General features: G+C 42.4%; 1 pseudogene; it reads right to left on the reverse strand.

The window, feature by feature from the left end:
• Window positions 1–21,040: 21,040 nt before the first annotated feature.
• Window positions 21,041–46,831, reverse strand: LOC117354883 (annotated as a pseudogene).
• Between the last annotated feature and the right edge of the window lie 25,258 nt (window positions 46,832–72,089).

The raw sequence follows: 72,089 nt of genomic DNA on the forward strand, positions 1-72,089 counted from the left end.
TTATCCAAGCAGTTCATTTTTATGTTCAAAAATCATTGGTATGGCACTAGTCCTCAGTAGTACTCGTACGTTTCTCTTCTCTGCAATGGGGCACTTGGGATTAGCCATAGCTGAGAGAAAAGCAACGTGCTGGCTCAGCTTGGCAATCAGCCGGAAGTACAAACACACATACAACTTTATAACGTTCAGGGTTTTAAAGAAACCTCTGTATTAAGCTTTCAGGGAGAGATTCTAAATCTGATGTACCTAAACTTCAGATTCACTAGCAGCACAGAGGAATAAGCAGCATGAGAAAAAATCCAGGTTTAAACTCACTGTATTTCCATAGGCAATGGCTGGGTTTCAGTGCCTGCCTGGCTTGCCTGGGTTTCCATTGCTTCCTCCTCTGGCTGCTCCCAAGGCTCCCTGATATGAGCCAAATCAACTGTCTCTATCATGGGCCAGTCTGAGAGAGTCTGGCTCTCTCCAGCTTCATACCCTCCTGGGTGTTTCTCTCCCATGTGTCTGATTTCCCTTGGCTGCTTCCCCCCTTCTGTCCTCAGGAGGCTCATTATATCCGGTGGAAAACCACTCCCCCTCTGAGAAGGTGGGGGAAGGATTTTCCACCCACTGGCTTGTTTCCTGTTTTCACAGACAGGATACTTTCTAGCCCTGGTTTTAAACGGCTGTTCATATTGCCTGAGATTTTTGACAGAGGCAGGATAGGGTCTGCATAGAGTAAAACTTTCAAACTTATCCTGCCCTGTTTCTTCTATCTCCATTTCCATGTCAGAGCTAGAGTCTGCTTGATTCATTAATTGATCAGTCACCTGATCAGCTCTCCTGCAACTAGGTGGCTTGTGTACTTTCCTGCTCACTGGGGCAAAACCAGGAACGGATTTGGGTTTATTGTGGGGAAGACCCGAAATGGACCTGGGTTTGTCACAATACTGAGGTGTGAGAAGGTTCACCAAAGTGTGGCCGTGTGTAAGATTAATGAAAGTGGCTAAAGAAGAAGCTGAAAAGTGTCCTTCTTAGAGTACAGGGTGCTTTAAAAAGTGAGTTTAAGATTATATATACAGGGAAAACCAATTATATTTTGATTTGCTCAGCTAACTGCCCAAGTTGTATACATTTTCACCTAGCCAGGATCAATGCTACAGACAGAATTAGGAGATAAACTTATTTAATGAGTTTAAGAAAGGATAGCAGGAACAAAAGAATATACAGGTGCAAGCCTGAAAAGAGCTCCAACGTAAGCAAGGTGAAGAATTCAAGATAATAAAAGGTGAAGACATCAGAGAGGTATCCTGAATACCAGAAGTTGATGACTATTGAGATAGGGATAGCACACACATATTCATACTTGCCTGAAAGTTTTGAGATTCCAGGAAAAACACTTGTCACATACATCTGAAAAATAGTAAAAGATCACAAAAAATCAAGTCTTAAGAATTGAAGTGGAAAATTTAGAAAAGAAAGGGAATTAAAATACAGTTCTGTAACAAAACTTAGGCCCCTCTTATCACACTTCATTAGGATTTTTTTTTTTTTATTGCTGGCCACTGCGGTAAAAGCTTTGATGCTCATACGAATTATTTTTTTTTTTTTTTGCTCATACGAATTCCATGAGTGGTGGAGCTTTTACCATAGTGGCCAGCAATAAAAAAAAAACAAAACCCTAACGTGGCTTGATGAAAGGGGGTCTTATCTGATTTTGCTCCAAAGTTGTCTAGAAATTTAGATGTTAGTGCTCCAAATTGCTTATTGTTCCATATTAAGAGAGAACAGTAATTAGTAAATTTTATATTTTTTTAATTTATGTATATATTTATTGTTTTAACCAACATTAAATGTTGATGTTTGTGCAATTTAACAACTTTTTCTAAATAAAGCATTTCTGTTATCATCTGACTGATTTGAATTTATCCAAATGAGTTCAAATCTCCCTTGGATAGCTTAGACCTTTTCAAGCGAGACTAGTTTAATTTGACCTGACAATTGTGTTTTGTCTGAGATAATGTAAATCGTCACAACTACAAACTTTTGGGTAACGTAAGACAAGCACAAGATCCAAAGAAAGGCAGGTTACATTTTGAAGAGCACAGAGAATATTTTTTCTTTATGTAACCACCACAGTTTCTGTACCCTGTTCAGAACATCTGCCCCGAAAAGAAACCAGGGATGCATACTTCATAGGCTACAGTGCATTTCACGTGGATGCAAACAGCCTCTGGTATCAGGGCTACTAGAACAGAACCAGCTGTTGATAGGAGGCTGCTAACCTAGGAACATTCATTCATCTCGCTCTTCACAAACAGAATTGCACAGTCAAGTTCATATGTCTGTTCTGAATCATAAGAATTTACTGAAAACGCTTAGAACAGTTTCCCTTTCTGGCCATGGATCCAAGATGGCCGCGAGCTTGTCTCGCTGAGTAAGACGCCTAGAGATTTTGCTTGCTTAATCACTGGATTTTCAATTGGTAGTGAGGAGTGAGCTCTTCCCCTACCTGTAATGCCGAAGCGACGTGTCCGAGCGCCGCTGCTGCCTCGTGGCGAACCGGTGGAGTCCCCGTCGGCACCATTGAAGAAATCCTGAGGCGCATGCAGAATGTAGCCAGAACATCGGAGGGCAGCCTGCAGGAGATGCTGTGTATGGGTGGTTCGGCAGCAGTTCTCCCTGGGCCCGACACAACTCTCAGCCCCGACACTTGAGCTCCGCCTCCGCAGCCCCCAGAAAACAAGTTCTCCAAGAGGTAAGGAAACCCCGGAGGAAGGGTTGTTTCCATCACCAGAGGCAAAGCAGACATCGCTGGAAAGCTTGGAAGGAGGGGCAATCCAGCAGGAGAGCCAGTCCAAGGAACCAGAGGAATTTTCATCTGCAGGAGCGGGGATTACCCAGTTGGAGGAGGAACAAGAATAATTAAAGAGTGGTGAGCACTTTTTCACTGGCCAAGAGCAAACTTTTCTAAATAAACCCTCTGAGGTGACTCTTGATGCTCTCTGGGATCTTGTGGCTAATTTTGGAAAAGCCATAAATCCCCACTTTAATTATATAGAAGGAAAATTGATTGAGCATACAAAGGAATTGAAAGAGGTTAAGATAGAATTGAATGACTAAATCCAAAACTCAGAAGATTGAAAAAGATTTAATTTCCTTTAAACAGATACAAGAGACCTTAATCAAAGATAATACAAATCTTAGAAGGAAAATTGAAACTTTAGAGAATATGTCACGGAGTAATAATGTAAGGTTGATAAACTTTCCTAGGGTCGCAATGGTGGCTCTGAGAGAAATGATTAAAAAATATTTTCAAGATGTTTTGGGCATATCGGAGGATCTTTTACCTCCACTTTCTCAGGTTTATTATCTACCTTTAAGAGATCAACCCCAAAATCAAGGACTGTTAAACCAAGAAGCTATGGACATCTCAGCTGTTCTTGAGACGTCAGATAAAGAAATTGCTACTCCAGCAACTTTGATAATAACTGTAGCTTTGCAACCAGACAAATCATGGATTTTGAGACTATTCTTTAAAAATAGACAGAAACAATTCCTTGGCCATAGAATACAAATGTACCCAGATTTATCACTTGAGACGCAGAAGCGTAGGCGTGAATTTCTATTACTTAAGCCAGGAGTTTTAGCCTTGGGGGCTACTTTCTACTTGTGTCATCCTTGTAAGTGTATTGTTCATCACCAAGCAAATAAGTATGTTTTCTTTGAACCATTTCAATCAACTTCTTTCCTGTCACTCACCCGACTGGGAAAAAGAAAAACCTTAAAATCTTAAGCTCGTTAGAAGAAATATGTACTAAATTTTGCTCTCAGCTTCAAGCTCTTGTTTCTATTGTATTTTCTTAATTTTCCACCAATAGTAAATCTTGGATCTATGTGGACGAGTACCGTAAATTGAACCTAAAATGTAAATTGTCTTATATTTGATGGTTGATACCATGTATTTTCTTTTTGAATATGATCTAAGTTCAATTTCTTTCTGTACAAGCTTATATGCTTGATAAATAATATGACATTTATAAATAAATAAAAAAGAATTTACTGAAAATTGATTAAATAATTGGATAGGATAAATAGTATTAAAAGATGCACAGCAGAAAATATGACAAGTCACAGGTCTGTTCATCCCAGTCTCTACCACTAAGCAAAATTGTAACTTCCATGGGCCCCACTCATTTCCAGATTTCAAAAGCAGAGTGTCTTACATTCTGGACTTCCCAAAAGCAGCCTCTGGAGTTGGGAAGATCAGCCCTTCCTATTTGTTCTTGCTACTGCAAAATCAGGCAGAGAATAGTTAGTGCTTGGATCTGAGAGGCTTAGCCTCCCCAAGCCTCTTATACGGGGTGCCTATGAATACCATGATATAAAACATTTCAGTTATCCAGCTGAGATACACCAGACTTTGAGCCAGTACAGCAAAATGACTTTTGTGAAAATATGAACGAATGGACCTAAGTTGCTTAAGTCTAAGGAAGATCTTTTCACATATGTAATTGACTTGCAATTCTAGAGACTGCAGACAAATCTAATATTATACCATGCACCTCGGTAGATCTTTAACATAACATAGCTTGATTCTTCTATATCGCCATAGTCGAATGACTTCTAGGCGGTTCACACTGAAGAGAGCTGAACAATCAGCGAATTACAAAATGCAGATAGTGAAAGAACAACATATTATTCAACAAATATACAGGATGAAAGTATAAATCTAGTGTGACTTCTGTTTAGGAGATAAATCTGTCGAACAATACAGTTTTAATTTCTTTCTGAAAGGCGCCGTAAGTTAGCCTAGTTCCAAAGTACTATTTTGATCTAATGGAATCCTGAAGTCTACTAAATCAGAGGACTTCAGTTTTACCTGTATTTAGCTTTAACATATTCGTATGAGATAAAGCCAAATTTTTTTATTTTAGTAATTCAAGTAATTATATAAGAGTAGGAGGACACCAAATCAGATGAGGCAGGAACTAAAATTAAAATATTGTCCGCATAGGTTAAAGCACTGGTTCTCAGCCAGTGTGTCAGGACACACTGGTGTATCCCAAAAATATTGGTGTAGAAAGCAAGCCTGTGTTTCTTTTACAACCATCAATGTATGCAAGCTAGGAAAATCGGCAATCTTGAGCCAGGTTCCTGAAATCCCCATAACTGATCCCTATTTCTGCTTCCCTGCTACCCACAATAGTAACAACTGCCTCCAGCCCCAACTGAAAATGTTGCAGGTTTGCCATCCATAGGTTCTATTTGCTATATTATATTTGCAGGCTTTTGTATTGATTCTCAGTATCCAGTAGTGGAGGGATTTTGTAATGCTGTTACTGAAGTGACACTAGAATTTGAATATACAGCAAATTTGTTTTGTTGTATGGAAAGTGAGAAATCTGGGACTGATGTGTTACATACAGCTTTTTGATATGGGAAAGGCAAATTCATACTAAGCTTAACTAAACAAATATATAGACATTCTTTGTTCAGCTGTGAATTTAGTGTTCATAAGAACTGGGTGAGACCAATGGTCCATCTAGCCCACTGTAGCCCAGTATCTTGTTTCTACAGTGGCCAATCCAAGACACAAGTACCTGACAGAAACCCATTCCATGCTACCAATCCAAGAGCAAACAGTGACTTCCCCCATATCTGTCTCAATGGCAGACTATGGACTTTTCCTCCATGAACTTGTCATAATCTTTTTTAAATCTAGCTATGCTAACCGCTGTTACCACATCCTCTGACAATTAGTTCCAGAGTTTAACTATTCTTTAAGTGAATAAATATTTCCTCCTATTTGTTTTAAAGATATTTCCATATAACTTCACTGAATGTTCCCTAGTCTTTGTAATTTTTGAAAGAGTAAATATCAATTCACTTTTATCCATTCAACACTACTCAGGATTTGTAGACCTCAATTATATCTCCTCTCAACCATCTCTTTTCCAAGTTGAAGAGCCCTAACCTCTTTAGCCTTTCCTCATACAAGAGACATTCCATCTTCTATCACTTTGGTCACTCTTCTTTAAACCTTTACTAATTCCTATATATTTTTTAAGATACGATGACCCGAATTGAATGCAATACTCAAGGTAAGGTCGCATCATGGAGCGATACAGAGGCTCGGTGTATCACTTCAGTTTTACCTGTATTTAGCTTTAACATAATCTATAGCTCCAGAAAAAGGAGGACTGATTGAGACATCTGGGTTTTACTTCCATTTAAAGTAATGGAAGTACAACCGGAATGTCTGTCTGTCCTCCTTTTTCTGGAGCCATATGGTAACCCTACACATACACGAATGTTATCTGTCAGGTATCACAACAGAAAAAAAAGGCTAAGAACCACTGGGCTAAAGACACAGAGCTAGGAGAACATATAAAAATATTAAACAAAGTAGGGGACAAAAGTGAGCCCTAAAGAATACTTCATGATGGTTGCCAAGAATGAGAAAAAGTGCCCTTCATTTTAACTACATATCTCCTATTAACTAGACTTGAAATTCCAATTTCTTCTAATTTAACAAATAAAAAATTATAATCTATCATGTTGAAAGCTACTAAAAGATCAAATTGCACTAATATACCGGTACTTTGAGTGCTCACATTGAGTAGTGCTTCAGCATGAAAAACTAAAGGCAACAATAGAGACAGCGCTATGTAGCATTCGAAAACCATATTGAGATGCATGTAAGATGTTACATTTGTCTACATAATTGGTTAACTCAGGGGTGTCCAAACCGCAGCCCGCATGCCTCCCAGCAAAGTGATTCGAGTGGCCAGGCTTGAAATTAGTGCTGCCCGATTCACTGAATTGAATTGATTCACTGATTCACTGTGGTGAATCGATTCAAATCAATTTGTTTCCCTAAAAAATTGGACTCACCGATTCAGTGAGTCCTGAGTCTCCTCTCCTAAAGCAGCATCGGTGATGAACAGGCTGTTCCTGGCCTGCCTGATGGGGCCTTCCCTCTGCCGCATCACTGATGACATAAGGAAGTTCTTCTTCACCCAGATAGTGATAGAAAACTGGAACGCTCTTCCGGAGTCTGTCATAGGGGAAAACACCCTCCAGGGATTCAAGACGAAGTTAGACAAGTTCCTTCTGAACCAGAACGTATGCAGGTAGGGCTAGTCTCTGTTAGGGCGCTGGTCTTTGACCAGAGGGCCGCCACGTGAGCGGACTGCTGGGCACGATGGACCACTGGTCTGACCCAGCAACTGCAATTCTTATGTTCTTAAAGAAGCCCTGGCGGGCAGGCCGAGAACAACCCATTTACTGCTGCTATTTTAGGAAACCTAAAAGTTGTGGTTTCACAGGGGGGGGGGTCGATCGGAAAGTGCTCCACAGGGGGATGGGAGGGAGAGATGGAAAAACTTCTGCACAGGGGGATAGGAGGGAGGAAGGAATGGAATTCCCTTTTCATCCATCGAATATCGCCACGCCGGACGTGTCAGAATTGAATCTACTCGCAGTCTCGTCATGCTTTCAAAAGTTTCAAATTTATTTAACATTTGATTTTAACGCTTATCGGCATTTCTAAGCATTGTACATTAATAAAATAGGGATACAAATAAGTACACACAACAAACTCATAAAGACCTAAATAAACTCAGAAAAAGAAACGAGGGAAGGGAGGAGAACTACTTTCCTTCCTCTTACCTCTCCCCCTTCCCCTATGCCACCAACTTTCCTTCCTCTCCCCCTCCCCTCCCCCTGTGACACCAACTTTCCTTCCTCTTACCTCCTCCCTATCCCTGTGCCACCAGCTTTTCTTCCTAAAGTTCCTTTCACCTCTTCCCTTCCTCTATGCTACCAACTTTTCTGCCTCTCCTCCCCTGCACTCCATGGTTTGCTTCTTCAGGTCACAGTATCGGCATCAATTCCCACACGCTGCCTGCAGCTGACCTGGAAGTCTCTCCACAGCAGAGGGGAGACTTCCGGGTTAGTGGCAAGCAGCATGTAAGAGTCACTGCCGATACCGCGATCCGAAGAAGCAAGCCTTGGAGTATAGGGGAGGAGAGGAAGGAAAGCTGGTGGCACAGGGAGAGGTAAGAGGAAGGAAAATGGGTGGCACAGGGGGAGGGGAGAGGTGAAAGGAATTTCAGGAAGGAAAGCTGGTGGCACAGGGGGGAGGGGAGGGTAAGAGGAAGGAAAGCTGGTGGCACAGGGGAAGGGAAGGGTGAGAGGAAGGAAAGTTGGTGGCACAGGGGAAGGGAAGAAGTGAAAGGAACTTCAGGAAGGAAAGCTGATGGCACAGGGAGAGGGAAGAGGTGAAAGGAACTTCATGAAGGAAAGCTGGTGGCACAGGGGGAGGGGAGGGAAGCGGTAAGAGGAAGGAAAGTTGGTGGCAGAGGGGGAGGGGTGGGAAGAGGAAGGAAAGTTGGTGGCACAGGGAGAAGAGAGGGAGACATGCATGGTGAGGTGAGAGGATGAAATTGCAAATAATGGCAGAGAGAGAGCGAGAGAGATGGTAGACAGTGGGAAAGAAAAATAAATGTTGGATGGGAAGGTACAGAGACAAAAGATGAATGGTGAGCAAGGAGAAAGAAGAAAACATCAAATCGACAAGAGACCCTCACTCTGATGAGGCTCACCGTAGCTGTAATAGAAGTAAATTGGAGAACCAGGCTGTCAGCAGCGTACGTGGAGGATTATTCAGTCAGGGTAAGTATTACTGCATTTTTGGATTCCTCTCCACAGTGTCCCTTTAATGAAGGTTTATTTGGGACCGGCTCAATCTTTTTTTTACTCATCAGCTAACATTACTGTTTGTGTGGCCCCAGACAAATTTTTTTCTTCCAATGTGGCCCAGGGAGTATTGCGTTCAAATAGCGGCACTAGAAAAGGTTCAAAGAAGAGCGACCAAGATGATAAAGGGGATGGAACCGCTCTCGTATGAGGAAAGACAAATAGATTAGGGCTCTTCAGCTTGGAAAAGAGATGGCTGAGGGGAGATATGATTGAAATCTACAAATCCTGAGTGGAGTAGAACGGGTACAAGTGGATCGATTTTTCACTCCATCAAAAATGACAAAGACTAGAGGCACTCGATGAAGTTACAGGGAAATGCTTTCAATACCGATAGGAGGAAAAAAAAATTTCACTCTGAAAATAGTTAAGCTCTGGAACGTATTGCCAGAGGTTGTAGTAAGAGTGGATAGCATAACTGGTTTTAAGAAAGGTTTGGACAAGTTCCTGGAGGAAAAGTCCATAGTTATTGAGAAAGACACGGGGGAAGCCACTGCTTGCCCTGGATCGGTAGCATGGAATGTTGCTACTCCTTGGGTTTTGGCCAGGTACTAGGGACCTGGATTGGCCACCATGAGAACGGGCTACTGGGTTTGATGGGCCACTGGTCTGACCCAGTAAGGCTTAGAAGGGATAGCTGTTGAAAGCTGAGGAAAAGAGTTGGCAGCAAGTACAAGAACTTTACCTGATGATGTACAGAGCCAATGAAAGGGGAAGTGTTACTCAAAAGAAGCAAGCAGTAATACAACACAAGAAGAGAGTGAGTGCACATTTTATTTTTAAATCTCCATTAGATGCTTCCTCTCTGAGTCACAGAAACCAAAGCTCAACCCTTGCTGCCTTCTACTGTATTACAGTACAGCCAAGTAGTTAATTACATAATACAATCAATAGAATTTCACACTATATGGGGGCTGGATCAGATATGAAACAGATATATTGGGGCCTGCATTATAATATACTGTAAATACACTGCAACACCCCCCCCTCCCCCCCCAACACACACACACACAAACAAGGCCCTACATGGTTCTGACTGCAGAGAAAATCATCAAGTAAGGAGCAGGTAAGAAGCACTGCTCACTAGTTCTTCCTGCCACCTGGTAAGTTAGTCATTCATTCAGTTTTCTATACCCTTCTCCTAGGGGAGCTCAGAACAGTTTACATGAATTTTTTTCAAGTACTCAAGCATTTTTATCTGTCTGTCCTGGTGGGCTCACAATCTATTTAATGTACCTGGGGTAATGGGGGTATAGGAGGGGAGCAAACATATACTCTCTCTCTTTCCTTTCTGCCTACAACTGACTAACCAAGACAAGAATATGCCTTGGAAGCAACTGAATAAGTGCATTTGAGAGGGCCCCCCCCCTAAATATTTAGGCCTTAGGCATGCGCCTAATTTGCCTATGCCTTAATCCTACCTTGGAAACCTGGTCAAAATTTCAGCCAGTAGTGACTCAAACCAACTCATGGTGTTAGACTCAGCCTGATAAATCAGCACAAGGGAAGCACTGGTCTGGGTACTCTTTCCTGACATTTATTTAATTCAGCAGTTGTAAAAAAAAAAAAAAAAAAAGTTGCCAAACCCCACATGTTGCATGGGAGAGCAGCTTTGTTCACTAGAAAGTTTTCTTGCCCATCCCTTATCTGGCAAGTCTAAGCCAGATCCTGTTAAAAATATGTGAAACACCTCACTTAAACTCTGACCCAAGTGTGGAAATCAGAGTGAGCTGTAGTAGAAACCCACATATGGATCATTTATTTGGATTTTGATCACAACTTTTGCAGTTATAGCTCAAAGTGAGTTTCATTCAGGTATACTTAAGGTGACCATACATCCCGTTTTGAACAGGACCGTCCCGTTTTTGGAACCCCTGTCCTGTTGTCCCCACACACAGCTTCAGGACGCCAAAATGTCCCGTTTTCAGGGACAGCGTCCCAAAGCAGTGTGCGGGGACAACGGGACAGGCGATCGCTTCCTCTCCCTCCCTGCTGCACAAAAAAAAGCCTCTCTACATACCCGATTTAAACCTCCCCCTCCCCCCGGTCCGCCGCCGCTGCTGCTCTGCTTACCTCCCTGCTGCTAATTGCGCCCAGAAGCCTTCTTCCCGACATCAATTCTGACGTCGGGAAGAAGGCTTCTGGGCATGATTAGCAGCAGGGAGGTAAGCAGAGCAGCGGCGGCGGCGGACCAGGGGGAGGTTTAAATCGGGCCTAGAGAGAGGCTTTTTTTTCTGCAGAAGAGAGGGAAGGAGGTAGGCAGGCAAGCTGGCTGGCTTTGGGGGAGGCAGGCAGGCAGGCTTTGGGGAGGCAGGCAGGCTGGCTTTGGGGGAGGCAGGCAGGCTGGCTTTGGGGGAGGCAGGCAGGCAGGCTGGCTTTGGGGGAGACAGGTAGGCTGGCTTTGAGGGAAGCAGGCAGGCAGGCTTTTTGGGAGGGGGTGGGACAAAGGCTGGAAGGCAGTGAGGGGGACATAGGAAGGAAGGAGGGAGGAAAGACGGAGAGAAAGAGGCAGAGAAAGGGTGGGTTTGTAAGTAGAAGAAAAACTAGAGAGATAAAGGACCAAAGGGGAAAGAAGCAGGACTCTGGGAGGTGTAGACAGAGGGGGAGAGACCCTTAGGAAGAGCAGAGAGAGTCAAGGTCATAACAGAGAAGGGGGAGAGAGGGAGACCTGGAACAAAGGTACAAAGGAGAACTGACACTGGGTCTGGGGGCACTAAGGATATAGGAAGGAGGTGCTGGAGACACTAAGGACATAGGAAGGAGGCACTGGGGGCACTAAGGAAATAGGAAGGAAGGAGGGAGGGAATAGAAAGGGACAATTGTTGGGCCTGAGTGCAGAAAGAAATGAAAGAAAGGATGCACAGTCAGAAGGAAACGCAACCAGAGACTCATGAAATCACCAGACAGCAAAGGTAGGAAAAATGATTTTATTTTCAATTTAGTGATCAAAATGTGTCAGTTTTGAGAATTTATATCTGCTGTCTATATTTTGCACTATATTTGTCTATTTTTCTATAGTTACTGAGGTGACATCTTTGAAAATCCCCAAATATAAATTATAATTAACATTTTCTCTGCCTATAGGGTGCTTTGTGTTTTTTTTAATTTTATGGTTACCATTATGAAATAATAAGATATTGTGTGTACATTAAAAATGAATGGAAGTAATTGGGGCAGTGGCGTACCTAGGGGGGGGGCGGGCCGCCCCGGGTGCCAGCCCTAAGGGGGTGTTCCCGGCCTTGCTGTTCAGTCCCCCGCCACCCCCGAAGGACCGCTCGCCCCACTGACCTTCCTGCACCACCTGTGAAGCAGCCCGCAGCAGGATCGCGAAGTCAGCGTCAGCATCCCTGCGCTGCTTCCTGCGCTGCGATCCCGCCCCTCCTCTGACGTCAGAGGAGGGGCGGGACCGTGGCGCAGGAAGCAGCGCAGGGATCGCTGACGCTGACTTCGCGATCCTGCTGCGGCTGCTTCATAGGTGGTGCGGGGAGGCCAGGGGGGCGAGCGGTCCTTCGGGGTGGGTCGGGGCATCAGGCCTTCAGGGTGGGGCGGGCGGGCAGGCAAACAGGCTTTCAAGGGGGAGGGGGGTGACAGGCAGGCAGGCAGGCCTTCAAGGGGGGACAGGCCTTCGGGGGGGGTGCAGACCTTCAAGGGGTGCAGGCCTTCAAGGGGGGCAGGCAGGCCTTCAGGGGGGTGCAGGCCTTCGGGGGGGGTGTAGGCCTTTGGGGGGGTGCAGACCTTCAAGGGGGTGCAGGCCTTCAAGGGGGGGAACAGGCCTTCAAGGGGGGAAAGGCAGGCAGGCCTTCAAGGGGGGGGACAGGCCTACAAGGGGGGGGGACAGGCCTTCAAGGGGGGGTGCAGGCCTTCAAGGGGGGGTGCAGGCCTTCAAGGGGGTGCAGGCCTTCAAGGGGGGACAGGCCTTCAAGGGGGGAAAGGCAGGCAGGCAGGCCTTCAAGGGGGGACAGGCCTACAAGGGGGGGGAGAAGCTACAAGGGGGTGGGACAGGCCTTCAAGTGGGGGACAGGCCTTCGGGGGGGGGCAGGCCTTCGGGGGGTGCAGACCTTCAAGGGGGGGACAGGCAGGCAGGCCTTCAAGGGGGGGACAGGCCTACAAGGGGAAGGGACAGGCCTTCAAGGTGGGACAGGCAGACCTTTAAGGGGGGACAGGCCTTTGGGGGGGGACCATGATTTAGAAGTACACGGAGGGAAGGGGGTGTTCAAAGAGACATGCATATGCCAAACTTTGGGGGGGGGAAGAAATAATGGGTCTGAAAATAGAGGAGAGGGAGAGAGATGATGGACCATGGGATTTAGGGAGGGAAGGAACAGAAAGGGAGAGAAATTGGACACAAGGGATGGTGTGGAGGAGGGATAGAGATACTGGATAGGAGGGTAATTAGGAAAAGAAAGGGAGAGATGGTGGACTCTGGGATGGTGGGGAAGTAGGGAGAGATGCCGGATGAAAGGGTATTTAAGAAAAGGTGGATCTGTGGAGGGAGATGAAAAAAAGGAAAGATACCAGACTTCCTGGGAAGGGAAGGGAAATGGAAAGGGAGGACAGAGTTGGCAGATGGATGGTTAGCATGCAGAAAGAAGGAGACCCTGGCAAGCAAGTTATCAGAAGAAAACCAGAGCCTTGGACCAACAAGATTTGAAATATAACCAGACAACAAAAGGTAGAAAAATTAATTTTATTTTCTGTTTTGTGATTATAACATGTCAGATTTGAAATGTGTATCCTGCCAGAGCTGGTGTTGGACTGCAAACGTGAGCTAGGATTTAACAGAAAGAGGAAAAGTCCTTTTTGTTTCTTTATTTTATTTACACCACAGCGCCAGTGTGGTTAGGAGAAGCCAAAGGGGGTGAAAAAGCTATAAAACCCACCAGGAGTTTTGAAAAAAATCACCCAACTGGGCAGGAAAATCGAATTGAAAAACCAATTCAATAGGGCTGAATCGAATCAAAATTTTTTTTTCCTGTATCTGGCAGCATTAGTTTGCGCTACTATCTTAGACTTTAGGACCTGGGATTGGGGAGAGATGGCATCCTCAGTACTTTATAATGCAAGTGAAACGAGGATTTGGTCAGACTTTTGAAGGGTCTGCAGAAAAAAAATTTTGTATAGGCCGGGGACATGAGACAGCAGGAAATGGGAACTTTTCTTCCTTCTATTTTTGTGAATGGAAAGGCTGAGGATGTCAGAGAGGTCAGTTAAAATATGTGCTTTATAAGAAAATATAATAATGTGTTTTATAAAGTTTATAGCATAGCTGGCCTACCCAGTGAGGTGTCCTAGTGGTGATGGTGGCAGCGTGTCAATGTGTTGAGAGGAAGAGGTGGTCTGGGAAATTCTGCTGAGCAAACTCCGGGCCCATTTCCACCCCCCAGTTAGTCCACTCCACTCAACTGATTCACACACTGAGTGGGTCTTTGGGTGTTGTTTTGGGATCTCTTCCAGTGGTTTATCTCCTTCTGGTCCAAGGAAGGAAACTTTGTTATCCTTAGCATTGACCTACAGAATATGTTTGTAACAGCGCTGCTTGTGTGGCATTAGGCTATGTAGTGATTGAAAGAAAAAAACAGACCTTTGCACATTTTTGCACTATATGGTGGGTGTATGAGGAGATTCACATTTCCTGCACAGCTAAGTCCATGTGAAGTTACCTTGTGCTGTATTTGACATCTAGCAAGGTCTCTGTTTGAAAGGAAAGATCTAAACTTAAAAATGAAGTGGCCAGAAGTTATGGTAAAAGCAGATAGTGTAGCTGGTTTTAAGAAAGATTTGGACAAATTCCTGGAGGAAAAGTCCATAATCTGTTATTAAGACATGGGGGAAGTGTCTGCTTGCCCTGGATCGGTAGCATGGAATGTTGCTACTCTTTGGGTTTTGACCAGGTATTAGTGTCCTGGATTGGCTACCATGAGAATGGGCTACTGGGCATGATGGACCATTGGTCTGACCCAGTTAGGCTATTCTTATGTTATGTTCTCATCTGTAGGGGCCTTTGTTTTCACTTCTTATTTTAATGTATTTTTTTTCTGGGAACTTATCAGTGTTTTTTATAATGGGAACAAAAATGGAAGAGAATTAATGTGTGTGGAATGGGGGGGTAACTAATTTCTTCAGCTAAATAATTCAATCCACTTCAAACAGACATAGGAGAACTCACGCACCATTCACACACCCTCCAACCAAAAACGTCAAAAGAAAAAAACTGTTCGACAACCTCCTAGCCATTCGAGCTGCAACACTCGACCCCCAACTCTACAACCAATTGATATCAACCACAGACTGCAAAACCTTCAAAAAGAAATAAAAACCCTTCTATTCAAAAAACACATAAAACTGAACTAACACAATCAGAACTGTCCCAAGCATCACCTGCAACTACTCCATATGTACTTCTAATGTCATGACAATTTAGACATAATTTATGTTATGTTATGTTTGGAATAATGGTTACATATATGAGGTTCAATAAAAGAAAATTTTCACTGCCTGTTTCTATTCTGACCATTTATTCCATTTCATGGTTATTGCAAAAAAAAAAAAAAAAAAATTTTTTTACATGGGGGGGGGGGGGGGGGTGTCAAAAAATGATGGGCCCCGGGTGCCACATACCCTAGGTACGCCACTGAATTGGGGGGTGGGGCTAGGGCAGGATTGGTGGCGAGGCTAGTGTGGGATTGGGGACGGGACTGAATATTAATAGATGTCCCGTTTTGATGATAAAAATAAATGGTCACGTTAGGTATACTAGGTATTTCCCTGTCCCCGGAGGGCTTACAATCTAATTTTGGAGGGATAAATGGCTTGCCCAAGATCACAAGGAACAGCAGTGAGATTTGAACCAGGTGACTCTCAGCCTGGTGCTCTAACCACTAGGCTACATATAAAGATTGCCTTTTCAGATTTGTTGGTTTGGCAAACTTTCATTGGGATTTAGAATATCTACTTATAGAAAGCCATCCACCATAACAGGTTTTTGGCAATTTAAAACACACATCTCAAGTGGTTTAAAGGAATCTTATTGGGCAGTTTCTTCAATTTCATCAAGTATGCACCCAGTGGCGTAGTAAGGTAAGGAGGCACCTGGGACAGTGGCAAGAGGAAATAACCTGGCACTGTTTGTAGGTTTTTATGTCTAAATGAGGAAAAGGCTAAGTCTTGCCACAAAAATCTATACTGATTTGTTAACCCGCGTGTTCACATTACCCCTGTTTAGTGTGTCAACAGCACATTAGCTTCCCAACAATTACTAAGGAGTAGCTGGATTTCCCCGGACATGTCCTCCTTTTGAGGACATGAATGGGGGTCCAGACGGCTTTTCAAGACCCGGCACTTTGTCCGGGTTTAGAAAAGCTTCCGACAAAATCACATCAGGAAGGGGCATCCATGCATGCGCGAACGCAACGCAGTGACGTCAGGCATGTGTGCGAATGATGTCATTGTATCGTGTCTGTGCATTCGCGGATGCCATCTGGGGGCAGAACAGGGCATGACAAAGGCGGAACTGTGTGGTCCTGGGGGCGGGGCAATGGGTCCAGATTTTCCCGACGGAAAATCTGGTAACCCTTCTAAGGAGCAGATGTAAAAAAAATTCCCAAACGGTTACCATGTGTGTCATACAATAATAGCAACGCAGAAAGGACATTAACTCATGCAGAAAACCTGACTGCACACTGCATGCAAATGAATGCAAATGCGGTGATTAGGCAATCTGCAACATGCAAAACAAAAAAGTGGCTAACATGGGAAAAAATTTCACTAGGTCAAGGGCAGCATAGAAGGATTGGTTAAGAGGAGTGGAGGGTCTACTGGCACCCCTTCTCTCCCCCCAACCTGACCACCCGGTTCATAGACAACGGCGCGAAAGACAAAAGCGCGTGCCGACAATTGAGCGCAGCGCGCGCCGCTCTAAATTACAGTTTTTAGGGGCTCCGACGGGGGTTTTTGTTGGGGAACCCCCCCAGTTTACTTAATAGACATCGCGCCGGCGTTATGGGGGGTTTGGGGGGTTGTAACCCTCCACATTTTACTGTAAACTGAACTTTTTCCCTAAAAACAGGGAAAAAGTGAAGTTTTCAGTAAAATGGGGGTTACAACGCCCCCACAACGCGGCACGATGTCTATTAAGTAAAGTGGGGGGTTCCCCCCATGCCCCCCCATCAGAGCCGTAAAAACAGTAATTTAGAGCGGCGCAGTGGCGTGCGCTGCGCTCAATTGTCTGGGCGCGCCTTTGTCCCGGCGCGCTTTTGACCTGATACCGACCACCCTGCCCTGGATACCTTGCATCAAGCCCCTTGATGGTTTCCTGGCCCTTCTCCCTCCTCTGCCCAAGGACCTGACCCCCTACCCATACTTCAAAACATTTTCCCTGATAGAAACATAGAAACAGGATGGCAGATAAAGGCCAAATGGCCCATCTAGTCTGCCTATCCACAGTAACTATTATCTCTTTCTCTCTCTCAGAGATCCCACGTGCCTATCCCAGGCCCTCTTGAATTCAGACACAGTCTCTGTCTCCACCACCTCTTCTGGGAGACTGTTCCATGCATCTACCACCCTTTCTGTAAAAAAGTATTTCCTTAAAAAGTATTTCCTTAGATTATTCCGGAGCCTATCACCTCTTAACTTCATCCTATGCCCTCTTACTGCAGAGTTTCCTTTCAAATGAAAGAGACTTGACTCATGCCTATAGTCTAGTTGCCCTCCTATCCAAGTTGAGGAAAAGGGGACTGGTCAGAGGGGAGGGAGAGGGGCCACTAGACTACCAGGGAAAATGTTTTGAAGTGTGAGTAGGGGGACTGGGTCGTCAGGTCAGGGAGGGAAGGAAGGAGTGTGATCAAGCAGAAGCTAGTATGCTTGTTTTGGGTTTTTTTTCTTGTCACCCTTCCTGTCAGTATATAAGCCAGTCACTGCTCACGCACTGTCAGGAAGGGTGTCATTTAGAATGAGCTGTGAATTACCTCCACAATTTTAAGGCAATAGTAATTTACATGATCATGGCTTTTAGCATGCCACATTGTTTAAGGTTTAGTATTTTCATTGTAAAGCCATGGCTCTACCATGAGGCTTTCTGCATCAGCCCCTAAGTATTCAGACAGTTAAAAAAACACAGTCGTAACCTTTGAAACTTTATGCAACACAGGTACATGTAAGTATTCTGGCCAGTGATGTAGCTGGTACTCAGTGGGCCCTGGGCAGAAAGACCGAGATGGGTCCCTCCTTCACACAAGCGTATACACCACCCTCCCTCCCAAGTCCAGTATCCCCCACACCAGACTGACACCCTTTCCAGTCCCCCAACCTGGACTGACACCCTTTCCAGCACCTCCCTCTGCATTCAGCTACTTACCCACCCACTGGGTCCTCCACAGCTATAGCATCAGAGGCAGCACTAAAGGCTGCCTCTCTTGCTGGCAGGACCTTTCCTCTGCCGCATCCCACTCACAGGAAGTTACATCAGAGCAGCAGGATGTGGGAAAGGATAAATCCTGCTACCTTTAGAGCTGTCTCTGACGCTGTAGCTGTGGAGGACCCCTGTGAAAAAAAAGTTGCACACCAATAATATAAAATGAAAAAATAATCACATATAACCAATGTGGGAAATAATGAAACAGCTGGAAAAATTAGGGTAATGCAAAGTTGCCACTCAGTCCACTTAACTGGATCTCTGCCAAAGGATAGCCAAAACTTGTCTGTATCCAATTCTCTTCATATGTAAATCTTACAGAAATACAACTTTTCAATTAGGCTGCATAGACGAGGGGTTGGCAATTCTGGTCCTTGAGAGCCACAGGCAGGTCAGATTTTCAGGATATCCACAATGAATATATATGAGATGGATTTACATGCACTGCCTCCTTGAGATGCAAATCTTTCTCATGCATATTGTGGATATCAGGTGTAACCTTGAGGTTGAATGGTCCATTGGCACAGATTGTAGGTATGTTGTAAAGAACATGGTTCATAGATCGCATAAGGAGATGGACAAACTTGTCCATGATGAATTTGTTTACAATTTTTTAACACGTATGTTTTGTTCTGTTCATCTATTTGTTGCCCATAGTAAGTAGGAAACCATAATTGGGGTCCTAATACCAAAGGCATCACAGTGAAAGGACACATTATGGTAGAGTTCCTTACATCAAATAACGTAAGCAACCCTTCACAGGAGAAATCAGAACATTGTTTTATATCAAAATTCCACCATGTTCTATCTAAGGGCGTGGTTTTATTAAATAATGCAAAAATCAATGAGGTATTTCGTAATTGTAATTGCTGGATAAAGTTAATTCTTTGTTGTATAAAAGACAAAACACGAATCTCACAAATAGTCCAATGTAAGGCTGAAGAAACATTACTATCTAAAGTATATTGCTGTATTATAGTATCATTAACAACATGTAACATTAACTGATCATATCGTAGGGTTAGTTCATGATTATGTACAGTATTTGGCATCCATTTACCTTCCCATCTAAATACATCCGCTACTCCGGAGCCAAAAGATGCTTGTTTGCCAGCCAGTATTTCAGAATCAATAGTATTTACAATACCTAATGTAGTTCCCGCCCCTCTCCCCCCCCCCCAATATTTGATCCAGCCATCTTCGGGTCCTACATTTGGGTAAAATAGGGAAATTAATTTTCCATTCATATGTCATTTCCTTATGTTCTAAACTGGTATTTTTGCATTCTCTAATATTTCTTACTAATGAGACATTTAATGAAGTAGGATTGGTATGGATAAATGCCATAATAATTACCATGTCAGTGCGGTTTTCAATTTTTGTTGCATTCCTACAAATTATTCCCTGTGCCCTGTTAATGGGTAAGGATAAATTCCAAAATGTAATAATAATAATAATAATAATAACTTTATTCTTATATACCGCCAACAATCTTGCGACTTCTAGGCGGTTTACAATGAAGATAAATTGCACAGACATCGAATTACAGAGTGTAGCGGTGAATATCTGATAGTAGCAACAATAAAAATAATAACAACAGTTTATATATTGCAGGACCGTGAAGTTCCATGCGGTTTACGATGAATTAGAAAAATTCCATAAATTGTGAGGAACATTCATAGTTAGAGATTAGAGGTTAACAGTTTACAAGATCTAAATTGGGGAGGGATTGCGATGGGGGCTATTGTCCTGATTTGTTACCTAGGTATTTCGAGAACAGGTATGTTTTTAGGTGTTTCCTAAATTCACCATAATTGTTTGAGTGTGTAATTAGTTTTTCCAAGTCTTTGCCCCATAAGGCTGCTTGGTATGATAGAAGTTGTTGATGGTGTCTCTTATATTTGCATCCTCTGGCTGGTGGGGAAACGAATTTCTGGTGTGCTCTTCTCTCATGTCTGTTGGTTGGGAATGAGAAGAGATCTGTTATATATTTAGGGGCTAGACCGGATAATACCTTGAAGCAGAGACATCCTAGTTTGAACTTCGTACGTGCCTCCATTGGCAGCCAATGCAGGAGTCGGTAGGAAGGGGTTATATGATCGGACTTTTTCAGTCTGAAGATCAACCTGACTGCTGCGTTTTGGATCAGTTGAAGTCTCTGCATTTGCTTCCGGGTGATTGCCAGATGGGTAATGTTGCAATAATCAAGGTGGCTTAGTATTAGGGATTGTACCAGAATTCTGAATGCTGAAGCGTCGAAGTATGCTCTGATGGACCTGAGTTTCCAGAGAGTAAAAAACCCCTTTCTGACTAGGGAGTCCACATGGTCTTTCATAGTTAGACCTTGATCCAGTATTACCCCCAGAACCTTCATTGTAGGTTGAATAGGGTAGTTAAGATTGTTAATGCGTAGTGGTGTTGTGGTGATAGGTGGGTGTGGCGAGGCTATGAAGAATTTAGTTTTATCTGAATTAAGCTTCAGTTTGAATTCTGTGGTCCATTGTTCCATCAGGTTTAACGCTTCTGTTGCCGTGGGGATGATTTCGGAGGGTGACGTATTAAACGGGATAATGATTGTGAAGTCATGTAGTGCTAGTAAACTTTTGTGTTTGTATGATATCTCGAGCCACTTGTTTACTAACTATATTTTGGGGGAAAGTATAGTTAGTACATTGGATCCCAGTGTGATTTTGAATGGTAATGCTAATTACAGAGGCATTCATCACCCAAAAAGGAGTTTTATAATATTTAGTGAACCCGGTATCTGTGTCATATCGAATGACAGGGGAAGGAGAAAATGTAAAATTCCAAATGCATGTGAAATTATCTTGTTTTCTCAATGAAGTTGCATTTTTCCACTGGACCATGACGACAGTGGTTGGACAGTCACTCTTCACTGGCATTATTGCAGTTTGTCCGTACCATACCAAAAATAGAATGGCGATACACTTCCATGTTAGGTCCTGTGGAAAGAAAAAGAATCTTTAACCATCCACTAGTATTTGTAAAATACTATCTGTAGCTATTACGGTGGCTCCTACTATTGGTTGGAGTGGTTTCTTCCACCAGATTCTCATACCAGCTTTAATTACATTAGCTGCCCCAAAGCCTTGTTCACTTCGGCCATAATGGTGCAGGGGTTTATCAATTAACTGTGGAGCCTCCATTTTAATTGCAATAGTTATCAATTGTGCAACACGATCCCCCTTTTGGAGAATGATAGCATCTTTTCCAAGGTTTAATAATAATATTCCAATTTCGCCCCGATAGTCTGAATCAATGACACCCCCCATTATAGTTACACCTTTAAGAGCCAAACTTGATTGCGGACAAATCTGTCCATAATATCCTTTTGGAATAATCACCCCCAAACCCGTTTGAATAGGTTTCACTATTTGTGGATCCAATTTGCATTCATTAGGGCAATATACATCTAGTCCAGCAGATCCATCAGTGGCCCTTATAGGAAGCTGTACTCCAGGTCTAACAGTCCAAAACTGGAGGGTACAAATTTTGTCACTTGCTTCAAGAGTGGAATACAGCATCCTATTCAGGGGTGTAGTATGTGAAGCTATAGGTCTATTGTTCAAAATTTGTAAGGCTTCAGTTAAATGTTCTCTCCACCTACGCAATGACTGATATCCTAATCTCTTTAATTGGGTTTTTAATAATCCATTCATCCTTTCTATAAGTCCTGAGGCCTGTGGATGATAAGCTACATGTAGTCTCCATTGAACATTGTTATCATTGATCCAATCCCTAATCATATTACCTGTAAAATGAGTCCCCCTGTCTGACTGTATTTCTAGAGGGTGTCCGTAATATAATGTAATTAATCCTAATGCTCTAATTGTGTTTTCTTGATTGGCTTTCCGGCAAGCATAAGCCACTAACAACCCTGAATAGGTATCTACCATGGTACACACATATTGACATCCTTTAGACAATGGTAGAGGGCCTATATAATCTATTTGCCAAATCTGACCTGGTAGCCTGCCTCTGGCTATTTTCCCAAAAATTGGGTGCATCTGCTGCGTTGAGGTGAGAGCTAGTTTACATAGATGACAATTACTGATTACTGTCTTTACCATATCTACAGTACAATGTATTCCTCTGTCATGTGCCCACCTAATAGTTCCCTTCTCTCCAAGGTGTCCGGAGTTTTGATGTGCCCATGTTGCCATGACCATTTCAGAAGCAACATCTGTTTCCATGACCACAACGTGCGGGGTGGAAGAGTTTTGTTCTTCTGCCAACTCTGTTTCAGTGAGTTTGGATGCACTATCTGCAACAGAGTTGAAAACAGTGTCAAGCGTATCTTTCACAACATGTGCATCCACATGGTACACTGTTATTACGGTAGTATTGGCCCATTCCAGAATATCTTGCCATGGTCTGGCTCCCCAGACTTCTTTATTATGAATTGTCCAATTGTCCTTTTTCCATTTCATCATCCAAGTTGTCATTCCATTCGCTACTGCCCATGAATCAGTAAAGATATGGCATTGTTGTCCTTGTTCTAGCCGTATGGCCTGCCACACTGCATATAGTTCAGCATATTGTGAGCTCTCTCCTTTTCTGGTAGTTGTTAGCAGTTGCTTTGTGACTGGATTGAAGGACACGCCCTTCCAATGTCTCAGTTGACCCTGGTATTTGGAGGAACCATCTGTAAACCAGGTATGCTTTTGCTGTGTCTCAGTTAGTTCTTGATAAGTCTTTCCCCACCGAATGGGACTTTCACATATGTCATCCACTTGCATTGGGGTATCTTCTGTGGGCACATTAAATACTTTTTCATGCAGCATCGTTACTCCATGGAGGCCTGACTTAGCCCTCTGTTGGATGTACCATTTCCATTTTATGATACTCTGTTCCTGGGCATGTCCAATACGATGAGTTTTTGGGTCACTCATGATCCATGTCATAATGGGTATTTCTGGTCGTAGCATTACTTCGTGTCCTATGGTCAACTGTTCTGTTGTTACCAAAGCCTAGTAGCAAGCTAGTAGCTGTCTTTCAAAGGGTGTATATCGGGTCCCAGTTTCCGGGAGGGTCCTATTCCAGAATCCCAAAGGCACTCGTCGTCCAGCTTGCTTTTGCCATAGGCTCCAATTAGCATATCGCTCATGCACACTCACTTGCAATTCTACTGGACCCTCCTTTAATGGCCACAAATTCATGGCTTGCTGAATAGCTTCCTTTGCTCTCTGGAAAGCCTGCTCCTCGTGTTCAGTCCAGACAAAATCATATTTTTTCCTTGTGATTTTGTACAGAGGAGATAGGATTTGCCCCAAGTGTGGAATATGTTGCCTCCAGAATCCAAAAAGGCCAATAAAGGCCTGGGTTTGTTTCTTACTTTGGGGAGAAGGGGAAGTTTACAATCTTCTGTTTAACTTTCTCTATCACTTCTCGACACCCTTTTGACCATTTAATTCCTAAAAATACCACTGTTTGTGCTGGTCCCTGCACTTTCTTTGGATTTATTTCCCACCCAGCCTGTCTCATTGTTTCTACTACCAATGCCAAAGCATCTGCAACTTCCTTTTCTGTATTACCCTGGATCAAGATGTCATCAATATAGTGTGAAAATTCTACTCCTTCAGGTAAGGTACAGTTATCTAAATGTTCTGCTATAATCTTGTGACAGAAAGTGGGACTATGTAAGTATCCTTGTGGTAGTCTGGTAAATGTATATTATCTCCTTTGCCAAGTAAATGCAAATTGTTCCTGACATTGCTCCACTATAGGAATAGAGAAGAATGCATTGGCTAAATCAATAACTGCATACCAAGTACCAGTTCGTGATTGAATTTGTTCAACCAGTGTTATCACATCTGGAACAGCGGCACTTAAAGGTGGCATGTGTTTATTCAATTCTCGGTAATCTACTGTCATTCTCCAACTTCCATCTGCCTTATGGACGGGCCATACAGGATTATTGAAGGCGGAGGTAACCGTTTTTATTACTCCCGCTTTCACCAAATCCTGTATTGCAGGGGTGTCCAATGTCGGTCCTCGAGGGCCGCAGTCCAGTCGGGTTTTCAGGATTTCCCCAATGAATATGCATTGAAAGCAGTGCATGCAAATAGATCTCATGCATATTCATTGGGGAAATCCTGAAAACCCGACTGGACTGCGGCCCTCGAGGACCGACATTGGACACCCCTGCTGTATTGTACTGGTAATTTCTTCGTGCCCTCCCGGAATGCGATATTGTTTCATGTTTACAATTTTTGTGGAGATTGGTACTACTATTGGAACAGGTAATTTTCCCACCAATACTGATCTCATAGGAATGGCTGGCGATTTGCCAAAACTATAAATTCCATCAGAAAGCTGTAAGGTTAGCCCTTTCAGGATATCTATCCCTATTATATATTCAGGAATCTCAGTGATCAGTACAGTATACTCCCGAATTGGTAATTGTCCAATTTTTAATCTCAGTTTTGTCTGTACTGCTTGTATAATTTTCCCCCCCAATCCTGATATTTGTATTCTAGGCCCCAAAATTTTTTAGGGTTCCCATATATAATAGATGCCTCCGCCCCAGTGTCCACTAGAGCTTGTACCTTTTGCTCCCCAGATTTCCAATAGATAATAATAATAATAATAACATAATAACAACAGTTTATATACCGCAGGACCGTGAAGTTCTATGCGGTTTACAATGAATTAGAAAGATTCTACAAATTGAATGGAACATTCATAGTTAGAGATTGGTGGTTAACAGTTTACAAGATCAGATTTGGGGGTGGGATTGTGATGGGGTCTATTGTCCAGATTCGTTACCTAGGTATTTCGAGAACATGTATGTTTTTAGGTGTTTCCTAAATTCACCATAGTTGTTTGTGTGTGTGTAATTAGTTTTTCCAGGTCTTTGCCCCATAAGGCTGCTTGATACGATAGAAGTTGTTGATGGTGTCTTTTAAATTTGCATCCTCTAGCCGGTGGGGAAACGAACTTCAGGTGTGTTCTTCTCTTATGTCTATTGGTTGAGAAGGAGAAGAGGTCAGTTATATATTTAGGGGCTAGACCAGATAGTACCTTGAAGCAGAGACATCCCAGCTTGAACTTCGCACGTGCCTCCATTGGCAGCCAGTGCAGGAGTCGGTAGGAAGGGGTTATGTGATCGGACTTCTTCAACCCGAAGATCAACCTGACTGCTGCATTTTGTATCAGTTGTAGTCTCTGCATTTGCTTCCGGGAGATTGCCAGATGGGCAATGTTACAATAATCAAGGTGGCTTAGTATTAGGGATTGTACCAGAATTCTGAATGCTGAAGCGTCGAAGTATGCTCTAATGGACCTAAGTTTCCAGAGAGTAAAAAACCCCTTTCTGACTAGGGAGTCCACATTGTCTTTCATGGTTAGACCTTGGTCCAGTATTACCCCCAGAACCTTCATTGTAGGTTGAATAGGGTAGTTGAGATTGTTAATGCGTAGTGGTGTTGTGGTGACAGGTGGGTGTGGCGAGGCTATAAAGAATTTAGTTTTATCTGAATTAAGCTTCAGTCTGAATTCTGTGGTCCATTGTTCCATCAGGTTTAGCGCTTCTGTTGCCGTGCGGGTGATTTCGGAGGGAGAAGTATTGAACGGGATAATGATTGTAAAGTCGTCCGCATAACTGAATACTTTTATATCCCGCTGGGCCAGCTGCAAGCCTAGTGATGATATATAGACGTTGAAGAGTAGTGGGGATAATGGAGACCCCTGTGGAACGCCTGAGGGGTTTCTCCATGTTTTAGAGAGGTTGCAGTTGAAACGTACTTGATAGGTGCGGGTCGTAAGGAATCCTCGGAACCAGTCAAATACCTCACCTCTGATGCCGATTGCGTCTAAACATTGTAACAATTTCTCATGATCCACCAAATCGAAGGCCGAGCTCATGTCAAATTGCATGATTAAGGCATTATGGCCCTTGCTGAATAAGTTGCGTAAGTATTCTAGGGTTGCTGCAATCACCGTCTCAGTGCTAAACAGAGGTCTGAAGCCAGACTGGGTTTCATGTAGTAGAGAGAACTGATCAAGGTAGTCCATCAATTGGGTATGTACTAAACCTTCCATTATTTTTACGAAGAATGGAATGGATGCTACCGGTCTATAGTTGGTTACTGATGTTAGGGATTGTTTACGATTTTTTGGAATTGGGGTGATTATAATGTGACCGTTGTTCGTTAGGAATTTTCCATTTTTGAACTTATTGGTCAGATAACCCCACAGTGTTAGTTTAAAGTCTAATGGGGCTGCTTTCATGATGTTAGGGGGACAGGGATCTAGAATGCAGTGTGATTTAGTATATTTGTTATAGAGTTTTATGAAGTTATTCCATTCTAGATCCTGAAAGGAGTTCCAAAACATATCCACTGGTATTTCATTTTCATGTATGTTGGCTATTTGATGTGCATGTATGTTGTTTGTTGGACAATTGTTCCTTAGGTTCATAATTTTTGAGTCAAAGTGTTGTGCTAGATCGTCTGCTGATGGGAGTTTTGTGTCGTGCATGGATTGATTGTGACGTGTGGTATCAAATAAATTTGTAACCAAGTTGAACAGTTCTTTAGTGTTGACTCCTTTTGAACTCATATTGGATGTATGAATTTTGGATGAGTAGAATGCTTTTCGTTTTTCTTTTATCAATTGTTTGTAATCCTTTATGTTGGATCTCCAATTGTTCTCTGATATTTCTCCTGTTTTATTCCAGATCCTTTCTAGTCGTCTTACTGATTGTTTCATTTTTAATAGTTCAGAGTCGAACCATTTATTATATTTATTTGAGCAGTTTGTTCTGTTTCGTTTAGGGGCAATTTTATCTAAGATGGATGTGCTTGTTTTCGTCCACTGTTCCCAGAAATCATCCTCTTCATTTATTTCCTCACGTGATTCGTAATGTGCCCAGTATTCCTCTGGGTTGATGTGGCCCCTTGTGAGATGTTCTTTTTTTATCTTTGGGTGAGTTTTTTCTTTTGGTTGATTCCAGATTAAGTTAAAGTAGTAGGTGAAATGATCGGACCAGATGTCGTGGCACCAGATACCGTCAGATAAAGAAATAGAAGGATTTAGGATCTCCTTTGTGGACATAGCTACCAAATCTAACTGATGGCCTTTTTCATGAGTTTGTGTGGATGAAGGGAGATTGTAGTTGAGTGAGGATAGGAAGTTTTTAAAATCTTTCGTGTCAGGATTGTCCTCATTCTCTAAATGTAGGTTTACGTCTCCTGCTATAATATTGTAAGACGGAGTGATTGAATTTTGTAGAATGAATTCGTAGAAGTCCTCTCTGGCCTTTGACCAGCTTTTTGGCGGGACATAAAATAGGATGCAGGAGAGGTACTCTTCTAGATCCTTGTTACTAATTTTGCATGCTAGTATTTCTAATTGGTTGGTTATCTTGGAATCTACTAAGTCAAGTTCGAGTTCTTCCTTAAGGATGACTGCCAGTCCTCCCCCTCTTCTGTCTTCGCGGTTTAACATGTGAATTTTATAGTTATCTGGTATAAGGTCGTTTAGTATTGGATCCTCTTCAGACAGTAGCCATGTTTCCGTTAGAAAGAGGCAGGCTAACTGCTTATTGATGATCCAATCTTTGATTAAGAAAGCTTTGTTCCTTACTGATCTAGTGTTGAGGTAAGCGCAGGGAACAGAGGTTGTTTTGATGGGTATGGTGAGTGTGGTGATTTTGATGGGTTTTAATTCCCTTGTCCTTTTTTTGAGGGTACGGTGTGTTCTACCGTTGCTTGTGATTACTTTAATATGATTTACTCTTTCTTCCTGTTGGTTAGTTAGAAGCCTAATGGGTGTGGCAGGGTAATGAACGGAGTGAAGTTTTGGATAGAGTGAGATAACGTCCCTAATGTTATTGCTTAATAAATAGATCAATAGGATCAATAAGAGCTTCATGTTTGCTGGTTGTTGTAATTCCTTCCTGTGTTAATTGTTATGTTGGTTTCCCGTGTTACCAATAATACGTTTGCACAAAGATTGCGGGGGGGGGGAGTCGAGAGGCGGAGCTGGTTTTCAACGTTGACCCGGTTTCTCTCCCCTGCCGCGGGACGCTTAGTCTTGGTTAGGGCAACTCCCGATAGCAATGTAGCTGCCCAGAAGCAGAAGAATTAGTTTGAGGTTGCTGGGGGGGGCGTCGGGAGGCAGAGTTGGTCTCCCATGCCAGCCCGGTCGCTCTCCCCAGCCGCAGGACGCTGTGTCTTGGTTAGTTGGGGCTGCTCCCGATATCAATGGAGCTGCCCTGAATCAAAAGAATTAGTTGAGGCTGCTGGGGGGGGGGGGAGAGGGTAGGGTAGGTGGAGTTGGCCTCCCTCGCCGACCCGGTCTTTCTCCCGGTCTCTCTCCCCCACCTTGGATTCCCTCACTAGGCTAACTCCTTCCCTTGTGGCTCCTTTAGTCAGGTCAGACAGGCAGAGTTGCTCTGAAAACACAAAACTTTAAAGAAGAAAAGGCGCCGCAAGGGCCGTTGGGGGTGGAGTTCGACTCCCACACCCGACCAACTCCTTCCCCTGCGGCTGCCGAGGTGAGTTCACGTTGGGGCAGCTCCCGATTCAAACGGGGCTGCCCTGAACAGGAAACTTTAAAGAAGGAAAGGCGCCGCAAGGGCCGTTGGGGGTGGAGTTCGGCTCCCACACCCGACCAACTCCTTCCCTTGCAGCTGCCGAGGTGAGTTCGCGTTGGGGCAGCTCCCGATTCAAACGGGGCTGCCCTGAACAGGAAACTTTAAAGAAGGAAAGGCGCCGCAAGGGCCGTTGGGGGTGGAGTTCGGCTCCCACACCCGACCAACTCCTTCCCTTGCGGCTGCCGAGGTGAGTTCGCGTTGGGGCAGCTCCCGATTCAAACACAGCTATGTCGGCATTTGGCTCTCCTGCACAATTCAAGATAACACTCTAAAGATAGGTTTTGTCCTTTTTGAAATTCGTTTAATGAAGCATAGTAATTATTATGGCAACAGTACATTGAGATACAATAATTCTGCTGTGTGGACACATGAGGAGGTGTTAGTGAGCCACTGTTGCCAGCGTGAAAAGTTAGCTGGCAACAGCCACTTCTGAGCAGTCCTGAAAATAGTGCATTGAACATCCATGCAGGATTGGTTGTGTTGTGGAACTCACTCGTGCATCCATCCAATAGGTTCATTTTTAACCCCTTGCATGAAGATTAAGGTTATTCCTGCCAATGTTGGTTTTGCTGTGCCCCTCTTCTAGTGACTTGGGGTCCTCCGTGCCAATAGCAGTGTTGCCTTGCCATTCTCCCTATGCCTTGGGGTCTTCATGCCACTCTATATATTGCTGCGCTCTTTTGGTATTGTCTTGGATTCTTTAGCCCAATTCCATAAATGGCGCCAAGGAACGTGGCACATAGCAGCTATCAATCTTCAGTTAGATGCCATTTATAGATTCACGCCTAGTGGCACCTAAATTGGACTTAGGCACCTGTAGGCATCAAAATAATAGAACCCCCCTCCCCCCTCCATATATGCCAGGGTTTTCTTAGTCTAAATACTGGTGCTTAAGTCCAATTTAGGCACCTAGATTGAAAACACATCCAAGATCCACCCATGATCTGCTCTTTACCACGCCCACTTTCTGGTAGGCACCTTAGTAGTTAATTTTATTTTAAGCCAATTATTGTGCCAATTAAGCATGTTGGCGCAGATTAATCTAATTAATGATCCCTTTTATCAGGGTATGCTAGAGGTTTATAGTGCAGGCACAGTAAATGCTCCAAAGCTTATAGAATTCCTATGAGCGTTGGAGCATTTACTGCACCGGCCTGCACCAAAAACCTCTAGTGCAGCTTGATAAAAGGGGGGTGGGGTATATAATTAAGTTAGATGCCTAAATCAGCTAGGTACGCTGATTTAGGTGCCTGTAGGCATCTTTTATAGAATCTGGGTCTTCACGCCAGTATCATTCACCCCTCTTGGCTACACAGTATCTTCGTGTCACTCTTGAAGTAAGTTTAAGCAGGTTTGATTAAAAAAGGATTTTTAAAAAGTCTCACTGTTGGATGCAAAAATTTAAACTCAAACTAAACTCTGGCAAAACAAAAATTTTTTATGGCAACCTCTAGTAAAATTCCCTTTGAACCATCCATTAGTATAAATTCAACTCTATACATAATTCATCCAGCGATTAAAATTTTGGGAGTTATTCTAGACCAGCATCTTACAATGCAAACTCAGATAGATGCTGTAGTATGTAAATGCCATTTCACATTATGGAAATTACTAACAATTAGATTTTATTTCAAATCTACTGCTTTTAGACTACTGGTTCAATCGTTATTACTGAGTCTTCTCGATTACTGTAATATCATCTATTTGACAGTCACTAAGAAAGAATTAGCAAGACTTATATTAATACAGAATACAGCGGTCAGAATGATTTATGTCCTGAAGAAATATGATCATGTCACACCCTTTTATTGTGAATTGCATTGGTTGCCTATGGAAGCTCGGGTGTTGTTTAAATTAGGCTGTTTCTGTTATAAGGCTATTTATGGTATAGCTCCTTCTTACCTAGTCAATAGATTTTCTTTGGCTTCATACAGACACAGTAGAAGAACTCATCCTTTGTTTAATTTTCCATCTGTCCAGGGTTGCAGGAGTAAGAAACTTCTTAATCATACTTTGGCATCTCAGGAAGCTCTTCATGACAACGAATTTCAAATATTATTGCTTATAACCCGTTCTTACAGACATTTTAGAAGACAATTGAAGACCTATCTTTTTTCTAAATATTTGACTGATTAACTAACCATCTTATTTTATGTAATATGCTTACTTTTATAACTTTTTGTAAACCACATTGAACTTCTGGTTACGCGGTCAATAAGCACAATGTTATGTTATGCTTCACCTATTGATTTTAATGAACTAGAATGAGCCAAATAATTCAGAATATAGAAAATAAAAGGGTGATTAAGTCAAGTCAAAAACTTTTTGCCATCCTTATTTTTTGCATAACTTATAACTTTACTGTTCACTTCTTATCTCTGAGTTCATTAAACAATGAGTACTGGAAGGGTTAGTGTGAAATAAATTTTTCACCTTTTTATATACAGATACTAAGGCCTAGATTCACTAACAATAGCGATTCAATCGCTGTTGGTTGATTCTCTGGCCGATTTTCCAACAATAATTGATTCACTATTAAGTTTGCATGCAAACTCCCTGACTCAGTCGCTCAGTCACTGCTGTCAGAGCTCCCTTCCTCCCTCCACCGTTTTAAAAAAAATGGCAGGAGGGATGCTGATTCCCTCCTGCCATCGGTGCTCCTTCTTTCCACCCACCCCCATCTCAACCCAAAACAAACAGCAGGAGGGATGCCCACTCCCTCATGCCATCGGCACCACAGCCAAACCTCCCCACAACTTAGATATGGCAGGAGGGATGCCAACTCTTTCCTGCCACCAGATGCCCCACCCACCCACAGCCCGCCGCCATCAAACTAATGGCAAGAGGGATGCCAACTCCCTCCTGCCACTTTTTTTAAAGTGGTGGGGAGAGGAAGGGAGCCCTGATAGCCAATCAGGGCCATAGGTCCCTCCCTATGCATCACATGATGCACCAAGGTGGGGCCTAAGACTCGCATTCGCCATCGGAGGAGGCTGGAGCAGGAGGGACTGAGCACCACTCCTACTCCCAACTTTTTAAAGGTATGGGGAGAGGGGGTGGGCACTTCCGATGGCAGGATGGTTATTGCGATGGCAGGAAGAAGTTGGCATCCCTCCTGCCATATTTGCATGGGTGGGCAGCGTCGGGGAAGTTTTGGGTTGTTTTTTTTTCAGAGGAGCTGGGTCTGATGGCAGGAGGGAGTTGGGGGGAGCGCCAATGGCAGGAGGGAGTTGGTATCCCTCCTGCCTTTTTCTTCAGAGGGGGGGGCCGTAGGGCCACATTTGTGTGTGTGGGGGCTTTTTTTTTTTTTTTTAATTGGCCAGATATTTTGCGTGTGTAATACATGCAAAATATCAGTGCCATTAAAAAAAATTAACAGAAAACAGGCAGACTTGTTGGTAACTGTGTCTGCAGCAGTCGGGTTTTAGGATAGTAAAACCCGATTCAAAATAGCCAAGCAATTGTTAGTGAATCAATCGCTTGGCTAATTTGCATGGGTGGATCGGATCGGATCGGAGAGGAGATTGCTCAGGCAGCAGTTTAGTGAATCGGGTCGGGGAATGATCGCAAAACCAGTTTTACTGGTTTTGCGATCGTCGGTACAGATACAGGATCGGAAGGTTTAGTGAATCTAGCTTGCACAGTATCATTTTGGTGTTCCAGCATACAGTAACTCAAGTACATTTTCACTAGCTGGACTTACCACAGACAGGCAAAGAGCACAGCTGAAACTTGAAATAGTTGATGGACTCTTTACATGAACTGTAGGAAATAGTGAGCTATATAATCAGTATTTTTTGTAATGGGTAAATAGATTTTCTTTTCTGCAAACTATATGTGACTTATTTATATGTTTAAATTAGTGGAGAGGGTGAGAATTGGGACAGAGAGGGGATTGGGACTATTTTCATTACCGTGTCATTCTCTAACACACACACAAAGATTAGAACGAATTCCATGAGCCCTGGTCTGCATGCTTGTTTTAATTTACTCTTACAAATTAGCTACATAATTTGAGTCATGTTCCAAGCACTACATTTTATGTTTTTAGAAGGGTAACCCTCACTTTTGAGTATTTGCAGTAAAGCAGGAGTCTCAAAGTCCCTCCTTGAGAGCCGCAATCCAGTCGGGTTTTCAGAATTTCCCCAATGAATATGCATGAGATCTATGTGCATGCACTGCTTTCAATGCATATTCACTGGGGAAATCCTGAAAACCTGACTGGATTGCAGCCTTCATGGAGGGACTTTGAGATCCCTGCAGTAAAGAAATATTATTATTGCCTTACTGGGGCATTTTATTATCTGTGTATGAGTAATTGAAAATAAATATGAAGAAACATGGCATCCCTGATGGACCTTTAATGGAGAGAGCTCTCTATTCAAAACCTTTAGTGGCTAGATTTTTCTAGCATCAATTTTTCCCTCAACATATTATATCAAAACCTACATTAGAAACATAGAAACATGATGGCAGATAAAGGCCAAATTGCCCATCTAGTCTGCCCACATTGACTGTACAAATGCTGAACTTATAAGTCGCTATGAGCCATTTCCTTTACTTCAGCTCTCTTTTTTGCTCCCCCTTACTCCCTTTCATCCCATTACTCAGTTTTTCATCTCTTACATCTCTTACATCTCTTTCATCTCATTCTTGGTATGTATACATACAAATTACTTCTTTACTTTTCCTCCTAGATTCGTGGATTTTGTAAGTGCATACTCAGCCTTTTTCTTTGGCCCGAGTGTTTATCCATGTGACTCTTCCATAGAACTGACTGAAAATTCAGGGGAAAACCAGCTTATCTGAAATATCTTGGGAATATACAGGTATAAAATAAGTAAGGACTATACCTGTTTAATTGAAATCCTTTTGACTTCTGGGAATGTGAATATTAGGAGAAAACAAACATAACAACTGGCATGAAGGCAGACGTATGCCCTTCAGTCTACCCAGAGATGTTTACAGACACTTGTTCACACAAACGTCGGTGTATTTTATTCACAGTTCTTAAGCACACATAGGTTTGTTTGAGATTGGCTTAAATCCCGGTCAGCCACATACTATAGCTCCCACCACCTCCTATAAGAGTAATTTTGACATTTTCAATACTTTTGTTAGCACTGACAAAAAATTTGAAAAGCCAGCTAAAACAATTTATTTTCTTTACTCCATTACATAATATCTCAACACTAATTAAACAACCTGCTGATTTTTTATCTTATAATACTGGCTAACCCCCCCCCCCTGCGGATTATCAAAACAGCTAACCGAGGTCTTATCCGAGTTTTCTACCAGTCTCATGCAAATATTGTACAACAAAGTCATTAATATAAAAAGGATCATGCTGAGTGATTCTCTATAATCACCAAGTGATTCTCTAACCTCGTTGTGCCACATTTGAAGCCAAAATTTGCCGACAGGTCTGAGCTGTTGTTGCCTTACTTTCTGGTCAGTGCCTGAGCGCTGATTGGCTCAGGCACTAAAAAGTAAGGTTTCACAGCTCAACCCCCCGCCCCTAAACACACATATACATACACACACACACACAAATTAAAAAAAATAAACCACCCAAATTGAAGATCAGCAGGAGAGATGGCCACTCCCTCCTCCTGCATCGCACAATCACCCAACACTGCTACCCCCACGCCTGCAGCAGAAGAGATGCCCATTCCCTCATGCTGCCAAACATTGTCCCCTAACACCCCCATCCCAGCAGCGGGAGATATGCCCACTCCTTCCTGCCACCGACATCAAGTGACCCCCCCACATGACACCCCCCCCCCCCCCGCAGTGGGATAGATGCCCACTCCCTCTCGTAGCCAAGCAACACATACCCTGACACCCTCCTGCTCGCAGGCCCACCACTACAAAATGACGGGCCTTCCCCTTTTTTGTGCATCCTGGGACGCATGGGGAGAGACCTAAGGCCCTGAGTCACTCAGATATCTAGGGGCCCTCCCAGGGGAGGGGCCTTAGGCATCTGAGCCAATCAGGGCTGTAGGCTACTCCCTCTGTATCTCAGGATGAACCGGGCAGAGGGCCTAAGGCCCAGATTGGCTCAGACGCTTAAAGCCCCTCCCTGTGTATCCCAAGAAGGGGAAGGCCTGCCATTTTAGAGTGGCAGGCTTGCAAACAGGAGGGACTGGGCATCCCTCCTGCTGTGTTCGTCACTAGAGATACGGGAATGGTTCAGGGGTGAGGGGTGGTTCGGGGGGGCATAGGGAATCCAGTGGAAGGACAGATAGGGAAAATACTCAAGAGTACCTGATTACTATTCAATGTATTGTAACCACTTTGGGTGAATTTCTTCATGAAAAGGTGGTAAATAAGCATGGCAATCACTGTGGGAACTTGTGTCAGCCATTTTGAATAGTGAGACTGCATGGGACAGGAGCATAGGAATATCATTCTTGCCCTGGCTCACCACTGGATCAACAGGGCTCCATGTAGGCCCGGTCAGAGGCCTGTGATGGGTCTCAGAGGGGAAGGAATTGAATATAAACCAAGACCACCATTTTGTGGTCAATTTTTTGGCCCAAAAATCTAGGTTTATATTTGAGTATATATAGTATTTGGAGCACTATATTTATCATGTAATCTATTGTGTAAGATTATAACTGCATTACTTGCAATTGCAGTAAAAAACAAAAGTAGTCCTCCCTTCCTTTCCCTAGTCAGGGTAGACATCTTGAGAACAGAGACGGAATGAGAAGGAGTAGGGTTACCAGATGTCTGGGTAAACCTGGATATGTCCTCTTTATACCAGTTGTCTGGGTTTCAGAAAACTTAAGCTCTCGGCTGCTTCGGCGGAGGGGGGACCTCCGAGCATGAGTAGATGTGACATGATGATGTTGCATGCACGTGCATATCATTGCATCAAATCTGCGCATGCTCAGCGGCCCTCCAGATGCAGTCTTGAGCTCAGTTAAAATGATGAAGGCTTGTGTGGGAGCATGACTGGGGGCGGAACAGGGCCGAGGCAGGATGGGGTGGGGATGGGGGCAGAATGGGGCATGAATGGGGGTAGAACGGGGCGGGGCCACATGTTCTCTTTTTTTTTTTTTTTACTTTCCCGCTCCAGGAAGCTCCACAGCAGGTAAAATACTTGGGGGTTTTGATACCGTCTTCCCTCCCACGACTCTATGAGATCAATGTGAAGCCCTTGCTGCGGGGCACAGTGGAGCTACTCCGATTGTGGGGCGATTTGCCGGTGTCCCTTGCGGGGCGTATATTCTTATATAACATGATGATTGTCCCACGGTGGCTGTATCTGCTTCAAACTCTTCTGCTGTGGTTACGGACCGGGGACATAGCTCGGCTGTACAGTGCCTTGAGTACTTTCTTATGGCGAGAGCGCAGGCCTCGGCTTTCTTTACGCATTTTGATGTTGCCTGAGTCGCAGGGGGGATTTGGACTGCTAGACATTCGCGCCTATAATCTGGCATGTGGGGCTAGACTGCTTCGGGACTGGTGTATGGAGAGCTCCTCTTTTTTAATGTTTTTGGTGGACAGGGATTTTTTACATCCTATCTCTGGGCTGTTTTTACTACACGCTCCTGCTGCCCAGTTGGACTCTGCCTACAGGGGACATGTTGTTTGGGCCTATATGAGACACATTTGGACATTATTGTGTAAACATATGGGCATAAACTCTAATACCACTCCTCTACTCCCGTTGGTGGGTAACTTACACTTTCAACCGGGAAGTCACAGCAAAGTGTTTCGGACTTGGCATGCACATGGTAGACTGGGGGATGCTGTTTCTGATGGTGGCACTCTTCTTTCCTCGGCCGAATAGGGATCACTGTATAAGCTGGATAGGGTGGACGCTTTCGGCTACCTCCAGCTACGTCATTATGTTCTCAGCCTTTCTGGGAGTCGTTTGAGCGGCACGGTGGCAAGGGACCTGAGGAAGTGTTTGGCATTGGGGGACGATGCGGCACCACGTCTGCGATATTATGTCAATGTTTTGGGCTCCCCTTTATTGACCGAACGGGCTAATTGGTTGGCAGGGGCGTGGAGTGCTGACTTGGGCTGCATGTTTCCGTCTGAATTAATATCTCGCTGTTTTGTCCGTGTGCGCGCCATATCCTGTAATATGCTACATAGGGAACAGGAATATAAATTCATTAACAGGGCTTTTATCTCCCCTCATAGAGCACACCGGGCCGGTATTGCAGATCATGCGGGGTGTCCCAAATGTTCGGCAAATCCTGCTTCCCTGGGGCACATGTTTTGGGACTGCCCATATGTGGGAGCCTTCTAGCAGCGAATCTGGTCCTATTTGTCCTCGTTGGTTCCGGGACTGCCAAGCTGTAACCCCTGTATAGCTCTTTTTTACCAGGAGGCGGAGCTTCATGGTTGCACTGTTGGGCAGCGGCAGCTGTTTCCAAGGCCCTTTTGTTGGCTAAGAAAGCCATTTTGACTTTTTGGCGAGAGCTGCATGCTCCCTCTTTCTCTCGATGGCAGGGGTCTCTTTATGACCTTGCTCTCTTGGAAAGACGAACTGCGGGCACTAGGGATGAACGCAGGTGGTCTCGATTTCAGGATGTCTGGGAGGAGTATTGGCTGACCCTTCCCCACCGTGAGCGGAGTCTCCTATTAAATTGTTAATCTGTATTGGGCCTTTTTTCCTGTAGATTCTGTTGCGGGATTCCTCTCTCCATCTCTTTCTTGTTCTCCTCTTCTTTCCTTTGGACTTGGTTCTCCCTTTTCTTGCAGGTTTCTTTTCTACTTCTCTTGGGCTTCTCCTTTGTCAATGTTTTGTTTATTTGTTGTTTAATTTGTTTATTTCGTCTATGTCTCTCACAGGTCGGGAGCAGGGGTGGGTGGGGGGATGGGGGGTAGACCCCGTTGTTTCTGATGCATAGTACTGCGGGCTTTGGTATTGGGGTGTCTCATTGTGTTATGGGGGGACTTTGGAGGGTGTTCTATAGAAAAACTGTATTGAGCTCCACTTGTTTTATGAGCAATCTGATCTTCCTTGTGTTTTTCTTCTTTGCTTTGTGTACGCCCGGATGGGCGTTTTCTGCTGGATTGTTGGATGTTCCTGTATTTTGTTCTGTTTTATGTTTGATGGTTTGCTCAATAAAGAAATATTATATATATTAAAAAAAAAAAATCTGGTAATCCTAAGAAGGAGTAAGTGGGATCACTCCTCCTCCACGATAACCTTAGACCACAAGGGGTTGTAAGATAGGCCCAAGAATGCCTACTGGTGGGAAGAAGGCAGATAGACAAGACAAAGCACAAATTTTCAGCTTCTACCAAAAACACATGGTTATATTTGACCAAATAAATAAATATAGGGATATATATATTTTTTTCAATTGTGATAATAACTTAAATGACAATATTCATATCACAATTTAAAAGAATTGATTAATAATTTAAATAGTGCTCAGACCCACAACCTTAGTGTTCTAGCGTAAGACGCACAACACCAGTTGCCATCAGACCATCATGGCACTATTAATGTCTGTATCACCATATGACAATACAACAACCATTTACTATAAAATAAACTTATCTTTGTGGTGGTTACTGCTTCTCCAATGGTCATTTAATAAGCAGCTGGTGTCAAAGTGCTTGTGCTAATAAATAATAACTTCTGGAAGCCAAAAATTACAAATATCTTCCCTTCTACTCGAGTTTCGCCTTGTGCTTCCTCAGGAAGGGATTATCTATCAAAAAACATATAATATAATATAATATAATATAATTTAACATCTCACTACAAAAAATGAACACTAATGCTGTTTATAAAATATATCAATACATAATACAAATTTCCATAAATTACCTAGAAACAGCTCATGCTTTGGGTTTACTGACATTAATAGTGCCATGATGGTCTGATGGCAACTGGTGTTGTGTGTCTTTACACTAGAACACTAAGATTGTGGGTTTGAGCACTATTTAAGTTATTAATCAATTCTTTTAAATTGTGATACGAGTATTGTCATTTATATTTGACCAAAACCATAAACATGGCTATACATTAATATAACTTTTCTGTTGAAACCAGGCAGAAAAATAATTTTGAGCCAGTTTCAGCACCGTAACCAAAACTGAAACCAAAATTTACCAGCAGCTTCAACAAAAGTAGAAGAAATGTTTTTAGGGGGTTTTTTTTTCAGTTTAGTGACTGAATTATGTCAATGTTGGAGAATTTACATCTGTCAACTTTAATTTTAATGTGTCACAGGCATATGTTATCTTATTTGCTTGCCAAGGGAATTTGAGGTCTTTTTTCCTCCTTCAATGAAGCAATTTTTTGCAGTCAGCATTTCATCGATATATAATTTACACCATAAAAAAGTGTACAAGCCTGCAGCACTAGGACTTAATATTCCTTATTCATCAATGACCTGACACTGTCAGTGTTATGGCCATTGGCCTGCGTCGGGGGTCTTTTAAATTATCTGTCATACAATTCTTCTACAGACTAAGTTGTCCCAAAAATGCCACCTTATCAAAATCCGATTCTGTTAAAAGTCTTCTTTTTCATGATGAAGACATTGACTCTTTAAATGCCCCTATTACACCTAGAGAATTGCAGAGGGTGATTCAGCTGCAGAGGAACTATTCTGCCCCCAGACCAGATGGCTTTACAGCCAAATTTTATAAATTGCTGTCCTCTCAGATTGGTACTCCTTTGAGAGACTGTTTTACACAAGTTATTACATAAGGGAGCTTTCCCCCGGGTGCCAATGAGGCCTGGATTACACTAATTATAAAGCCGGGAAATGAGGCTACTTCTATCGAATCCTATCGCCCTCATCTCCCTCCATAATGTAGATGTAAAAATTTTGGCTAAGATTTTGGCAGACCGCTTGTCTTTACTTCTTCCTAATCTCATTGGGGTCGAACAGGTAGGATTTGTGAAGGGCAGACAGTCTGTTCAAAATGTTCGTAAGGTGCTTTTAACAATGGCCCATGCACAAGTGCATGACATTTCTTTGTTATTGGGGAGTTTAGATGCAGCCCGAGCTTTCGATCAGGTTGACTGGTCCTATTTGTTTGGTGTTTTGGATTATTTGGGGGTGACGGGGTGGTATGCACATGCAATAAGGACTTTGTATGCATCCCCAGTAGCGCGCTTATTAATAAATGACACCATAACTGACAGTTTTCCGATAGAACGAGGAACAAGGCAGGGTTGCCCATTGTCCCCCCTTCTTTTTCTGCTTTACTTAGAGCCTTTTCTAAGAAGGATCCTGCTATGACAGGGATGGCATTTGCAGACCATACGATAAAGGTCTTAGCTTTTGCAATCTCTGGAAGAGTTTAGGTTTTATTTGGGGTTTACGTTGAATTATCTTAAATCCAAGGTCCTAGCTATTCCTGTTGATCTCCAGCATACCTGGGAAGGGGGGTTTCCCTTTTCTTGGGCTTCCACGGCATTGAAATATTTAGGGGTATGGCTGTCTCGAGATTTGTCTACCCTATATGCATGCAATGTGTCTCCGTTATTGGAGGAAACGAGGCGCCAGTTTACACTTTGGAAAACTTTTCCCTTATCGGTGGCAGGACGAGTGGCCTTGTATAATATGGTACTATTCCCGAAATGGCTATAAGGTTTTCAAGTTTTACCATTGTTGTTAACTCATGCCCACCATGTTCAACTTATTAGAGCTTTACAATATTATCTCTGGGGGGGCAAGAGGCCGTGTATGACCTTTACGCACATGTGTTTGCCCAGGGAGCAGGGTGTTATGGTCTGTTGAACATTCACTGGTACGCCTTGGCCTGCCAGATGAGACACATTAATGATTGGTTTCGAGGTACAGCTTATTTCTCTGCTACACAGGTAGAGTTGTTGGTGTTACATCCTTACCATATTAGTTACTTATTACATGTTTCAGCCCCAGCTCTCCGCACCGTGGTGGCAAATTATCCCTTCTTTGCTTCAGCGAGGCGGACGTGGTGATGGGTTTGCGGTTGTTAAAACTGTCTTCAGTGATTTCTCCTTACCTTCCAATGCAGGATAATTGTGATTTTTGTTCCAGGATTGCAGAACCCCCCTTTTCGGAGGTGGGCATCCCGAGGATTACAATATATATTCCAATTGCACATGGAGGATGGGAATCTTGCCTCTTTTCGTTCCTTGCAACAAACCTTTGGACTTCTGGAGGTGGATTTGTTTGCCTATTGGCAAATCCGCCATTATATACAATCCTTGCCAGCGTGCCACTTAACAGAGGACTGTCGGGAAGCATTTTCTGAGACATTCAGTTTCTCTGCTCAGCAACAGATTCCCTTACGTTTTCATCATATGGGAATCCGTGACACGCAACAGGTTATTAATTTGGAGATCCTAGCAGCCACCTGGTTGGAGGACTTGCAGTGTACGCTTACGGCATTACAGGTGCAATAGGTTTTGAAGAATTTGCGTAAGTTGTCTTCTAATGTACTCCATTGGGAACTTCAGCTTAAATTTCTTCTCCGGCTGGGAATTACCTCAGTGCATAACTGCCCCAAATGTGCACAGGCTCAGGCCACTCTGGGACATATGTTTTGGTCTTGCCCGTATATTACACAATTTTGGTTTTGCTTGGGTCGCTATACGACCTCATTATGGGGCAGGTGTTGGCTGCCTAAGCCCAGAGCACTTTTTGGCTTTTTTCAGATATCGTCTCCTAAACCCAAAGGACTGTTGGGATTTATAGCTAGAGTGATGTTCTTGGGCAAAAAAGCTATTTTGACTAATTGGCTGTCAACTGACCCTCTGACGTATAGTCATTGGAGATTTTTGATGATTATTCAAGTCTCTTTGGAACGTAGACACTTTGCAGCTCTTGATGGGAGTCCAGGACATCGCTTTCAGGCAATTTGGGAACACTTTTGGATGGACCTTACCCCTCACGCTCGCAGTAGATTTTTGAATGTATAATTTGGAATTGTGATTGTTTGAATGCTCATGCTTTGGGTTTATAGGGTGGGTTGGGAGGGTGGGATAGTTGGAGATTATAATGTGCAGATATATAAGAAAACTGTTTTATTTTGTTACCTTTGTATGCGTGCATTTTGCTGTTTAATAAATATATTTCAACAAAAAAAAAAAAAGGCTTCCTTTTTCAGAATCGGATTTCGATAGCAGTGGCATTTTTGGGACAACTTAGTCGGCATAACCAGTTAAGTTGCCACAGCTAAAAATAAAACTGGATATTCAATGACGGTTGCCGGCAATATCATAACATTGAATATCTGGGTTGAACACTGGCATCAGGCAGACATTGCACTGCCAGGCGCGGGCTGGATATCAGCCCCTGGAAGTGTAGCTGTGTGAGAGTAGTAGAACCAGGCTGTGAGGGTGAGAGGAACTCGGGGAGGCTGTAATGGGGAATGGGAGAAGGAAACGTGATCAGGTAGAAAGGAAAAGAAAAGAGCAAGCAAAGGGAATAAAAGCTGCAGAGAGAAGAGGGAAGAAAGAGATGGAGGGTAGCTCTGTGGGAGTGGGAAAAGAGGGACTGAGAGAGAGTAGTGGTCATGATGGAGAGAAGAGATGAATGTGAGAAAAGAATAAGTGGCATCAGGAAGTGAGATTAGAAAAGGTAGAGAGACAAGCTTTAGAGCTACAAATACATGGAAATGAAAGAAATAAGAGGAAGGCTATAAAAGAATTCATAATAGAAAAAGAATATGAGGGCAAAGAGGAAACATTAAGGGCTCCTTTTACGAAGGTGCGTTAGCGTTTTTAATGCACGCAACGAATTAGTGCGCGCTATAGCGCACACTAGCTGAAAAACTACCGCCTGCTCAAGAGGAGGCGGTAGCGGCTAGCACGCGCTATTACACACATTAAGGCCCTAACTCGCCTTCGTAAAAGGAGCCCTAAAAGACCAGGAATAAGCAAAGACAGAGAATAGAAGATAAATTATAAAAGCAAAGGTTGCAAATGTATTTAGTAAAGGTTTTTGTGCTAGCTGAGTTGAGCTGTGGGTGAGGAATAGTTGGTATTTTGCCCTTCACCTCTACTCTAGGGGCACTAGGATAAATAGGGTATTTCACTGGAGAGCTTTAGGTGAGCAGGAGGGAGTTAAGAACATAAGAACATAAGAAGCGCCATCTCCGGATCAGACCTTCGGTCCATCTAGTCCGGTGATCCGCACACGCGGAGGCCCTGCCAGGTATACACCTGGCTTACCCTATAGCCAACCATATCTCTATATGCCTCTCTCAAGGAGATATGCATCTAGTTTGCCCTTGAAGCCTAGGACTGTCGATTCTGCAATAATCTCCCCTGGGAGAGTATTCCAGATGTCAACCACTCTCTGTGTGAAGCAGAACTTGGGGTACTACATAATGCCATGGTCTGAGAAATCTCTTAAAGATTGTATCTCTGTGGTTGCAGACCCTCACCAAATATAGAATAAGACTAAAACTGAACTGGAAGCCCAAAAAAGCCTGACTTTGCATGAAATGCAATCGTGAAGAAATAGAAACAGACCTGTATTTCCTATTGCACTATGCAATCAGAGAGAGACATTTCCCAAAAGAGAAAATTAAAGGCTTGTCAAAAAAGAATGAGCAGGAAAATAAATCTGTAAAATCCTGAGGAGGAGGAGAAACAAAAGCTAAAACAACAAAATATGTTGTATCCTTCCGCCAGGCATGAAATGTGACCTGACTAGGACAATGCAGACCAGAACCAGAACCTGAGAATTGTTCTTGTTGGTGAGTGACCTCACTACACCCTGTCATTTTGTTTCCTCTTATTGCTATTAATTTGTAAATTGTGTTATGTTATGGTAATCAGGTTTTCTATTCCGCCTGTACCTATTCAGTTCAAGATCGGATTACTTTATAAGAGGTTAGATCAGTTACCCAGGAAGTTACAATGGGCCAGATTCACTAAAGCCAACCAATCAACTTCTGACCACTTAGTGACCCCTTTACAACCCGATTTCCCTCCGACCTGATTCACTAATCTCTGTCCCTATCATCCTCTGATCCGCGCATGCAAATGAGGGGGAACGGCATTCAAATGTAGGCAGGAAGCGACTCACTAAAATAAAAAAGCAACACCAACTGGGCTGGCCGATCCAAAAATAAGCGACTGCTGAGGACCATTCGCTGAGGTCCTTTCTGACTGCCCTGTCTTCTGCCGCCCTGCTTCTCTGCTCTCAGCCCCAATCTCCTGCTATCTCCTGCCTACCCTGATCACCTTCTCGCACCCTGAATCTCTCCTGCTGCCCTGACTCTCCTGCCCTTCCCCACAGTGCAAGCCTGTGGTTTTAACCCACAGGCTTAAAGCGGGTTAAAACCACAGGCTCGCGAAAAAGTTAAAATCGGTTTAAAAAAGTAAAATTTAGCTCTGCCGGGCTTGGAGAGCCTGCACATGCGCAGAATATCTACAGATGATCTGTGCATGCGTTGGGATCGCTATAGAGCGATCCGGGCAGGTGGTTGGCGGCGTGATTCCGATTGCCCTCATTTGCATGATGGCGACTCGTGAATCAGCCCCCCGGACACAGATCAGATCCGATCCATGCCCTTAGTGAATCTAGCCCAGTTTGACATGGACATTTAATAAAGTTGCTAGCACAGGAAGATCAGTAAGTTATTAATATAGTTAGGTCATAGTTACAAATATATAGTTACAAGTTCAAGTAGGTCATCGTTGACTCATCATTATGTCCCAGGAGTTGCATTAAGACAGTTTAGAAATAGGCTTTTACAATTACCATTTCAATTACTTCAGGGATGCCTCCCTGTTTTGGTACAGAAATGCTTTTAAAAGTTTTCTGAACCAGAGATAAGTGGTTACAAGATCATAGTGTAAGTGGTAGTTGGTTCTAGCTTTTTGCTCATTGATATTGGATGGATAAGGTTATATTGTCGAATGCTGGAAATTACAAGTGGAAAAGATTTCTGGTGGAATATCTGTTGGAGGCACCCTGGAGTAGGATGGCCAATCACAGAGCCATTTCAATGTGGAGCCCTCCTTTCATTACAAGAAACTTGTCTTCTCCAAACATTTCAGGAAAGGTTCACTGGACCGTCTTTGCAATGGAAGAAAGTGGCTGGTCTGAGATATTTTTTTTTTTTTTTTTTTACAAGATCCATTCCATGTTGAATCATTCCTGGTGAAGCTGCTTTCACAGAATAATGGTAGAAGGGCTTAAATACATTTATCAGCTGTTCTAATAGCATCATATCTAGAAGCATGGTATGATGACCACTTGATCAGAACTGTCCCCCTTCTGATTCCTCATGGAGCATGGCATGCACTGTTGTTATCCATGATTTTTCATGTTTTTGTTCCTTGTCAAACGAACTCAGGGACATTGGTTTTATATGTTTTACTGGAGGTTGGTCCATAAGATTTCTGCAAACAGGAGTTTCATAGTGTATGATGAAGGCAGAATGCGTCCATTGGTGCCTGATTCTCACACTTGGACATTAATCTCAATAGATTCTTGGTTTTGGATTACAATTTGCACTGAATCAATTAGATTTTTTCTTGGAGGGGATAATTATTGTTAATAGTATGCATTTGCTTGTTTTTCCACTCATTCCAGTGTTGATGCATTGTAAAGCTGATGATGTATTTGGTGCCACAATGCACAATTTGTTTGCATATACTATTCTGGAAATTCTAAAGATGGGGTACAGCATCAAATTATTTGAACCGATTAAAGAAGCTTATGATGTCTCCGTAAGCTTCTTCTCTATGCACAGCAACTGAACTGTGAAGTGGACAGACAAGTTCTTCATTAGTTTCTTTTTGGCATAACACAGTTTATTCTGAAAAAAAAACCCATAGCTTGGCCTACAGTCTTCACAGCCATTAATAACATAACATAATTTTTTATTTATATATTGTAAAAGCCATTCAGTTCTGTGTGGTTTACAGAAAGAGGTAAAACTGACTAGAGTTAGTGAGCTACAACATATCTAGGTAGGAGGGATGACAGTGGGGTTTACAAGGGAGAAGAGTGTATATTTACAAGGCGGTAGAGCTGATCAAACTCATGATATGGCTGAGCAGCATTCAAAGGTATCTTAAGAAGGATTGCCAAATTTAGAGAAAAGATGTGTTTTTAGGAGCTTTCTAAAGTGCATGTAAGTGGATTTATTTATATACGACTTATATCCTAAATCAGGGGTCTCAAAGTCCCTCCTTGAGGACTGCAATCCAGTCGGGTTTTCAGGATTTCCTCAATGAATATGCATGAGATCTATGTACATGCACTGCTTTCAATGCATATTCATTGGGGAAATCCTGAAAACCCGACTGGATTGTGTGGCCCACTGTAGCCCAGGTCAGGGCTTCAATAGTACTCTCAGTGGTAAGCCACCCAAAATAACACCCAGTCGTGTGGCCCGGACTGGAGCCACCCTGCAGGACCGAACTCCACACAGGAATAAAAAGGAAAAGAAAATCAATCAACAAAAGTCACTACAATTTTCCTTTCGTAGAAAAATAATATTAAATTTATTTCCTTATTGTCTCAAGGTGAGTAGTCTTTCAAAATAATCGCCAAACTTGTCAGAATGTTCTTAATGAAAGCAACACAAAAAGTAGCAAACCAGGAAAGCAAATAACAGCACAAAATAAAGTCTTTAACTTGCTCTCAGCAGTGCTTCAACTTCAGCTGTGGCAGAGAGTTTAATTCCCCTCAGTCGCAGCCCTGTCTGCTCCCACGCAGGCAGTTTCAAAATACAAACATAATACAGTTCATGGCACTCACTCCACACTGGTGCCCAAAGTCCACACAAGCCTCTGGCCAGTTCCACTCACTGCCAGGTCAGGAGAGTGATAGGTTTTGCAAAATGAAGTCTTTAACTTGACTTGCCAATTCCCTCCCAGGATGTACACAAAACCTCTCCCCAAGAAAAATCACTCTCTAGCTTGCAATCAAAAATAGTTCCTAAAACAGTCCAAAACAAACCAAGTTCACTCACTGTTTGTGGGTGGAAGCCAAATCCACCTGCATAGTTTCCACAAACTCAGGATCATATTCTGCCAGGCTTTCCTCAACTTCCATGGACTGGACTTCTGGCAACTGTGGCTCCTCCGCCTGACCAGCCTCAACCAGCTCCATTGGAATAGGCTTGTTGCACTTGTTTGGCTCCAGAGACTCTCTAGGGAGAAAGGGCTTAAAGCTTCTCCCTAGCTGGCTTCCCTTCCTGTTCTCAGTTACAGGTTTAAGTACCTTGGGGCAACGCCCTGCTGTGTTTGACCTGGCAGTGTTCCAAGGACCTCTTGGGCTCCCCCAGTGGACAGAGTTATTATCATTGTCAGGAACTGCCTGTACCTTCCCGATTCCTCCCCGGGATTTCTTTCTTTCTGCTTTTTCCTCTGTCCTAACTGGGACCTGAGCAGGGAGAATACCTGGCTGGTCACAATTGTGGCCCTCAAGGAGGGACTTTGAGATCCCTGTCCTAAATGGTTTACATTCAGGTACTTTATCAAGTTTGCCTATCTGTCTCGGTGGGCTCAAACTCATCCTGGGGCAATGAAGGGATTTAAGAGACTTGCCCAGGGTCACAAGGAGCAGCGAGGGATTTGAACCCACAGCCTCAGCATGCTGGGGCTGTAGCTCTAACCCCTGCACCACACACTCCCATAAAATTGTATGCTGTGAAATATCGGCACCACTATTATATTTTATTTATTTATCTTTTAATCCTTTTAAAAAAAAATCTCTTCTGTTACAGGGAGCAGTGGGGAATTTGAACCACCAATGTCAGGGTGCTAAAGCCGTAGTTCTAACCATTGCGCCACACAAGCTCTTATATTCTGACCAGTTGGTTTAGTTTTGGGTTTTGGGCTTGATATGATAGGAGTCTATTGAATCTTTTCTGAGCGCAGCCTTTGACTGGGGAGAAGAAGAAGAATGAATAGCGAAGTGTTGAATGGCCAGATCTGGCGAATACGAATTGATTAGTAAGGTAGTTGGGTAGTAGACCTTGTAAAGCTTTGTAGAAGAGGCAGCCAAATTTGAAGGGTACTCATCCCTCTATCGTTAGCCAGTGAATTATTTGGTAGAAGGGAGATATGTGGTCAAATTTTTTTAGGTTGAAGATTAATCTGACTGTGATGCTCTGTATGACACTTAGGAGGGCATAATCGAAACTTTAAAATGTCCAAAAACCAACCTAAGTCAACACTTGGACGTCCTAATAGCAGGGCCATCCAAGTGCAAATAATCAAAACCAACTTTCTAGATGTGCAATAGCACGTCTAAGCTGCTGTGCATTCAGAGCGGTTTTTTGGGAGGTGTGTTATGGGCGGGAATCAGGCAGGCTTAAACCTGGACATACTGCAGCGATAATTAAAGCTTTCCTAGAGGGAATTTAGATGCTGACAGATAACCAGTATTAGTTGTGTCTGAGGGCCCCAAAGCTGCCCAAACTGACCAGTTGACCACTGGAGGGATTAAGACATGAACTCCCTTACTCCCCCAGTGGTCACTGACCCCCTCCCACCACCAAGAGATGGGGGGAAAACCAGCACATTGAGGGCTTGCCATCAGCTGATCGCAGCAGAGGAATCGCCTTCAGTTGAGCCGGTTTCGGGGATTCCTGCTGGTTTCACTGAAGGGGATTTCTCTGCCATGATCAGACAAGGTATTGGATACATCTACAAAACTTGCTTTTGTGCATTTTTCATGTGGATATTTTTATTTTTGAAAAGGACCCAAAAAAGTAGACGTCCTAAGAACCAAAAACTTATACCTAGGTCATTTTCAAAAATAAAAGATAGATGTCTGGCAGCTTTGAAAATAGACATTTTTTCTCCTGGGTTTATGGACGTCCTGCCCAAGACGCCCAACCTTAGACTTATACGTCCTATCGAAAATGCCCCTCCATGTTTCTGGAAGTGCTTACTTAGTCACGTTAGATAGACAATGTTAGATAGAGAATGCTTAGGACTACCAGAAGTTGGAATGATGCTATTATTTTCTTATAGATCTGAGTTTCCACAGTGTGCTGAAACCTTTGCTTATAACATGGTCCACTTGGGATGACATAGTTAGTTGGACTCCCAGGATTTTAATTGTTGGTGGGTTGGGGGTTTTTTTTTTTAATCTTTATTAAATTTCCAAACTACAATTGTGCAAACAAATAATTAATGTACATATAATATTACACAAAAAGCACATTAAACTTACAGACATTAATGAGCAATTATTTTCCCCCTCCCTCCCACCTAGTAATCAAGAAACTATCTAAAAATTCCCTGACTCACATTCCAATGCAAACCCTATCCCCTTCCCTCTCACCCTGGATGTATATGTTTAAAGGTCAGTAAAATAAAGTCAGTTATCATTCCTTACAGAATTTAGTCAATGGCTCCCAAACATCCATAAATTTCCTATAATTTCCCTGCTGTATAGCCATCAGACGTTCCATTTTAAAAGTATGACAAAGAGATTCCCACCAGAAAGTGTAATTTAACCTATCTCAGTTCTTCCAATTCCTCAAAATAAGTTGTATGGCAACCCCTGTCATTATAAAGAGAAGTTTGTTATTCCGAGCAGATATTTGGCTTTTAGCTCTCATTAACGTACCAAATAAGATGGTATCATACGTCAATGCCACTGGATTTTCCAATATATTGTTCACTTGATCCCATATGGATCTCCAAAATTTAAGTATCAAGGGATAATAGTACAATAAATGATCCAAAGTCCCAGCTTCAAGATGACAATGTAGCATCTATTAGACTTTGAACTATCTAATTTCTGTAAACGAACTGGGGTCCAAAACGCTCTATGTAATAAGAAAAACCATGCTTGTCTCATAGATGCAGACACCGTACATTTCATCCTCCAAGTCCAGATTCGTGGCCATTGAGATGCAGTAATCTGATGCTTTATCTCAATGCTCCAAACGTCACGAAGACCAGTTTTTGGTTTCTTATTCAAAAATCCAGATATTAATTTATTCCACTGAGTGGCCTGGTGTCCCAGGAAGTCCACTTGAAAACACAAGACTGGCAAGCTATATTGATTTTCAAGATTTTTCCAATCAGGGAACCCTTCCTGAATGGCCTGCTTCAACTGCAACCATCTATAATTTTGAGATTTAGCAAGACCAAATGTATGTTGCAATCGTGAAAAGTCAAGCAGTTTACCATCTGACATTACATCATCCAAAGTGCGTATACCTGCCTTCATCCAGTGCTTCCAGATGACCTTAAACCCGCCAATTTGAATCTTGGAGTTCAGCCAAAGGGACTGACACTTGGATTTATGTATCGGAATAGGTGTTAAATTATTGATACATTTTAATGTCTGCCATGTATCCAGCAAAATTCTATTGTCCTTATATAACCTCGGAAACTTGATACTCAAAACGTGACTTAATCTCAGTTGAGACAGGAGCTGCCATTCCAACAATAACCAATCAGGAAGATTTTCCATGAGCTCGGGGAGGATCCAATACATACCCTGACACATTATATAGGCTTGATGATACCTATAAAAGTTTGGGAAATTTACCCCTGCCTCCATAATTGGGTTTTGTAAAGATACTAAAACAATTCTTGCAGCTTTCCACAGCCAAATAAATTTAGTAAAAATACTATTTAATTTCTTGTAAAAGATCTCCTGAAAAAACACTGGTAACATAACCATTTGGTAACAAACCACAGGCAAAATCATCATCTTAACTGCTTGAACTCTCCCCCACCAAGACAAATGTAAAGGGTTCCATTGCTCACGTATTTCTGTGACCTTTAGCAATAAAGATTTTTCATTTACTTTCATCGTCTCTTCCAGCGTTTTATGAATCAAAATACCTAAATATTTTATACCATTTTCCTTCCAAAGGAAGGGGAATGCATCAAATAATCCTTTTGGACAATGTACCTCTGATTTACTCCAGTTTATTTTATAGTCTGAAAATTTACCAAATCTATCAATCAAATCTAGTAAATGTGGAATGGTAGTTTCAGGATTTCTCAAATGAAGCAAAATGTCATCTGCATACGCAGAGACTTTATATTCCCAACCTGTATAAGGAATACCATGTATCTCCTTTGCCTGTTGAATAGCCAATAACAAGAGTTCCAATACAATGTCAAAAAGCAAAGCAGATAACGGACTAACTCCCCTCTCCAGACAAAAACGTTCTGAAAAAGTATTATTAATATATAATCTGGCAGAAGGGGAACTATACAGGGTTTGAATCATTTGTATAAATCCAGAACCAATACCAACCCAATCCATTGCTTGATACATGAAGGTCCACTCTACATGGTCAAATATACATTAAAGTTTAGGGATTTTAAATTATATTTAACATAATATGACACAATTAATTAATTCATAACAAAATTTTTTATATTCTTTGGATTCAATAATAATAAGATGTTTTAAGGGATATTTATCCATTCATCAATTGGATAGGTAGGCTGGGATTTTCACATTTGACATTTCATCAAGTTTTTGGTTCTTTTTAGAAATTGGTGCATATACGCAAGGAGGCATAGCCCCTGACGAAACCAAGTATGAAACGGTTGGACAGCCGTCGGGCATGAAAGATAAGTGCCTTCCTTTCATAGCACCTTAAGTACTGTATATTTATATTCTAGAGAGCCTGTGATCAAAGAAGAAATTAATTTAAAATAAAAAATATTGAGCATTTGTCATCTTACCAAGACCGGTGATGAATACATCACCCCAGCAAGGGCACGAAAAAGTAAAAAAGTAGTGCCTTGAGTGTTTGAGGTTTGGTAATTAAATATACTTGATATAAGTTTGTTCTCTACTATTGGAGATAATAACCGACACAGCCATGTTTTGGCGGATGCCTGAATCATGGGTATCAATTCTTCGCTCCAAAGAATAGCAAAATGAGTCAGCATCTAACATGACTGTGGCTCTGATGTTGGTCTTCATACTGTAGCTATGCCTCAGAAATACTTTCATTCCAGTGTGTCACAAATTTTTGTTGCAACTCAATTTTGCTATTCTTTCGAGTGAAGAATTGATATACTTGATGCAGGCATTGGAACCACTGAGGTCACCTAGAATGGCCAACAGCACCCCAAGTGGTCACAGGCAAAATTACTAGACAAGGCGCACTACTCAGGATGGAGTTAGCCGTGCAGGGGCAAAAGAAAGATAAAAATCAAGAATGCAAAAACACCAGTTCTGTGCTACAGTAACTTCCCAACACAGGTTTATTGGTAAATAGGTGCCAAATTCCTTCAGTGAATGTAAGCACCACAACAAAGAAATGGAAAAGAAATCATTATTAAAGAACACTCTTGTAAGGCTTTCAGGATTTTCACCAAACAAAACTTCTTCTCTTCCTAAAGAGTTCCTCTTATTCTCAAGAGTCCTTTACACCAGCCTGCCTAAAGCAGGTTTTAGGTAAGTCCAACTTCCTTAAGTTGTGGCAGTCTAAACTTAAAAAATTTATTCAAGCCAAAAGTATAGAAGCTTCCAGCTGCTAGCAAGCACAGCTGGGGACAGGGAGTTTGCCTTCAAAGCTACTTAAATTGCTTTCAGAATTCCCTCCCAGGATAATAGCAAACTTCTCCCCAAAGTTATGACAAACCTCAGCTTCCTACTGGCTTAGGTTCACTAGAGAAAAGCCAGAAAAAGAAAAAAAAACACAATTTCTCTTCTAGGCACTGAATAGTGCCCAACCCCCAGCTAGGGTTTTAAATGTCGGGTACTTAACTCAGGTACCAAAGTTCAAACAGTTCAGTCAGCAACTGTAAAGCACAGAATATTCCTCAAAAGAAAACAGCACATTTGCAGTCAAAAAAGAAATACAGTCATTTCAAAAAGATATTGTCCCAAACTCAGCAAATTTCAAAAACAAAACTCACAGCTCTTGTATCAGGAATGCCTGGTAGCCAAGCCTACGTCCATCAATTCTGGCTCCTGAAACAGCTCCTGTGGAATTAGCATTTCCTGGAACTCCATTTTCTCCTCTTGGGCTGGAGCTGCAAATTCAATGGAAGAAACTGCCTCCTCTACTTCCATAGGGTCTGGCAGCTTAGGCTGGGAAACTGCTGCTCGGGGAGAGGCTTGTTCCTCTTCCCTATCCTCTCCAACAGCCTAGTCAAATCTGTAGGCTTTTCAGGAGTGGACCTATGCATAACCTGCTTGCTCTAGCCCAGTGGTCTCAAACTCGCGGCCAGGGGGCCACATGCTGCCCATGAGGTACTATTTTGAGGCCCTCGGTATGTTTATCATAATCACAAAAGTAAAATAAAACAGTTTCTTGATCATATGTCTCTTTCGCTATAAATTACAAAAGACTTAGCCAAAAGAAAAAGATTTATAAACTATAAAGAGTCTTACCTCATGCAAAATTGTCATTTCTTTAATAAGACATTAACTATTTTTTCTGAGGCCCTCCAAGTACCTACAAATCCAAAATATGGCCCTGCAAAGGGTTTGAGTTTGAGACAACTGCTCTAGCCTGTGGCTCGCTTGGGCTCCCCCGATGGCTGTTAGGGAGAATGCCTGACTTCCTATAAATGTTTCTAGGTAGGTTTACAGCAGGGCAATGACTGGGGAGGGTTTCCATATCCTCCCATTCTGGGTCTGACCAATCATCAGGCCGTTCTATCTGGCTCTGTGGTTTAGCCTGTGAAGATTGCTTTCTGAATTTACCTCCACCTTTTCTATGCAACTTCACTGGGACCATGGCAGGCACGGAGCCTGACTGGTCACAGCATCCATCAAAAAATGGCCACATTGGGTACTTTAGTTTCAATTAATTTTCTCTCTACCATACTGGTGTTAGTTTGCTGTTTGTTCCTTTGGCCTCCCTAGTGTTTCCAGACCAGGTTGGACTTGCTCATCCTATAGATGGTCTTGTTACCTCTCTATAATTTTCTCCTACAGAGGAAAAGGCCACTCTGTTGAGTCCGGTTAATTTGTGAAAAATTGTACAAGCTCGTATATATATCCAGTTTTCGATTATTGTTATTTGTTGTTAGTTGGTTTACAAAAAAAAAAAAAAAAATCTAAGACCTATACAGATAGTGCAAAATGCTGCTGTAGATTAATTTCAGGGTGTCAACTTTATAGTCATATTACTCCTATTCTTAAACAATTACATTGGTTGCTATTTATTGACATATTCAGTTTAATTTTTGACATTGATCGTTCAAATTTTTCATGAAAATCAACCCCTTTGTCTAGCTGCAACCTTAAAAGTTCATGTGCTAGGACGTCCTTTACAGTCAAATAATCAGGCATTACTTGATGTTCCAGATTTTAAACAAATAAAAGACGAGATGTACAGAGACTCAACTTTTATGGCTGTAGGACCTCAGTTATGGAATGCACTCCCAAAGGACCTAAGATTAATTGAATCTCTGAGTATTTTTAGAAAATATTTTAAAACATATTTGTTTTCTCAGGCATTCTGTTGAGATTAAAATGTTTTAGATATGATAGGATGTGAAACACTGAATCTGTATTGTAAATGTTTTGAGAAATGTTATGTATTAGTGTTAACATATTTTATGTATGTTTGCGATCATGTGATTGGGCCGAGCGGTCACTACCCGTCACCTCTCCACTCTCCAGGTGCTTCCAGTCTCCCACTGGGCTCTGTTAAAACAATACAACACACACATTATTCATACACACTATTCTAAAATCAGGTCTCTTCAGGCTCTTCATGGTCATCACCAGATCCTCCCTGGACATGATAGTTCTTCCTTCAAGGTCCTCTCTGACCCTCATTGGCCCTCCAGGTCTTCAGGCAGCTTCCGATACCATTTACTAGTCTCTCCACTGGTCGCCATAGTCCCTCCACAAGTTGCTTGCCAGACCTGTGGCATCTTCCACCTGCTGCTCGCATTAGTCTCAACTCCCTTCTGACATCACTTTTTGGTCATGGGACCAGGACATGATGTCAGAAGGGCACCAAGGCTGGCACAAGCAGCAGGTACGCAGGGGGCAGGTGAGGCACTTAAGTGGTGAGGGCCTGAGTGCGCACGGTGCAAAGGGGAGCATGGCGCGGCAATACCCAGTGCCAACCTCCCTAGCTACACCTCTGCCCTCTCTTTTAACTCTTTTCCAATCTTCCACTTCCCCCATCTTTTTCTTTTTTTCAGTCATCTTTCTTTTTTCTAACAGCGCCTTTTTCTTCTTTTCCACCTAGTACACCACTCTTTTAATCACTTCTTGTTTCTTTTATCCTCTCCTGCTTCCTTTCTTACTTCATTCTCCATCACTCTCTTGCTCCTCTGCCTCTTTTAGTGCTCTCTTCTTTACCTCATTCTCTTCACTTCCTGTTTGAAACCAACAGGAAGCCACAAGTCTGAAGAACAGAATTTGAATAGTGTGTCTCATACCTGCAATTTCCTGGAGACAGCTCCATTCTATATACAGACTTTCCAACCTGCTGACTCACAAAAAAAGGGAAAGTTTACATTTTTCAGACATCAATATTTAAGTACTAGTTTCATTATGCAAGGGATCAAGTTACCACTGAAACGGCACGGAAATCAAAATCCTTACAAGGCTACTGTTTTAACTTCAGTGAAGGTCAGGCCAGCCTAATAGCACAACAGGAGACTGGTGTTTGGATCCTTCTGCTGCTCAATCTGGCTTGGACAAAGTACACTGCAAAGGCAATGATTCCCAGTCATCACCCAATCAGAGTGCTCTTGTTCAAGGTTTCACAGAGAATTGTGGTCCATATGTCTCTCAGCCTGAAGACTTCTTTTTTTTTTTTCTAATTTTACATTAAACTTCACAAGAGTACATCTTGCACCATTAAACACAGGGAGGAAAATCAAATCAAGGCATTGAAAATCAAACTTACAATATCAATCAATCATAATTCCCTTCTTAGACCACAATATTGGGGAGAGTGGTCAAACTATACGAGAGGTGAAAAAAAAGGAAACTGGTTAAAATTAAAAGGCTTAGAGGGGCATAATAAAAAAAAAACGTCTAAGTCCCCTTTTGGCCTAAGGCCTTAAATGCTGAAAGTAGAAGCAGGGAAAATGTCCATTATCAAAAAAAAGTCCAAAAGGAGGGTTATTTTGATAATGGCCTGCCTCTATGTTCAGCTGTCTAATTGCCCAGACCACTACTACATCTACACTAACACCATATAATCAACCTAAAAAAAAGCCTAAGTCCCAAAAGTCCAAAATAAGGGCTTTAAGGCGAAGGAGGAGCTAGTCCTTCGCCTAAAAGCTGGATTCTGTAACCAGTGTCTGTCAAAAACAACACCAGTTACAGAATCCCCCCCCCTTACAACGATCGGGGCAAGAGGGAGCCCAAGCCCTCTTGCCCCGCGACACCCCCGAACTCCCCGACACTATCGGAGCAGGAGGGAGACCAAGCCCTGCGGCACCCCCGAACTCCCTGACACTATCGGGGCAGGAGGGAGACCAAGCCCTCCTGCCCCGCAGCACCCCCGAACCCCCGATGAAGATCGGGACAAGAGGGAGCCCAAGCTCTCTTGCCCCGCGGCACCCCTGAACTCCCCGACACTATCGGGGCAGGAGGGAGCCTAAGCCCACCTGCCCCGCGGCACCCCCAAACCCCCGATGAAGATCGGGACAAGAGGGAGCCCAAGCCCTCTTGCCCCGCGGCACCCCCGAACCCCCCCCCGACACGATCGGGCACGAGGGAGCCCAAGCCCTCCTGCCCTCGACGCAAGGGCTCCCCAAACCCCGATCGCAGCATGGATAATGGTCTTGGCAGCATGCTCAGAAAGAAAACTCCAGATTTTAGCAATCTTGTATAGAAAGAAGCAATAAGTTTTGGTGGTTTGTTGGATATGTGAAGAGAAGGACAGAAAGGAGTCAAAGATGACCCCAAGGTTGCACACTGATGAGACAGGGAGGATGAGAGCATTATCCACCGAAATAGAGAACGTAGGGAGAGGAGAGGCAGGTGTAGGAGGAAAGATAAGGAGTTCCATCTTGGCCATGTTTAGCTTTATATGGTGGTATGACATCCATGTAGCAATGTCAGACAGGCAGGCCGAGACTCAGGCCTGGATTGCCATAGAAATTTCAGGTGTAGAGATGTAGATTTATGAGTCGTCAGAATAGAGATGGTATCAGAAGCCATGGGAGGAGATCAGAGCTCCAAGGGAAGAAGTGTAGATGGAGAAAAAAAAAGAGGTCCCAGGTCAGAGCCCTGAGGTATGCTGACTGATAGTGGAATGGCACTGGAGGAGGATCCTCCAGAACAGATGCTAAAAGTTCAACGGGAAAGGTAGGAAGAAAGCCATGAGATAACAGAGCCCTGAAATCCAAGCAAGGTCAGCATATCAATGAATTGGTGGTGATCTACAGTTTCAAACGCTGCAGATAGATCAAGGAGGATGAGGATGGAGTAGTGGCCTATGGATTTGGCCAGGAACGGGTCACTGGAGACTAGCAAGAACAGTTTCCATAGAATGTAGAGGGCAAAAGTCCAATTGAAGAGGGTCAAGATTAGCTTGAGATGAAAGAAAGTCAAAACAATGGCGGTGAACAGTACATTCAAGTAGCTTGGATAAGAAGGAGAGGTGGGAGACAGGGCAATAATTAGAGGAGTAGGTAGCACCCAGTGAAGGTTTTTTGAGGAGCAGCATAACTGTGGCATTTTTGAAGGTGTCAGATACAATTTCAGTAGAGAAGGATAGGTTGAGGATATGGCATATAGTGGGGATGATACTAGGAGAGATGGTGATCAGTAGACGGGAAGGGATGGGATCAGAGGAACAGGTGGTAAGTTTGGAAAAGGAGAAAACTGTGCAGTTTCCTCCTCCATGATTCCAGAGGAGGAAGAAAAAGCAGCATGGATTGGCAGAGGGTCAGTGGGGCGGACGGGAGGAGGGAGAGATGAAGGCAATTTGGTTGAGAATTCAAGGTTAATCTTGTTAACCTTGTCGTGGAAGTACTCAGCCCTAGTCTAGGAGAAAGTGAAGGAGGAGTTGAAGGTGAGGGCACTTTGAGCAGAGAGCTAAGCGTGGCAAAGAGATGGCGAGGGTTGGATACCAGAGAATTAGTCAAGCGGGCATAGTAGTATTGTTTCACAAGCGAAAGGGCGAATTGGAAAGAGGTCAGCAGGAATTTGAAGTGAACAAAGTCCGTGTGAGCATGGGATTTTAGCCAGAGACATTCTGCAGATCAGGTGCAGGAACGTAAGTAGCGGATCTTAGGTGACAATCAGAGCTGAGGTTTGGCAAGTCTTATAGGAAGTTAAATGAGAGGAGCAAGGGTATCAAGGGCAGAGGAGAGAATAGTATTATAAGAAGAGACTGCTTCATTGACAGATTTGCATAGCATAGTGTTTGAGAGAGGGGGGAGATAGTGGCAATCAGAGCGCACGGGTCAGTAGCCTGAAGATTCCTGAATGTATTTGTGAGGATTGGTCATATCTGGGAGGGGGTTAAGTCTTGAAGGTTATCAAATGATGGTCAGAGAACGGGAGAATTGAGGTGTAGAAATTGGCAACTGAGGAGTTAGAGAAGAGGACAAGGTCAAGACAGTGGCCATTCTGGTGTTTAGGGGCAATGGAACATAGCTGAAGACTGAATGAGGATATTAGAGCAAGAAACTTTGAGGTGTAGGTGTTGTACTACTTGGGATCTAGCTAGGTACTTGGGACCTGGGTTGGCCATTGTTGGAAAAAGGATGCTGGGCTTGATAGGCCTTCGATCTGTTCCAGTATGACAAGTCTTATGTTTCTTAGGCATCAAAGATGTCTTCAGCATGAACCACCCAAAAAAAAACATGACTACTCTCTGCTCCCCCCAACCAACCAAAAGCACCACCCTCCCATCACCCATAGGCCATTCCTGGGTCTACCTTAAAAGTCCTGATGGTCTGGTCACCTCATTGGGGTAGGAGCTATCTCCAGTCACTCCTGCCCATGCCAGCTCCAAAGTAAAAATGGCTACTGTGACTTTCCACAATGCTAGACTATCACAGAGGCCCCAATAGTGGCTTTTAGTGGGGGTGGCCAACTTTCTGCCAGTGGTTTAGGGGCCCAGGGGCTGTGCAGCCTGCTTTTAGTTGGTAGAGTCTACCACCCATTTCAGTTTTGGTCAAAACTTTGTGATGAATTTTGGCCTCAGATTCAGTTTTGGTTGCCCTCTAATGCAAGTACTATAGTCAGCATTAGCAGTAAATTTGAGAAACTAGGGGGAGCCTTCTCATTGCTAGAGGAGGAGGGGCCAACATGGTAGTTTGACTGCCAACAGAAGCAGGACAGGATTAATTTGTCAAGGGCCCCTAGGCATAATTCAAAACAAACAACAAAGATTACCATATCAGTGCCAGTGTACAGTTCTATGCAATCTCCAAACATCTCTGAACAAATCTCTTCCTTCCTAGAAGAAGAGCTCTTCAGCTGGCAGGGCTTTGAGAAGCCCACCAGTTTACAGTATGTTTTGCATTTGGGTAGGAGGCATGGGGCATGGTGGGAAGAAAATTTAGTGCCCACCATTTTATTGGACTAATACATTTCTCAATTAGCTTTCAGAGGTTAAAACTTCTTTCTTCAGGTCAATAAACTATACTGCTGTTACAGTATCCCTGCCCTGACCTGAGGAAAGGAGTTATGGTCTCTGAATTAGTAAAAAAAATAAATATTAAAATTAGTCCAATAAACAGGATCACCTTATTTCCATTTTCTATTCATAAACAATTATCAACACAGCTACAATAATACTTTATCCTAAAGCAAAAATAAATAAAACAAATATAAATGTTTTTTCTACCTTTGTTGTCTGGTTTCTGATTTCCTCATCTTCTCATCATTCTCTTACTTCCATCCACTGTCTGCCCTCTCTCTCTCTTCCATATGGCATCTTCCCTCTTTTTATTTCCCTTCAATAAACTGTTTATCCTGTGCCCCTTCTCTCCTTTGTACATGATTCATCTCAGCTTCACCCCCTCTCCATTTTTCTGCCTCCACCCCCCTCCCCTATGCTCTAGCATCTCTCTTCTCCTTTTCTTCCTTCCCACTCCACCCCATGGTCTGGCATCTCTGTCTCCTTTCCTTCCCCCCCATGCCCTAGCACTCTCACAATTGTGGTCTAAGGAAGAATAAGTGATAATTTAAAATGTTTTTTCCTTTGTTTAGAGATAATTTCCTTCTGTGTTTCTAATGCAAGAGTCTTCTTGTAAATTGTGTTAAAATTGATATATTAATCAAAAAAGAGAGAAGCGACTAAACCAATTAAGCTCAGTGCCTCAGGAACATCAACCAGCCTTATCAGTTGATTCTGAGAGAAGCAGGCATGTGAATTGACAGAGGCAGTTCCCAGTGCTGTGGAGGGGTCTTTATGAGTGTTATAAGATTACGCTTCTCCTGTGGCAAGTTGGAACATCATCCAGCCTTACCGATTGATTCTGAGAGAAGCAGGGACTTGCATGGACAGAGGCAGTTCCTGGTGCTGTGGAAGGGGGCCATTCTCAGCACTATAAGATCGTGCTGATGTCCTGTGGAATGTGGCCACGGGTGCATGTGACCAAAGAGGCAGGCCCTTTGGAGCCTTCTCTATCTTCTTATCACCTGGTGGTAGAACTCCACCTCCTCCACCTGATGGTATTCTGGGGACTCAGCTGAGTCAAGTTGGTGGTAGTGCTGAGTCTCAAGTAGGAGCAGTCTTCTCTTCAGAAGATCTCCCTGGAGTTTCCAATGAAGAAAATAGGATCATTTTACCTATTCCTACTTTAGTAAAGCTTTCTGATATTTTATTGACTTGTGATAGTTTGGTTAATTTCACTCAAGGTGACAAAGATGGTGAATTTACTCTGCAAGACATAGGTTCCGCTATCTTTAGAAAATGGAAAAAGTACTTCAAGATAATATGTCTAGGCTGTCTAAATTCTCTGAGGAAATTGTTCAGAAGTTGAATGAACATGATACATGATTTAATTCGGTAGAACAACGTATTGTTAAGACCAAATATCAGCTGAAATCAATTCAGGATGCTTTGGCAGCTGCTACTAATGACAATTTAATTATGCAGATACAGATGGAAGCATTAGATAACAGGGCTAGAGTTTGTAATCTTACATTACTGAACTTTCCTATTACTCATTATCTTTCACCTAAAGAGCTGTTTCAGATGTATTTGAAAGATGTGCTACAACTCCCTAATGTATAGTCAATTATTGTGGATAATTTATATTATATTCCTAGGGAAGTTAAAGTGACATCAGAAGATGGTCTGATGGATATTATAACATCTCCTGATAGTTTAGATTTTTCACAGTTTTTGGAATCTTCTAAAGATGTCAGGTTACTTTACAATCAGAAGAGCAGAAATTACTAATTTTGAGAGCTTATTTCCCTAAGAAAGCAGAATTATTTTGTGAACAAGTTATTCAGATCTTTCCAGATGTCTCCAGATCAATATAAGTGAGTTGAAAGCAAGGGTCTGTGAAATTGGAGCATCGGTTTTTTCTTAAATTCCCATGTAAATGCTTGATTGATTTCCATGGCAATCGTTATATGTTTTTTGATCCTATTCAATTAAACTAAACTAAAACTTAGTTTTATAAACCGGGTCATCAGCCAATTTGGAACTCGACTCAGTTAACATAAAGAAAAGGAAAAATACAAAAGAAGTAGATGAGAAAAGAACTAAAGCAGGAGAGGTAGAAGTAGTTAATTTCCAAAGTGCTTGGCGAACAGAATTATCTTCAAAGCCTTCCTGAATGATAAGAAGAGGCCTAAGCTTCTTAACAAAAGCGGCAAGTTATTCCAGAGCTCTGTCAATTTGAAGGAGAAAGAATGACTAAATTGCTTAATAGATTTACTTTTAATAGATTTACTTTTAATTTCTGAGAGCTTCTGGCCAGGTGAGATCTACATACATTCCAGTCCAAAGGGACAAGAGTAGTAAAGAAGCAAAATAAAATCTTAAATGCAATACAGATGCATTTAAATTGAATTCTCAAGTGAACTGGGAGCCAATGTAGTTCTCTGAGCAATGGGGACACATGGTCAAACTTACTCTTGCCAAAAATGAGTCTGGCAGCAGTATTCTATATCAATTGGAGTCTCTGCAGACTAGCCTTGGATAAGCCCACGTACATTGAATTGCAGTAGTCCAGACATGCTAGATTGAACCAAGATGGAGAAAGACTGATGATGAAAAAGCGCTTGAACTTCTGCAAAATATGGAGACTGAAAAAATTTTGTTGTTTTTTTTTTACAAAAGAATTAACTCGATCCTTAAATGTGAGTGAAGAATCAATGAGAACGCCTAATACTAAAGAGGAAAACTCAATTTCCAGAGACTCTCCCGAGTCTAAGTTCACAACAGAAGGGAGGAAGTCTAATTTTGGGCCCAAGCAAAGGAGTTTTGTCTTAGCAGCATTTAACTTCATCTGAATCATCAGTGCCCACGAATGTAGTTTAGCAATACAATGGTTAATATTAGATGGCTAGTTAACTAAATGAGCTTAGGGGCAGATTCTGTAAAGTTAGGCATCATTTAGACGCCCAGGAGCACAATGCTGAGAACAATTCTATAATGCACAGAGTGTGATTCTATAATGCATAGAGCGAATCTAAGCACATCTATATTGCTAGGCTTCCTTTGCAGACTCACTTTTTAGGTGTTGCATAGACATCCTAATAACATCTATAATGTTATTGTGAGTTAGTGTTATGACGTCTTTAGAATGACGATTTTATGGATTTTTTTGTACATTAAAATTGTATGCAGTAAAATGCTGGCACCATTAAACCACATATCAATTCCAAAGCCAAGCTTACATTCTCTTGATTCACAAGCAGTCATTTCTCTAGGACAAATATCAAACATGTACCTTCAACATTTGTCCAGTTCCTCTGCTGTTTTCTTTAAAAAACAAACAAAAAAAAAACGCCAATTCTTTTGGCCTCTATGTTCCTCAATCAAAGCACATGAAAAATATATATATATTGTATACTAAACTTTCAAGACTGTGCATCAGACATGCCCACTTGCTCCTAACCACAGCTATTGTGAGTAGGGATTCTCTTCTTATTTTCTTAGCCTTAGGGGAATGAGATTTAGTATGCTATATATATTTCATGTGCTTTGCTTGAGTAATACATTATTAAACATCTTTTTCTATTATTATCAAAAAGGAGTCCTCTATATCCCCCAAAATAGATAGTTTAGTATGCAATATATATATATATATATATATAGTTTTCATGTGCTTTGCCTAAGTGATGCCTAAGTCACATCCACCTAACTCACGCCTACCTAGCAACCAACTCATGCTCAAAAGTAGACCTGCTGTTGTAATGCCTATATTTTAGGGGAATGAGATTTAGTATGCTATATATATTTCATGTGCTTTGCTTGAGTAAGGTTAGGTATTAGGGAGACATGTTAGCACACTGAGCGGCATGCGATTCTGTAAATGGACATCTATATTGAAGCCACACCCATGACTAAAGTATCACCTGTTCCTAAAGTATCTAGACAACTGACCCACTCATCTTCTCTCTCCTCCATAGTGTCTCCTCTGTCCTATTTTCACTTTCTCCTCAACAACGCATTTCCGGTCCTATTAACTCTCCTTCTTCTCCCCTCTTAAGTTCAATCAATTTGTACCTCGCTTAATCTTTTGTAAACCGCATAGAACTTAACGATATTGCGGTATATAAACTTATTATTATTATTATGCCTATCCCATTAGGCGCAGCTTTTTCCGATAGGCATCCATGAAATTGCGGATGCCTAGTTTGTGAATTGCATCCAGCCTTTGGACGTCTAACTTTCAATTATTGTTTGTTAAAGTCGTCAATTTGGTTTATTATCCACTTTATTTATTTATAAGTCGGTGGACGTCCACATTATGGACGCCTAAAGTTAGACGTCCTTTACAGAATCTGCCCCTTAGTCTTTCATGACTGGGAAATCAGCCAAGGAAGAATTGCCTAAGAAATAATCAAGTTAAATATGAGTGCATTTCTTCGATTTCTTAAGATTTTTTTCTAGATTGAGGAGAGAGAATAAGCTCAAGGAAAAGAATGCCTGTATTTTCCTATATAGAATATTATTGAATTGTAAACTGGATATAGTAGCTGATGTTTTCCCGTGATGTGGACTAGTTGAATTTGATAAGATAGTTTGTTCTGTATTTTAATTTGTTTCCTTCTTTTTCTGGATCTTTATTTGTAAAGATTGAATAAAAGTGAAAAAAATCAAAAGCATGGAGCCTCCAGTATTGAGAAGTCCCAGATAACTAGAAGAACAAGGAATCACAACATTGATCTAAGTTTCTGTGTAAATCATCTAATAAAGCAACCAGAGCCATCTCTGAAATAAAACCATTTCTAAAACCTGATTATGATTGATCTGTTTTAAAAAAAATCCATTTCATCCAACTTATTCATGAGCTGCTATTACTCTTTCAATTTATTTCCCTAAAAGGGGAAGAAGAAAGATGGGTCTATAATTTTCAATGAACATATGGTCTAAAGTCACATTTTTATCTCTGGTTTGATCACAAATATATTCAGTGCTTGCCAAAAAGAACATTCCAGAAGAGATTTATTAAAGATAGTCTTAAGGCTATTTGTTTTTAATGTAAAGCCTATTGATATTTTCTTGTTTAGTCATTGTATATGAACAGAAACATCAGATGGTACTGAATGTTTCAAAGTTTATTTCCAAGTTTATTTATAATTTGATAGACCGGCCATCAACAAGTATCTGGTCAGTTTACAGAGCTAAAATTAACAATTTAAAATAATTTTAATTAAAAAAAATTTAATTAAATTATTGAGGGAAAAAAGGGGGGGAAGTAGACTAGACAAAGACGACTGGGTGATGGGGGAGTTGATTAATAAGGTAATAAGGGAGGGAAGATTTCATAAATACATCTAGATTGAAAGTAAAATTAAAATGGAGGAACAAGGGGTAAGGAAGAAAACAAATAGGGAGTGAATGTCGCTTCTTAAAAGCGATTCTTAGTAAGCGTTGAATATCTAAGGAGATGTCTAGCTTGTGTTTTGAAAGGCATCCTGAAATAGAAAGGTCTTAAGTTTAGACGTGAATTTGTGAAGGGAATTTTCTAGACAGAGGTGTGATGAAATAGCGTTCCAGAGAGTAGGAGCAGCGGCGAAAAGTTGATATTACGAGTGTAGAAAAGTTCTTTGATTGATGGAACGGTTAAAAGGTCTATGTACTCGTATAATGAGGGTCTGCGCACATCTCTTCTCCCATTTATTTATTTTAGTAGTTATACATTGCTTATAGCCTACATAGTTTACATTCAGATACTCAAGTATTTCTCCCTATCTGTCATGGGGGCTTACAATCTGACTAATGTAACTGGGGCAATGGAGTGTTGAGTGACTTGCCCTGGATTACAAGGAGCAGTGCGGGGCTTGAACTTGCAACCTCAGGGTGCTGAGGTGGCAGCCCTAACCACTAGGCCACTTCTCCACACTTTTAAATGTTTAATTTTTAAATTGCTTACACACACTTCACTACATTTGAATGGAGGTAGGTCTTTGGGTACATATCAGATGTTTACAGTTCTCAAGGTTATTGAATTCAGGAATAGAACAGTTTGGCAAGGTGGATGACAAGACACAAGTTCGGGGGTGCTTTAATGCATTCTGCATCACGCAACGAGTGGTGGACACCTGGAATGCTCTCCCAGAGGAGGTTATTGCGGAATCCACCGTTCTAGGATTTTAAAGCAAACTAGATGCACATCTCCTTACAAGAGGCATATAGGGATATGGGTGACTAAAATACTCCAGGTGTACACCTGGCTGGGCCTCCGCGTGTGCAGATCACCGGACTTGATGGACCGAAGGTCTGATCCAGAGATGGCAGTTCTTATGTTCTTATGGGATGCTAACTCTACTAATAATAATAATAATTTCTGTAGTGCTGCCAGACATACACAGCACTGTACATTGCATTAACCATGAAGAGACAATCCCTTCTCGACAGTTTACAATCTGCCTAATCAGATAGACAAACAGGACAATTGGGGTAGGGAACTACAGAGGGAATGACAAAACAGACATGGGTACTTTACAAGTGGGTTGGCGTTATGAGTTAAAATCAGCATTGAAAAGTGAACTTTTAGCCTGGTTATGAACACTGCCAGAGACGGAACTTGACGTACTGACTCAGGCAGTCTGTTCCAGGCATATGGTGCAGCAAGATAGAAGGGACGGAGTCTGGAGTTGGCAGCACAAGAGAAGGGTACAGCTAGGAGAGATTTACCCAACGAATGTAGTTCCTTGGGGAAGTATAGGAGTACATGAGAGAAGAGCTGCAGAGCAAACGCACTTGTAGGTTAACAGAATTCTGAACAGATTGAAAGGGAGAGAGATGGTTCAAGGGAAGACCGGTGAGAAGCAGGTTGCAGTAATCTAGGCAAGAGGTGATGAGAGTATGGATAAGGGTTTTGATACTGTGATCAGACAGGAAATGTTGGATTTTGGCAATATTAAAGAGAAAGAAATGACAGGCTTTAGCCATTTGTTGGATTTGTGCAGAGAAGGAGAGAGATGAGTCAAAGATGACCCTGAGGTTGTGAGCTGGCAAAACAGGGAGGAAAAGGGAGGTGGGTTTAAGAGGAAAGATAAGAAGCTCAGTCTTGGCCATGTTTAGTTTTAAACAGCAGCAAGACATCCAGGCAGCAATGTCGGGCAGGCAGGCTGAGACTCTGGCCTGGATTCCTGTGGAAATGTCAGGTGTAGAGATATAAATCTGTGAGTCATCAGCATAGAGGTGATACTGAAAACCATGGAATGAGATCAGAGCTCCAACGAAATTAGTGTAGATAGAAAAAAGAAGAGATCCCAAGATAGAGCCCTGGGGTACACTGACCGTGTCGAGCTCCGCTTCCGTGGAGATGATGCGGTATATAAACTTAAGGCTTAGTTTAGTTTAGTTTAGTTTAGTTTAGTTTAGATAGCAGGATAGTGGTAGAGGAGGATCCGCCAGAGCATACACTAAAGGTGTTCGACTGGAGAGGTTCTGCTGGTAGGATTGATGGCGTGAATTGCTCGTCCTGCTTGTTTATTGTTGTAGACTCGCACTTTTGAAAAGTTGTAAATGGAGCCTCTGTTATAATCTTGTTCATCTTTCTTAGGTTTCTTATTCTTATCTGTCTTAAGTTCACTTCTAAACTTGTCCAAGCGTTTGTTGATGTCAGCTAATACATGATCAAAATTAGGACTGACCGTGATTAAAGAATCTAACTTATCTTTAGCAGTAATTTCTAGACTTTCACTCTTTTTCTTGGCAGTCTCAGCCATTCAGGATCGCACACCATAGGTCTGAGAAATATTGGCCATCCAAGAACATGCTAGGAGCTTTTTGAATTCTAGGTCATCTGGACACGGCAATAATTATTCAAACCAATAACGTGCATGTCATTTCTAATTACATTCTTTTTGATATGAATGACATCAGTAAATTGTTCTTCTAATGATGAAGGAGTGATATCTTCTGGTTCGAGTGAACCTTGAACTTGTAATCTCTGTAAATAGTCTTCCTTGAAGTTGAGAACATTGTCCCATGGTTGAAAAGACATCCTCTAATCCTCAGAAGAAAGGCAAACAGAGAAAGCCTAGCCTTAGAATAACAACAGCACAAAAAGAAAGATGAGGGAGATATCCTTTCAACCAAAAGTAAGCCTTTATTAACACAGTCCCAAAAAGGATCCTAGTTTCGGTGTATGTAAACGCCTTCCTCAGGGACACTACAAAACATATAAAACATAAGTAAAACACATTGGCACTGTACAAATGAAGTATCAGTGACTGCATCAGAATAACAAGCGTTATATAAAATATAATGTAAGGCAAATATCAAACTTTTGTTTTCACTTCCTAATGCTAGTTTTAGGGGAGCCTTATATGCTTCTGACTGGGTCTTTTTATATGCCCATTGTGTTAAATCTTTTTTATTTCTCTCTTTATTTTTGTAACCCCTAGTTACATTCTTTCCTGTTATGTCGCAGTGACAATTTGTTTTTCATTTATCATTCATTCACTTACCATATGACTGCTTATTTAAAGAGACTTGGGAATCATGATCAACAAGTCGATGAAGCCGTTCACGCAATGTGTGGCGGCGGCGGCAAAAAGGGCAAACAGAATGCTAGGAATGATAAAGAAGGGGATCACGAACAGATCTGAGGTTATCATGCCGCTGTACCGGGCCATGGTGTGCCCTCACCTGGAGTACTGCGTCCAGCACTGGTCACCGTACATGAAGAAGGCCACGGTACTACTTAAAAGGGTCCAGAGAAGAGCAACTAAGATGGTTAAGGGGCTGGAGGAGTTGCCATACAGCGAAAGATTAGAGAAACTGGGCCTCTTCTCCCTCGAGCAGAGGAGATTGAGAGGGGACATGATTGAAACATTCAAGATACTGAAGGGAATAGACTTAGTATATAAGGACAAGTTGTTCACCCTATCCAAGGTAGGGAGAACGAGAGGGCACTCTCTAAAGTTGAAAGGGGATAGATTCCGAACAAACGTAAGGAAGTTCTTCTTCACCCAGAGAGTGGTAGAAAACTGGAATGCTCTTCCGGAGTCTGTCATAGGGGAAAACACCCTCCAGGGATTCAAGACAAAGTTAGACATGTTCCTGCTGAACCGGAACATACGCAGGTAGGTCTAGTCTCAGTTAGGGCGCTGGTCTTTGACCAGAAGGCCGCCGCGTGAGTGGACTGCTGGGCATGATGGACCACTGGTCTGACCCAGCAGCGGCAAGTCTTATGTTCTCTTATGTTCTTATGTACTTCTGTCATATACTGTTCATCTTTCCCCTCTATATAGTTCCGGTTTTTTCTTTCTTCTGTCTTTCAAGCCACTCAGTTCACCAGTAACAAAGTATGCTTGTCTAGTATCAGTGTTACTGTTCATGCACTTAGCTTTCTTCCATGGTTATCATTTATTATGCTCTTTTAAGATTTTATATTTTAAATATGCTATATTCACATGCTATATTTCATGCTATATTATATTTTATATATATTACACTTCATTTTATATAGGTTTACTGGTGTCAGTACCATTGGTTATATTTTTTGGTTGTTTTAGGGTCATTACTAACTTTGATCCAAAAATTTTTAAAGTTTGAATTGATATTTGCCCTACATTACATTTTATATATGCACGTCATTCTGTTGCAGTCATTGATATTTCATTTGTACAGTTTCAATGTGTTTTAGTTGTGTTTTATATGTTTTGTAGTGGCCCCTGAGGAAGGTGTTTACATATGCTGAAACTAAGATCCTTGTTGGGACTGTGTTAATAAAGGCTTACTTTTGGTTGAAACAGCATTCCCCTGGCCTTTCTTTCATGCTGTAGGCCTTCAAGGGAAACATACTTTTGTCCTCTTGTGAAAGCTGGTGAATTCTTTGGGGTGGGGGAAACTGGAGAGGGGGAAAAGTTGACAATTTTTCAATAAGATTTGCATATGATTCAGCTCTGTGGGTGCTGTGGGTGCTTGAGCAGCCCCAATATCAAACAAACTCCTTTTTTTCGGGGGGGGGGGGGTTATTCTTTATTGATTTTTAATCAAAAACAGTGTCATACAAATGAAAGAACAAAAGATATTCCACATATTACACTATTATCTATACAGGTAACATAAATATCATTCAATAATTTCATTTTCCTGCATATAATAATATCATAATATATCCTAATATACAATACAAATAAAGAATAAAGAAAAAAAAACCCAAACAAACTCCTTGACCATGTCTAGAGAGAGGTAATATCTGTTGGATTTAGCAACCCTTATAATTTTGAAAAGTTAGCTCCTATACCTGCAGTGTTGAACTATCTAGAATAATGTACTTTCTACTGGCTTATACATAAACTTTTGAGCAACAGACGGTGTAAACCAAACTCACAAGAAATTATAATGGAAGGCATAAAGAAAACAATGCAGTTTAAGCATGGTAAATTTGAACTAAGAGCTTGTGGCACCATACCATTTTGGGACTCATTCACTAAACTTTACGGATGCTTATATGAGCAGGTCCACTCGTATGCCTGCATAAAATGCCATAGTATTTGCAAAGACTGTTCCAAACCATTACTGCTGTCTAAAGGGAAATTGATGCTGCTGAAGCCAAATACTTTGCACATGCTTATTTTAATAAGAAATTAATTATGCATGTGATGAAGCAAGGATTTCACATGGGCAGATGTGTCCCAAACACAGAATAGCAAGCCCAACTTATGAAGAAGGAAGAAAGTAGTGCTGAGCTACTGAGAATTGTAGCTTGAATGAAGTTAAGATTCAAAAAAGAAAAACACGTATGAGAAGGATTTCTGGAGATTGTAGACCAGAGATGCTTGCGTTTGAAGGCCAGGTGAAGTTAATCAGGATGGGGATACGAACAGGGAAGAAAAGGTCTCCAAGAGGGAGCAGAGATGCCAAGTTACATGCACTGTGAGGGAGACAAACACAATTGGAAAGCATTTCATGCTCTCATTCATTCTGGAAAACCAAAACTGCAGCAACTGGCAGGGTTTGACCTGCTTTATGACAGATTCAAGATAAGTAATCTTCTTGATTGAAAAGAGGATGAGGATGTGGAAGGGCTGGTGAGAATAAGGTTATCATATGGCTCCAGAAAAAGGAGAAAGGATTGAGACATCCGGGTTTTACTTCCATTGAAAGCAATGGAATTAAAACCCAGATGTCTCATCTGCTCTCCTTACTTTCATTGCCCTTAAGGCCTTGGGAGGGGCCTTAGGTGTCCAAAGCCAATCAGGGCCTCGGGCTCCTTCATCTGTATCCCATGTAATGCATGGGCAGGGACCTAAGGCCCTGATTGGCTCAGACACCTTAGGCCCCTCCCTATGCATCACTTGGGATATAGAGGGAGGAGCCTGAGGCCCTGATTGGTGTCTGAGCCAATCAGGGAATTGGGCCGCCTAAGTCTCTTCTCATGAGGTAGCCACCCCTCTGGTAGAGTATGCCTTCAACACGATCAGTGGATGCTTACCACAGCCCACATATGCAGAGGAAATTGCCATTTTAATCCATCTGGTGATTTAGTCCTTGGTTGCAGACCTGCCTTTCTTAGTATGACTGGTCAGAACAAAAAGGTGATCAAAGACTCAAAACTCAATGGTAACTTCGAGGTAGCAAAAAAGCACTCTCCTGACATCTAGCAAATGCAATATTTTATCCTTTTCCTACAACTCCTTAGATTGAAAGGTGGGAAAATGGACTTCCTGATAGACTTCCTGATTGACAGAGACTACTTTTGGTAGAAAGGACAGCACTATATGCAATGAAAGCCCTGTTTCCATAATCATAAGAAATGGCTCCCTGCAAGAGAGAGCTTGTAACTCAGATACTCATTTCACCGATGTAATCACCTCCAAGAAGGCTGTCTTGACAGTCAGATCTAAGAGAGAAGCCTCCTGTAAGGCTCATATGGAGCCCTACTGAAACCTTGCAAAATGGTATTAAGGTTCCAGGATGGGAACAGTAGATGCACTGGAGGGCACAACCTGAGAGCCCCTTTAAAGAATCTTGCCACATCTGGGTGAGAGGCCAGAGAAGCTCTCTCTCCCCAAGTTCGGAAACATGAAAGGTCTGCTATCTGCATTTTCAGCAATCCAACCAACAGGCTTTTCTCAAGTCCCTCTTCCAAAACTCCAGGACTACCAAGATTGGGGCTTGTAAGGGCTCTGCACTGACCTTAGCACACCACTGTTGGAACAGGCCACCACCGTCGAGGGCTTCTTGGCTCTAAGCAGAATGAAAACAACCACCTCTAAGTATCCATTTCTTACTAGGGTAGCCCACTCAAGAGCAATGCCTTAAGCTCAAAGTGTACAGGATTCTCTATGGGGATCAGGTCCTGAGTCAGGATATCATTTTGAACCGACAACCTGAGACCTTAGTTTCTTTAGACAAATTAGGTCTGCATACCACAGTCTGTGGGGCCAATCAGGTGCCACTAGGACAACTAGCCCCAGATGACTCACAATCCTGCGAATGACTCGAGCTAGCATGGGACATGAGGGAAACACATACAAGAGCCCCTTCTCCAGCCATGGCTGAACCAATTTGTCCAACCCTGCGCTTCTGGGCTCTTATTTTTAGCTGTAAATGTTTGCAGCTGAGGCCATGAGATCCATCAGTGGGTGCCTCCACTCCCACACAGTGGCATCGAACACTTGTGAGGACAGTGACCACTCCCCTGGGTTAAGCGTCTGCCAACTGAGATAGCCAGAACATTCTCCATCCCCATAAAGTGTGCAGCTGAGAAAGTCTATAAATGAGCTTCTGCCCACCAAAAGAGGAGCTGAGCCTCTAGACATTTCCAGGCATTCCTGGTGCCTCCTTGTCAGCTGACATAGGCCATGCTGTTGCATTATCCCAGAATAACCT

The sequence above is a fragment of the Geotrypetes seraphini genome, chromosome 2 (assembly GCF_902459505.1).
Source record: "Geotrypetes seraphini chromosome 2, aGeoSer1.1, whole genome shotgun sequence".
NCBI lineage: Eukaryota > Metazoa > Chordata > Amphibia > Gymnophiona > Dermophiidae > Geotrypetes > Geotrypetes seraphini.